Below are 72,089 nucleotides of genomic sequence, written 5' to 3' on the forward strand. Positions count from 1 at the left end.
GCTCGGTAGAGCTCAAACCAAAATCTTTTGCTAGTCTGTCTATAGCAGACGAAACCTTGCGGTTCTTGACCTTAGCAGGCATGGGAAAAGTTGAGGTTGCACAGGTAACGTCCGAGTTAACACTTTCAAGTTGAGGCACAGAGAAAACCACAGCCTGAGAAACTGAAGGAGCCACACTAGGAGTCACAGACACAAGAGCTGGTTTAAAGATTAAACTGTTCGTAGCAGAGGAATGGCTAATAGTCTCTGTGTCACCTGGCTCAGGGAGAATGCTAGGCGTAGACGTTAAGATGGCTGGCTCAGCAACACAGGTCTCAGTGTCTCTTTGAGGAGCCAAGAAGGCAATGGCTGGTTGAGGAGTTGGCTGGGAAACATCAGAAATGTCTAAAGACAAAATAGGCTGGAACATGAAACAGTCACTAGGAGGAGCATTAGCTATAGAACACACGGTTTCAGGGGGTATGTGTTTCTCAGCATGCACTGTTACATCTAGAGCTGATGATACTGACTGTGTGTGGCTGAGCTCAGACTGGGAAACCCTAGAGTCCAAGGGCGGAGTAACACAGTTCTGCGGGGCTACAATGCTAGTAGCAGTGTGTAGATGAGTCTGGTGAGAAATAACAGTCTTAGGTTCAGTTACCTCCACGGGTGACACCGTCATATCCGCTAAACCAAAGGAAACGCTGCGAGCGTTTCCTGAATCAGAGGGCTCAAAAACACAGGGGTTACCAGCGAGAGCACCCGGTGAATGATCGGGCACGGAGGTGCCTCGCTGTATAGTGTCCCTGGAGTCCAAAAAAAAGGGAACAGAATTATCCAAGTCCGGTGTCAAAAAAACAGCGCCACTCACGATTGTGCATGAGTTATGGAGTCCGGGATCCGAAGGCTCAGGCTGAGAGTGTGACACACGGTCACTCTCTCACAGGGGTGAAAACTGCTCCGCTGCTCGGGAACGGCGACGGCGGGGACGCCGTTTTCTCCGGGAAGGGGGAGGAGACGAGCCGGGCCGCGAATCCGTCAGCAGGCCGGGCTGAACATCCTCCGGCTCTTCGTACAGGAGCGACTGCTCCGGGAGGACGCCTACAGTGGAGACAAGGAAGTCCTGGATGTGGGGGCGGAGAGCGCCGAATAGCCACGGGAGTCCGGACACCATCCGCTGTAGACGGACAGCTACGGTCTCCCGGTACTCACCCTCGGGCAGCGCCACCCACTCCTGACAGTGATACTCCACTGTATAAATCAGATCCTCCCGGAGGTCAGCGGAGGGGTTGTGAATCGCTGGGTCCATGTCGTGGTCGCGTTCTTCTGTCATGATACGGCTGTGTGGCAGGCGGGAGGAGGACCCAATCGCAAGATTCACAAACACGGGGATGAACTCAAAAGCAGCTTTATTGCTGACAGGCAGAACATAGGAAATACAGAACTCAACTAAACTGGGAATAAATAAACTAACACTCGTAGGGAGACACAGGGAATCCACACAGCAATGAGGGAGAACGCGACGCCGAACAGAGGGAGACGCAGACAGAAATACACAGAGGGTTAACGAGGAAAGTGGGAACACACGGGGAACACAGCTGACACAGATAACCATAACGAGACAGGGCGGGGTGAACATAACACTGACGGGAGACGGGCAGAGTCAAACAGGAAGTACAGAGGTTCAGACAGGAGGAGAGAGAGCACAGGGAAAACACAGACATAACGGGCTGGGGAAACATGGAACAACCACAAAGGGAGACGAGGGCTCATAAATACACAGAGGGCACACAGGGGGGGGGAGAGAGCACGGGGAGAACTTAGACATAACGGGCAGGGGAAACATGGAATAAAACATAAGGAGAGACGAGGGCTCACAGATACACAGAGGGGCACACAGGGGGTAAAAGCCACGAAGGGAAAACACTTAGGGAACAACACAACAGGGCAACTCAGGAAACATGGCCTAAATAGGGAACAAAATACAAACATACAAGAAAACTAAGAATACTAGGCCAACATGGCCCAGGACCATGACACAGCCAGTAGCACAGGCCCTGTTGTGGTGAAGATGGCCTCACAGGAAGCACTGTCCCTGGTTTAATGTGTATTTCGTCAGCCAACACCACTGGCCCTGGTGCAATGTGGATGGCCTCAGCCAGTAGCACAGGCCCTGTTGTAATGTGGATGGCCTCATCTACCAACACTGGCCCAGGTGTAATGTGGATGGTAATGGCCAGTACCACAGACCTTGGTGTAATGTGGATGGCCTTAGCCAACACCACTGGCCCTGGTGAAATGTGGATGACATCGGCAAGGACCAATGGCCCTGATGTAATGTGGATGGTTTCAGCCAACAGCACAGTCCCGGGTGTGGTGAAGATGGCCTCACAGGAAGCACTGTCCCTTGGTGTAATGTGGATGGCCTCAGCAAACAACAATGGCCCTGGTGAAATGTTGTTGGTATTGGCCAGCACCACAGGACCTGGTGTAATGTAGATGGCATCAGCTAGTAGCACAGGCCCTTGAGTATTGTGAATGGCATCAGCCAGCAAAACCACTGGCCCTTGTGAAATGTGGATGGTTTCAGCCAGCAACACAGGCCGTTGGGTTATGTGGAAGGCTAGCAGCACTGGCCCTTGTGTAATGTGGATGGTATCGGCCAGCACCACAGGCCCTGGTGTGGTGATGATGGCCTCACAGGAAGCACTGTCCTTGGTGTAATTTCGATGGCCTCATCCAACAACACAGGCCCTGGTGTAATGTGAATGTCCTCAGCCAACACCACTGGCCTTGGTGTAATGTGGATGGCATCAGCCAGTAGCACAGGCCCTTGTGTATTGTGGATCGCATAAGCCAGCAACAAAAGCCCTGGTGAAATGTGGATGGCCTCAGCCAGCACCACAGGCCCTGGTTTGGTGTTGATGGCATCACAGGAAGCACTGGCAGTGGTGTAATGGGGATGGCCTCATCCAACAACACAGGCCCTGGTGAAATGTGGATGGTATTGACCAGCACCACAGGCCGTTGTGTAATTTGGATGGCCTCAGCCAACACCACTGGCCCTGGTGTAATGTGGATGGCATCAGCCAGTATCCCACGCCCTTCTGTGTTGTGGATGTAATCAAGCCAGCAACACAAGCCCTGGTGAAATGTGGATGGTATTGGCCAGCACCACAGGCCCTGGTGTAATGTGAATGTCCTCAGCCAACACCACTGGCCTTGGTGTAATGTGGATGGTATTGGCCAGCACCACAGGCCCTGGTGTAATGTGAATGGCCTCATGCAACAACACTGGCCTTGGTGAAATGCGGATGGTATTGGCCAGCTCCACAGGCCCTGGTGTAATGTGTTTGTCCTCAGCCAGAAGCACAGGCCCTTGTGTATTGTGGATCGCATCAGCCAGCAACACAATCCCTGGGGAAATGTGGTTGGTATCAAGGAGTAGCACAGGCCCTGGTGTAATGTGGATGGACTCAGCCATGACCACAGGCCCTGATGAAATGTAGTTGTCCTCAGCCATGACCACTGGCCCTGGTGAAATGTGCATGATATCGGTCAGCACCAGAGGCCCAGGTGTAATGTGGATGGCATCAACGAGCAGCAGAGGCCCTGGTGGGGTGAAGATGGCAACACAGCAATTACTGTCCCTGGTGTAATGTGGATCGTAAGAGCCGGCATCACAGGCCGTGATGTAATGTGGATCGCCTCAGCCAAAAGCACAGGCCCTGGTGTGGTGATGATGGCCTCACAGGAAGCACTGCCCCTGGTGTAATTTGGATGGCCTCATCCAACAACACAGGCCCTGGTGTATTGTGAATGTCCTCAGCCAACACCACTGGCCCTGGTGAAATGTGGATGGTATTGGCCAGCACCACAGGCTCTGGTGTAATGTGAATGGCCTCATCCAACAACACTGGCCCTGGTGAAATGTGGATGGTATTGGCCAGCACCACAGGCTCTGGTGTAATGTGAATGTCCTCAGCCAACACCACTGGCCTTGGTGTAATGTGGATGGTATTGGCCAGCACCACAGGCCCTTGTGTATTGTGGATCGCATCAGCCAGCAACACAAGCTCTGGTAAAATGTGGTTGGTATCAACGAGTAGCACAGGCCCTGGTGTAATGTGGATGGCCTCAGTCAGCACCACAGGCCCTGGTTTGGTGATGATGGCCTGACAGGAAGCACTGTCCCTGGTGTAATTTGGATGGCCTCATCCAACAACACTGGCCCTGGTGAAATGTGGATGGTTTTTGCCAGCACCAAAGGCCGTAGTGTAATGTGGATGGCCTCAGCCAACACCATTGGCCCTTCTGTGTTGTGGATGTAATCAAGCCAGCAACACAAGCCCTGGTGAAATGTGGATGGTATTGGCCAGCACCAAAGGCCCTGGTGTAATGTGGATGGCCTCAGCCAAAAGTACAGGCCCTGGTGTGGTGAAGATGGCCTCACAGGAAGCACTGTCCCTGATCTAAAGTGTATGGCCTCAGCCAACAACAGTGGCCCTGGTGAAATGTGGATGGTATTGGCCAGCACAACAGGCCATGTTGTAATGTGAATGTCCTCAGCCAGTAGCACAGGCCCTATTGTAATGTGGATTGCCTGATCTAACAACTCTGTCGCTGATGAAATATGGATGGTATTGGTCAGCACCACACACCCTGGTGAAATGTGTATGATATCGGTAAGCACCACAGGCCCAGGTGTAATGTGGATGGCATCAACGAGCAGCAGAGGCCCTGGTGGGGTAAAGATGGCCTCACAGGAAGCACAGGCCTTGGTGTAATGTGGATGGTAGAAGCCGGCAACGCAGTCTCTGGTGTAATTGGCATGGCACCAGCCAGTAGCACAGGTCCTTGGTTATTGTGGATCGCATCAGCCAGCAACACAAGCCCTGGTGAAATGTGGTTGGTATCAACGAGTAGCACAAGCCCTGGTGTAATGTGAATGGCCTCAGCCAGCACCACAGGCCCTGGTTTGGTGATGATGGCATCACAGGAAGCACTGGCAGTGGTGTAATGTGGATGGCCTGAGCACACAACACTGGCCCTGGTGTAATGTGGATGGTTTCAGGCAGCAGCACTGGCCCTTGTGTAATGTGGATGGTATTGGCCAGCACCACAGGCCCTGGTGTAATGTGAATGGCCTCAGCCAGTAGCACAGGCCCTGTTTTAATGTGGATGGCCTGATCTAACAACTCTGTCGCTGGTGAAATAATAATACTAATAATAATAATGGATACTTTATTGATCCCCATGGGGAAATTACTTGTTTTCTCTGCATTTGACCCATTCACTCAGTGAAGCAGTGGGCAGCCCACTAAGCAGGCACCCGGGGAGCAGTGTGTAGGGACGGTACCTTGCTCAGGGGTACCTCAGGGTAGCCGTTAGGTGGATTCGAACCACCGACCTTCCGATCATGGGGTGACCACTTTACCTACTGAGCTATCCCTGCCCTAAATATGGATGGTATTGGTCAGCACCACACACCCTGGTGAAATGTGTATGATATCGGTAAGCACCACAGGCCCAGGTGTAATGTGGATGGCATCAACGAGCAGCAGAGGCCCTGGTGTGGTGAAGATGGCCTCACAGGAAGCACTGTCCCTTGTGTAATGTGCATGGCCTAAGCCAACAACAGTGGTCCTGGTGAAATGTGGATTATATTGGCCAGCACCACAGGCCCTGGTGTAATGTGAATATCCTCAGCCAGTAGTAAAGGCCCATGTCTTTTGTGGAACGCATCAGCCAGCAACACAATCCCTGGTGAAATGTGGATGGCCTCATCCAGCACCACAAGCCCTGGTTTGGTGATGATTGCCACACAGGAAGAACTGTACCTGGTGTAATGTGGATGACCTCAGACAGCAGCCAGGCCCTGGTGAAATGTAGATGGCCTCAGCCGACAACATGCGCTCTGGTGAAATGTAGTCTGCCTCAGCCAGTAGCACAGGCCCTGTTGTGGTGAAGATGACCTCACAGGAAGCACTGTCCCTGGTGTAATGTGTATTTCCTCAGCCAAAAACACTGGCCCTCTTTAAATGGGGATGGTATTGGCCAACACCACAGGCCCTGGCGTAATGTGAATGTGCTCAGCCAACACCACTGGCCCTGGTGTAATGTGGATCGCATCAGCCAGCAACACAAGCCCTGGTGAAATGTGGTTGGTATCAACGAGTAGCACAAGCCCTGGTGTAATGTGAATGGCCTCAGCCAACAACACTGGCCCTCTTTAAATGTGGATGGTATTGGCCAACACCACTGGCCCTGGTGTAATGTGGATGGCATCAGCCAGTAGCACAGGCCCTTGTGTATTGTGGATCGCATCAGCCAGCAACACAAGCCCCGGTGACATGTGGACTGTTTCGGACTGCACCACAGGCCCTGGTTTAATGTGGATGGCATCAACGAGTAGCACAGGCCCTTGTGTAATGTGGATTACATCAGCAAGCAACACAGGCTCTGGTGAAATGTAGATGACCTCAGACAGCACCACAGGCCCTGTTGTGGTGAAGATGACCTCACAGGAAGCACTGTCCCTGGTGTAATGTGTATTTCCTCATCCAACAACACTGGCCCTGGTGAAATGTGGATTATATTGGCCAGCACCACAGGCCCTGGTGTAATGTGAATATCCTCAGCCAGTAGTAAAGGCCCTTGTGTTTTGTGGAACGCATCAGCCAGCAACACAATCCCTGGTGAAATGTGGATGGCCTCATCCAGCACCACAGGCCCTGGTTTGGTGATGATTGCCACACAGGAAGAACTGTACCTGGTGTAATGTGGATGGCCTCATCCAACAGTACAGGCCCTGGTGTGGTGAAGATGGCCTCACAGGAAGCACTGTCCCTGGTGTAATGTGTATTTCCTCAGCCAACAACACTGGCCCTCTTTAAATGTGGATGGTATTGGCCAACACCACTGGCCCTGGTGTAATGTGGATGGCATCAGCCAGTAGCACAGGCCCTTGTGTATTGTGGATCGCATCAGCCAGCAACACAAGCCCCGGTGACATGTGGACTGTTTCGGACTGCACCACAGGCCCTGGTTTAATGTGGATGGCATCAACGAGTAGCACAGGCCCTTGTGTAATGTGGATTACATCAGCAAGCAACACAGGCTCTGGTGAAATGTAGATGACCTCAGACAGCAGCACAGGCCCTGCTGTCGTGAAGTTGGCCTCAGCACTAGCCCTGGTGCAATGTGGATGGGCTCAGCCAGCAATACAGGCCCTGGTGTGGTGACGATAGCCTCACAGGGAGCACATGCCGTGGTATAATATGGATGGCCTCAGCAAGTAGCACAGGCCCTGTTGTATTGGGGATGGTATTGGCCAGCACCACAGGCCCTGGTGTGGTGTTGATGGCATCACAGGAAGCACTGGCAGTGGTGTAATGTGGATGGCCTGAGCCAACAACACTGGCCCTGGTGTAATGTGGTTGGTATTGGCCAGCACCACAGGACCTGGTGTGGTGATGATGGCCTCACAGGAAGCACTGTCCCTGGTGTAATGGGGATGGCCTCATCCAACAACACTGGCCCTGGTGAAATGTGGATGGTATTGGCTAGCACCACAGGCCGTTGTGTGAAATGTGGATGGCCTCAGGAAACACCACTGGCCCTGGTGTAATGTGGATGGCATCAGCCAGTATCACAGGCCCTTCTGTCTTGTGGATGTCATCAGCCAGCAACACAAGCCCTGGTGAAATGTGGATGGTATTGGCCAGCACAACAGTCCATGTTGTAATGTGAATGTCCTCAGCCAGTAGCACAGGCCCTGTTGTAATGTGGATGGCCTCATCTAACAACTCTGTCGCTGGTGAAATATGGATGCTATTTGTCAGCGCCACACACCCTGGTGTAATGTGGATGGCCTCAGCCAACACCACTGGCCCTGGTATAATCTGTATGGCATCAGCCAGTATCACAGGCCCTTCTGTGTTGTGGATGTCATCAGCCAGCAACACAAGCCCTGGTGAAATGTGGATGGTTTTGGACAGCACCAAAGGGCCTGGTGAAATGTGGATGGTATTGGCCAGCACCAAAGGCCCTGGTGTAATGTGGATGGCCTCAGCCAAAAGTACAGGCCCTGATGTCGTGAAAGTGGCCTCACAAGAAGCACTGTCCCTGGTGAAATGTGGATGGTATTGGCCAGCACCAAAGGACGTTGTGTAATGTGGATGGCCTCAGCCAACACCACTGGCCCTTCTGTGTTGTGGATGTCATCAGCCAGCAACACAAGCCCTGGTGAAATGTGGATGGCCTCAGCCAACAACAGTGGCCCTGGTGAAATGTGGATGGTACTGGCCAGCACAACAGGCCATGTTGTAATGTGAATGTCCTCAGCCAGTAGCACAGGCCCTTGTGTACTGTGGATCGCATCAGCCAGCAACACTGGCCCTGGTGAAATGTGGATGGTATTGGCTAGCACCACAGGCCGTTGTGTGAAATGTGGATGGCCTCAGGAAACACCACTGGCCCCGGTGTAATGTGGATGGCATCAGCCAGTATCACAGGCCCTTCTGTGTTGTGGATGTCATCAGCCAGCAACACAAGCCCTGGTGAAATGTGGATGGTATTGGCCAGCACAACAGTCCATGTTGTAATGTGAATGTCCTCAGCCAGTAGCACAGGCCCTGTTGTAATGTGGATGGCCTCATCTAACAACTCTGTCGCTGGTGAAATATGGATGCTATTTGTCAGCGCCACACACCCTGGTGTAATGTGGATGGCCTCAGCCAACACCACTGGCCCTGGTATAATCTGTATGGCATCAGCCAGTATCACAGGCCCTTCTGTGTTGTGGATGTCATCAGCCAGCAACACAAGCCCTGGTGAAATGTGGATGGTTTTGGACAGCACCAAAGGGCCTGGTGAAATGTGGATGGTATTGGCCAGCACCAAAGGCCCTGGTGTAATGTGGATGGCCTCAGCCAAAAGTACAGGCCCTGATGTCGTGAAAGTGGCCTCACAAGAAGCACTGTCCCTGGTGAAATGTGGATGGTATTGGCCAGCACCAAAGGACGTTGTGTAATGTGGATGGCCTCAGCCAACACCACTGGCCCTTCTGTGTTGTGGATGTCATCAGCCAGCAACACAAGCCCTGGTGAAATGTGGATGGCCTCAGCCAACAACAGTGGCCCTGGTGAAATGTGGATGGTACTGGCCAGCACAACAGGCCATGTTGTAATGTGAATGTCCTCAGCCAGTAGCACAGGCCCTTGTGTACTGTGGATCGCATCAGCCAGCAACACAAGCCCTGATGAAATGTGGATGGTATCAACGAGTAGCACAGGCCCTGGTGTAATGTGGATGGCCTCATCCAGCAACACCACAGGCCCTGGTGAAATGTCGTTGTTTTCGGCCAGCAACACAGGCCCTTGGGTAATTCGGATGGCTAGCAGCACAGGCCCTGGCCTGTTGAAGATGGCCTCAGAGAAATCACTGGCAGTGGTGTATTTCCAATGGCATCAGCAAGCAGCACAGACCCTGGTCTAGTGAATATGGCCTCAGAGAAATCACTGGCAGTGGTGTAATGTGGATGGCCTGAGCCAACAACACTGGCCCTGGTGTAATGTGGATGGTTTCAGCCAGCAGCACTGGCCCTTGTGTAATGTGGATGGTATTGGCCAGCACCACAGGCCCTGGTGTAATGTGAATGGCCTCAGCCAGTAGCACAGGCCCTGTTTTAATGTGGATGGCCTGATCTAACAACTCTGTCGCTGGTGAAATATGGATGGTATTGGTCAGCACCACACACCCTGGTGAAATGTGTATGATATCGGCAAGCACCACAGGCCCAGGTGTAATGTGGATGGCATCAACGAGCAGCAGAGGCCCTGGTGTGGTGAAGATGGCCTCACAGGAAGCACTGTCCCTTGTGTAATGTGCATGGCCTAAGCCAACAACATTGGCCCTGGTGAAATGTGGATTATATTGGGCAGCACCACAGGCCCTGGTGTAATGTGAATATCCTCAGCCAGTAGTAAAGGCCCTTGTGTTTTGTGGAACGCATCAGCCAGCAACACAATCCCTGGTGAAATGTGGATGGCCTCATCCAGCACCAGAGGCCCTGGTTTGGTGATGATTGCCACACAGGAAGAACTGTACCTGGTGTAATGTGGATGGCCTCATCCAACAGTACAGGCCCTGGTGTGGTGAAGATGACCTCACAGGAAGCACAGGCCATGGTGTAATGTTGATGGCCTCAGACAGCAGCCAGGCCCTGGTGAAATGTAGATGGCCTCAGCCGGCAACATGCGCTCTGGTGAAATGTAGTCTGCCTCAGCCAGTAGCACAGGCCCTGTTGTGGTGAAGATGACCTCAAAGGAAGCACTGTCCCTGTTGTAATGTGTATTTCCTCGGCCAACAACACTGGCCCTCTATAAATGTGGATGGTATTGGCCAACACCACAGGCCCTGGCGTAATGTGAATGTGCTCAGCCAACACCACTGGCTCTGGTGTAATGGGGATGGCATCAGCCAGTAGCACAGGCCCTTGTGTATTGTGGATCGCATCAGCCAGCAACACAAGCCCTGGTGAAATGTGGTTGGTATCAACGAGTAGCACAAGCCCTGGTGTAATGTGAATGGCCTCAGCCAGCACCACAGGCCCTGGTTTTGTGATGATGGCATCACAAGAAGCACTGGCAGTCGTGTAATGTGGATGGCCTGAGCCAACAACACTGGCCCTGGTGTAATGTGGATGGTATTAGCCAGCACCACAGGCCCTGGTGTAATGTGAATGTCCTCAGCCAGAAGCAGAGGCCCTTGTGTATTGTGGATCGCATCAGCCAGCAACACAAGCCCTGGTGAAATGTGGTTGGTATCAACGAGTAGCACAGGCCCTGGTGTAATGTGGATGGCCTGAGCCAACAACACTGGCCCTGGTGAAATGTGGATGGTATTGGCCAGCACCACTGGCCCTTGTATAATGTGGGTGGCATCAACGAGTAGCACAGGCCCTTGTGTAATGTTGATGGCATCATCCAGCACCACAGGCCCTGGTGTGGTGAAGATGGCCTGACAGGAAGCGCTGTCCCTGGTGTATTGCGGATGGCATCATCCAACAACACTGGCCCTGGTGAAAAGTGGATGGTATTGGACAGCACCACAGGCCGTTGTGTAATGTGGATGGCCTCAGCCAACACCACTGGCCCTGGTGTAATGTGAATGGCATCAGCCAGTATCACAGGCACTTCTGTGTTGTTTATGTCATCAGCCAGCAACACAAGCCCTGGTGAAATGTGGATGGTTTCGGACAGCACCAAAGGGCCTGGTGAAATGTGGATGGTATTGGCCAGCACCAAAGGCCCTGGTGTAATGTGGATGGCCTCAGCCAAAAGTGCACGCCATGGTGTGGTGAAGATGGCCTCACAGGAAGCACTGTCCCTGATGAAAAGTGTATGGCCTCAGCCAACAACAGTGGCCCTGGTGAAATGTGGATGGTATTGGCCAGCACAACAGGCCATGTTGTAATGTGAATGTCCTCAGCCAGTAGCACAGGACCTTGTGTACTGTGGATTGCATTAGCCAGCAACACAAGCCCTGGTCAAATGTGGATGGTATCAACGAGTAGCACAGGCCCTGGTGTAATGTGGATTGCCTCATCCAGCAACACCACAGGCCCTGGTGAAATGTGGTTGTTTTCGGCCAGCAACACTGGCCCCTGGGTAATTTGGATGGCTAGCAGCACAGGCCCTGGTCTGGTGAAGATGGCCTCACAGAAATCACTGGCCCTGGTGTATTGTGGATGGCATCAGCCATCAACACAGGCCCTCGTGAAATATAGGTGGCCTCAGCCAGCAGCACAGGCCCCACTGCAATGTGAATGCCCTCAGCCAGCAGCACAGGACCTGGTGTAATGAACCTATAACGATAATTGACATTTGACCTCACTGTATGATTATAGCAGCTGTGTGTTATGTCATGGCATGTTTTAAAAATGCCACCTGAAATTTAGGAGGTAGTGATGGGTCGTTCGCGAACGAAATGGCTCTTAGAGCCGGCTCTTTGACGTGAACGACGCCAGCCGGCTCCTTATCGCGAGCCCTCACGTGGGTTTTTGTTTTTTTCTTTCTCTCACCCTCTCTCTCGCACTTTTTTTCCGCTTCACTCTGCACTCTGCTTTACGCTGGGCAGAGGGGGGAGGGGCGGTAGTTACACTTAGTAGCACAGGAACAGAGCAGTGTTGCCAACTTGTGGCAGCTTTTACAAAACTTTGTAAAAGCGAGTTTTCAGACCCCTTAGCCACTTTTTTTCTAAAAAAAGTTGCTAAAAAAAGACGTGAAAGCGCTTATCGCTTTTACTCTCAAAAAGCAGCGGGTGCTGTAACGCAGTCAGTTCTTCTTTTACTCTTATGCTGTTTTGTGGATCACAAGGTTTAAAACTACTTATAAACACACACACAAAGTAACTCCACCAGAGTGCCTATTTCGGGTCACTTTTGCCGGTCCAAGCCCAGGTAAAGGAGCAGGGTTGGAATTGTGACATAAAAAAAACAATATTTGCTAAAATAAATTTCATTTGTAGTTTTAAATAAACTCTAAACGCATTTAGGACGTTTTTTTACTCACTTTATGTCTCTTTCACGATGTTATTTCTCTCTCCAACAACATAGGTTACAATTAGATTAGCATGACCAATTATGCAAATTAGGCGATGATGTCATTTAGCGACTTCTGGCGACTTTTGGGACAGCCAATAGCGATTTTCCTTACTGAGGAGTTGGCAACACTGGAACAGAGCCAGAGGGAGAGAGAGAGAGAAAGAGAGCCAGGGACAACAACGTCACATTAGAAAGGTATCCGGTTGTTCAGTGATGACCAGTGTTGGGTAATGTCAATGGAAAATTGTATTTAGTAGTCAGTATAATCTTTTAGTGATATAAGTTTGCATATGGTAGAATACTGCATGTAGTTATTTGTATTGGGAAATATTCAACCATGTATACTTAGAGGCATATAATCAATTGTGTGTGATCTCTAACAGGCTGCAGGTTTGGTGTGCACTCCAGGAATGCACCCCCACATCCTGGGAGCATGAGAGTTCGTACCTTGTTTTATTGTTTTACGGCAGGATTAACGTAGCTATGTCTGTTTTAGTTTAAGTGCTTCTTTACATATAGATGAACTGTTGGATTTTCCAGACCAGCAGGTTAAGGGAAGTTGTTTATGGGGTCACACTCTGAACACACACACACACACACACACACACACACACACACACACACACACACACACACACACACACACACACACACACACACACACACACACACACACACACACACACACACACACACACACATTTTCGTGATATATCAGTACGTATGACAAAAATGTGACAAATGGGAACGTGCCTTTCCGAAGGTCCTAGAGGCATGGGAATCTCAAAAAATTTGACCCATGCTTCCAGGAACACACCCATCTGTTGAGATTTTGGCTAGGGCTAAATTTTGGTCAAACCTGAATTTAATGCTACTTGTGAGGACACTGTCAGGTTTATGTGACTTATGAGTACCATAAGGTCACACACAGATATTTCATGTTTAGGTGAATTGTGAAGCCCATGGAAACACATAATTTTCAAGTATACATGACTTATAAGGACCAGGTAACGGTAGGTTCTGCATTTTTAGCTTGGCTCCTTTTGAGATTACAATATAATAGACATGGATGCACAATAGTAATGCTCATCAGTTGGGTAACTTCTGACAGAAATATCAGACATTTATGTGTTAATAAAACAGTAAATCTGAGCTGTGTAAAGACTTAAAAAAAAAAAAAAGACATGGGTCAAATGTGGTCAGTCTACTTTTTAAGTCTTGATATTGTAATGCATTAATTCATTTTGTAGTGAATGTTCATGTGAATAAAAACGTGGAACATTATCTGCCTTTTTTATCATTTAATTGCAAAAAGCACCCAGCATAAACCACAGATTTATGAGTAAGAACAATGCAATACAGAAAACTGCAATACTGACATAACTGTGGAAGTAACAAAGTATCTCTCTTGCTTGTTTCTTTTTTTCTTGCATCTTTCTTTTAATGCTATGATCCTGTTGTGGCTGTAGTACCTTATGACAACCCAGTCTCTGCCTTTCAGAGCTGCCGGCTCTGCTTGGAGGCAGCAGTCACATTCCTTTTTACCTGGTACTTTGCAGCTTTTTATGAAGTGAAACATGCCGCTCAGCAACCTTCACTTCATCATTTGTCCACTTGCTTCTCACCGTCCCAGCTGTCATAAATGGAAACAAAAGAAAATATCTTAATGTGAATGCAAGAAAAGATAGAAAATATTCTAGTTTATAATGTGAATACAAAATGTTCTTAAACCTTGCTTTCTACTGGAGCACTTTAAAGGAGCAATAAGCACAATTCATCATACTTAGGTTGAAGGAATTAAAAATGACTATGTGAAGAACTAGAGGTGTAATTACATCTGGAGTACAGCATGAAGTCACAATCCCTCTCTCTGTGTTGATCTCCAGCCATAGACTTTGGTTTGGTTCACAGGCAGTGCAAAACAGCACACCTAGCAGTGAAAAGATATTGCTTATTGCTCCTTTAAGGATGCTTGGAATGAACCATTTGAAGTGCTGTGTTCTGCTGGGAATCAAATAAGATGAAATGATTTATGATAAAAGCTCTGAATAGTGTCATGTCTGAAAACAAACTTGTTCTTTGATCACAAGTATATTAACCTAAAACATTTTGTATTTTGGTGCCTTTACCCCTTCTTGGTGAAGTGTTGCTAATGTTTTTGTTGTCCAGGGTGATTGAGGCAGAGGTGCCCTTCATGTTGTCCAGGGCAGCTGAGTAAAGCGTGTGGCTTGGAACCCCCGGAATACTTGGTCCTTGAGCCTTTGAAAAGTAACAGTGAAATATGAGAATCAATGCATGCAATAGGTCTGTTTGCTTTTTTCTCTGCATTGTAGGCAAAGTCAGCGTTGGGCAGTGTGTAATTCTACATTAAGGGGCTAAGGGGCGATCGTGGCTCAAGAGTTGTAATCAGAAGGTTGCCGGTTCGAGCCCCAGCTCCGACAGTCTCGGTCGTTGTGTCCTTGGGAAAGACACTTCACCTGTTGCCTACTGGTGGTGGTCAGAGGGCCCGGTGGCGCCAGTGTCCAGCAGCCTCGCCTCTGTCAGTGCGCCCCAGGGTGGCTGTGGCTACAATGTAGCTGCCATCACCAGTGTGTGAATGTCTGTGTGAATGGGTGGATGACTGGATGTGTAAAGCGCTTTGGGGTCCTTAGGGACTAGTAAAGCGCTATATAAATATAGGATATTTACCATTTGATATGAATATTTTACATGTGAACATAATCTACTAATAATACTCATCACAGTGTGATTGTTTGAAATCGGATAGAGTGTTATTATCTTCATGACAAACATCCCTGCTGTTCAGTTTCAATGTAACACAAACTAGAGTTGTTGGTTCTACCAATTGAGAAAGGCTAAAAAAAAACAAATTCATGTCCTTCACAGCTTAAAACAATCTGAGGACAATGTAACACAGAAATATCAAATTTAGTAGGAATAAAGATCAAGCTGATGCTTTAAAGGGAAAGTTAGGACTAACAAATGATATGCCAATTTCTTTCTCCTAAGATGTTCACAAACAAGTAATGCTAATGTTGAATATGGGAAACTTTCAATCAAACTGATTATTTTAATATAATCAAAGGGCACTTAATTTATGCACTAGGCCCAACTGACACATATACTTGATGCCAAATACAAAAAAATAATGTGTAACCTGTTGGAAGAATGAAGTGGGTGTGTCACTCACCAATTGGTCTGAAGGAGGTTGAGGCAGGACCTCGGCACCTGGTGTCTGCAACAAAAGACAACAATATAACGTCAGAAACATTCTCTAGTATAAATCCCGACTATTTAATTAACTACAGATCATATTTGTATCAGTGAATATTATTACAGAAGGATCTGACTTCCTTATACCAGATTCTATAGAAACTTAACACTGTACGGTTCTGCTACCCAACGATATGAGGACAGCGTAACACACACACTACAATCACTGGTCCTACCATATGAGGACTTCTACTTAAACACACTCCTGTCCTTCACAGCTTAAAACAATATGAGGACAGTGTAACACACACACAACAATCACTGGTCCTACCATATGAGGACTTCTACTTAAACACACTCCTGTCCTTCACAGCTTAAAACAATATGAGGACATGACGACTGAACACATGTAGAGTTCACATTCCTGACCTCTAACTTCTCCTGCTGTTGTCAATAAAAGCTCTAAACCCAACACTGATGTACAGCCATCTATTTCCCCAGAAATTAAATCATGTAAACTGATCAGCGGGAGCTTATTTTGACAAAAACATGTGTAAAACGACAAAAATATCAAATTTTGTCAGAATAAAGATCAAGCTGATGCTTTAAGGGAAAGTTTGGACTAACAAATGGTATAGACAATTACTTTATCCTAATGCTAATGTTGGTTTTGGTTAACTTCGACTAAAACTGATTGTTTTAGTACAATTAAAGTGCATTTCATTTATGCACTAGGCCCAACTGACACATATACTTGATGCCAAATACAAAAAAATAATGTGTAACCTGTTGGAAGAATGAAGTGGGTGTGTCACTCACCAATTGGTCTGAAGGAGGTTGAGGCAGGACCTCGGCACCTGGTGTCTGCAACAAAAGACAACAATATAACGTCAGAAACATTCTCTAGTATAAATCCCGACTATTTAATTAACTACAGATCATATTTGTATCAGTGAATATTATTACAGAAGGATCTGACTTCCTTATACCAGATTCTATAGAAACTTAACACTGTACGGTTCTGCTACCCAACGATATGAGGACAGTGTAACACACACTAGAGTTGTTGGTCCTACCACATGAGGAAGGCAACTGAAACACACTCCTGTCCTTCACAGCTTAAAACAATATGAGGACAGTGTAACACACACACTACAATCACTGGTCCTACCATATGAGGACTTCTACTTAAACACACTCCTGTCCTTCACAGCTTAAAACAATATGAGGACATGACGACTGAACACATGTAGAGTTCACATTCCTGACTTCTAACTTCTCCTGCTGTTGTCAATAAAAGCTCTAAACCCAACACTGATGTACAGCCATCTATTTCCCCAGAAATTAAATCATGTAAACTGATCAGCGGGAGCTTATTTTGACAAAAACATGTGTAAAACGACAAAAATATCAAATTTTGTCAGAATAAAGATCAAGCTGATGCTTTAAGGGAAAGTTTGGACTAACAAATGGTATAGACAATTACTTTATCCTAATGCTAGTGTTGGTTTTGGTTAACTTCGACTAAAACTGATTGTTTTAGTACAATTAAAGTGCATTTCATTTATGCACTTGGCCCAACTGACACATATACTTGATGCCAAATACAAAAAAATAATGTGTAACCTGTTGGAAGAATGAAGTGGGTGTGTCACTCACCAATTGGTCTGAAGGAGGTTGAGGCAGGACCTCGGCACTTGGTGTCTGCAACAAAAGACAACAATATAACGTCAGAAACATTCTCTAGTATAAATCCCGACTATTTAACCCTCGTTTTACCCTAGCGAAAAAAGGGACCCGCTTGGGTAACTTTGGATTTTTGATTCTCAATATATCAGTCATTTTAAAGACTAGTTGCATGAAACTTGGCCAGGATGTGTGTTTTAGGATTATTTTTGAAACTCAATGATCCCCTCTATGGTGTGGTGTATAGTAAAGAAGATTCACATATGTACTACCTCCTTTTACCCTTGTATCCGTTTGGGCCCCATTGACTCCCATTATAATCACATATTTTCGATATACTGTAATCCTGACATGCGATAATGCCTTTCTCGTGAAAACCTAATGGATCTAAGCCTCAGCCTTCAAAATAAAGGAAAAATAGGTTTTGGATCAAATGAGCACAATATTAGGTACAGCACCACCATAGACATTTTCAGTGCTTTTGAATGGAGGACATGGTTATCTTACTATGCAAAATACATGACAATAAAACAGCTGACCACCATAAAATAGTCTTGATGTAGTGGAACTGATATAAGAGAGTGGTGTGAATGTGATTGAGAATATATATATATACTGTGTGTGTCGGTCACAAACAAAACGGCCCGTAGAGCCGCCTCCTAGAAGTGAACAACGGGAGCCTGCTCCGTTTTTTTCTCCTTTCTCTGAACCTCTGTCAATGTTATTTTGCTTCACTTTGCACATGAGCCTTGTTTTTGCCCTTAGCAGAGAGGGGAGGGGTGCAAAAGCAGCCACGTGTTTGTTGAGCAGAGGGGGGAGGGGTGCAAAAGCAGCCACGTGTTTGCAGAGCAGAGGGGGAGGGGTGCAAAAACAGCCACCTGTTTGCTGAGCAGAGGGGGGGAGGGGCAGTCGTTACTCTCCCAGTGGCATCTCAACAGAGCCGGAGGGAGAGAGAGAGATCGTTTTGGATTCAAGTGCACACTTGAAGTCTGTGAGAATAGTTTGCAGCCTTGTCTTACTAGTCATTTCTGCACAGACGCCACTAAATGCACAGACTCGCGCACACACAACACGAAGCGCACGGTCAATTTAGGGGAGCTTGGAAGCTGTGCTCATCGTGCAAACAGCGCGTTATTATCGTAACGGCTGCAAAAGTTAGGATATGTCCTGTCTGCAACATCCATCTTCACCTGTTGGAAGAATGAAGTGGGTGTGTCACTCACCAATTGGTCTGAAGGAGGTTGAGGCAGGACCTCGGCACTTGGTGTCTGCAACAAAAGACAACAATATAACGTCAGAAACATTCTCTAGTATAAATCCCGACTATTTAATTAACTACAGATCATATTTGTATCAGGGAATATTATTACAGAAGGATCTGACTTCCTTATACCAGATTCTATAGAAACTTAACACTGTACGGTTCTGCTACCCAACGATATGAGGACAGTGTAACACACACTAGAGTTGTTGGTCCTACCACATGAGGAAGGCAACTGAAACACACTCCTGTCCTTCACAGCTTAAAACAATATGAGGACAGTGTAACACACACTACAATCACTGGTCCTACCATATGAGGACTTCTACTTTCCTGTTGGAGGTTGAGACACGACAGAGGGACAGCAGGGTAGTAGCTTGCACAAATGATTCTATTGACACAACAGGGAAGTGAGATTAATGAACTGAACGCAACAGACTCTTTCAAAATAAAACAGGAAACATGGCATGAAAATACAAACGTGGTAATATACAGCCCTAACATAAACTCCTTAAAACGATATTAATAACGTTAAGCCAAACTCAACTAACCCGCCATTAAACATAAGAAACTCAAAAACCTTAGAATAACATCAGAAACGCTGGGCCAGAGACCCAGACTGTGAGCAAATAACTATAATATTATTGATTTGTGCTGAATAAGAAAACATTAATATTTTCATTTAAATCCCCCCAAGCATATCTTGTGTTGAAAAAAAAAAAAGTGTGTTGCAGTTAGCTACACTGAGCTTAGACTGACTGTCTCTGCAGTTGAAGATGCAGAGCACATGCAAGGCCGCAGGTCCCTTTAACTCCGGTGGGAATTTAAAAACAGTTAAATTTAACTTCTAATATCTATTGTTAAAGATAAATCTTAAGTAATTTTTTAGCATTTATCATCATTCACCACTTTCAATTTGTTCAAATCGGTTGTGTATTGTTTTAATTCCGTTTAACTAACCTTAATTAGCTTGTTAAACATACAACTTTACCTCGCGGAGCTTGCGTCGACGCATGGATATCAAAGGTAAATACATACCTCAAGATAAATCTCTCTTGAGTGCTGAAGGTCCCGGATGTGCCGTTCACGCAGAGCTCCGGCGAGTTTGTATCTTGCCGTGACCAGCAGCTCTTTGGTTGACGCTTTCGAACAATCAGATGCATCTTTACTCACTTTTTGACCAATCAGAGACGTCGTTCTATGCTCCACTGACGAAATGCTGCATCCTCTCGTCCATTTAACAACAAAAACACAGCAACACGTGCTGGATTTGAGGTAGGAACACTTGAGAACTGTCACAATGTTTTGCAAACTGCTGTTACAGTTAATTTCGTTCCGTTAATTTGTTTGGTTCCTATTCTGAAGTAACACTTAATACACATGGGGTTAGCTTGCTGGTCTAGTTTAAGTTAGCATGGGCATGCTGTTCACTGATAGAGTAAGGCTAAAATTGTCCTGATATTGTCAGTGTGTTATCATAAACATGCAGCACCCCTAGACCCCCAAGTTAAAATACAGATAATAGATAAGCAATTTAATAAAATAAGTAATGTGTATAATAAATGATTTTACTGTCACTTTCCTGGGTCTGTTGACCCAGCGTTTTAAGTTTTAGTTTGTTTAGATGTCGATGTTTATTTATAAGTTCTTTAGGTTTGCTAAGTTCATTTGTTTATTAGATTACCCTTGTGATGTCTGTTTTATTGGGAAAGTCTTTGTCCTATATGCAGTGAGTCTAGTTTTGTTTCCCCTTGTCCCAGCTGTTCCTCATCCCCTCATTATCTCTCTGTGTACTTGCAGTGGCTTGCAAAAGTATTCGTCCCTCTTTTCCACATTTTGTCACATTACTGCCACAAACACAAATTGTCATGGTCCTGGGTCGGTGACCCAGCGCTTTTAGTTTATTATTATGATGATGATGATTATTATTGTTTGAGTTCTATGTGTTATATTTGGTCTGAGTCTGCGTCTGTGTCTCTGTCTATGCTGTCACCCCATCTGTTTGTGAATCTGTCTGTTTAGTTCTGTGTCTTGTTTGGTTCCCCGTGTCTGAGTTTCCTGTTTTATTGTGAAGGTCTCTGTCTGATGTGAGTGTGTTCAGTTTACGTTTCCCCTGTCCCGTCAGCTCTGATTCCTCCCAGCCGTGTTGCCCTCCTGTCTCTCATCCCCTGATTACTGGTGTGTGTATTTAAGCCCTGTGTGTTCTCCTGCCTGTTACTCGGTGTCCTGCTCGGCGGCTGCCGCGCATCCCTTTGTCGTATGCACCCAGGTCTGTTATTTTAGTTCTTCCCAGTTTAGGTGTCTTCAGTTATTTGTCATGCCCCACTGCTTGTTTGCCACTACACCTTGTAAATAAACTTCACTAGCATTTTCATCCACTGCTTGCATCTTGGGTCCTCCTTCCTCCACACCACACGGCTCGCCTTCCCAGCCGTGACACAAATCAATTTTAATGGAATCCAATTGCAGCAAAAGGTGGTTCTACAAAGTATTGACTCAGGGGGCTGAATAATTGCGCACACCCCACTTTTCAGTTATTTATTTGTAAAAAATGTTTGGAATCATGTATGATTTTTGTTCCACTTCTCACGTGTACACCACTTTGTATTGGTCTTTCACGTGGAATTCCAATAAAATTGATTCATGTTTGTGGCTGTAATGTGCCAAAATGTGGGAAAGTTAAAGGGGGCCGAATACTTTTGCAAGCCACTGTAAGTCCTGTCCTCATTTGTTCAGTGTCAGGTCATCTGTTGTCTTTGGTGCCACGTTTCCATGTTCCAGGTATCTTTGTATCCATGTCAGGTTTCATGGTTTGTTTGTTTTTTTTAATAAAAAATATTTTCCCCAGGTTAGGTTATTGTTTAGCTTCACCTCTGCCTTTTGTTTTGTAATCTTTTAATTTAATTAAATTTTATTTATATAGCGCCAAATCACAACAACAATCGCCTGAAGGCGCTTTATATTGTACAGTAGATCGCACAATAATAGATACAGAGAAAAACCCAACAATCATAGGACCACCTATGAGCAAGCGCTTTGGCGACAGTGGGAAGGAAAAACTCCCTTTTAACAGGAAGAAACCTCCAGCAGAACCAGGCTCAGGGAGCGGCGGGCATCTGCTGTGACCAGTTGGGGTGAGAAAAGGAAGACAGGACAAAGACATGCTGTGGATTAATAACAAGTATGATTCAGTGCAGAGAGGTCTATTAACACACAGTGAGTGAGAAAGGTGACTGGAAAGGAAAAAACTCAGTGCTTCATGGGAATCCCCCGGCTGCCTACGTCTATTGCAGCACAACTAAGGGAGGATCCAGGGTCACCTGATCCAGCCCTAACTATATGCTTTAGCAAAAAGGAAAGTTTGAAGCCTAATCTTAAAAGTAGAGATTAATAAACGGCTTGCTTTCTGTTAATATTCAAATTTTCTTTCACGTTCCTTTGTGTCAGCATTTTGGGTCCACTCCTCAAATTCATACATATGTCTAACCGTTTTTCCCCACTCGGCGACACACCCGTCGGGGGTCAAACTCTGGTAATTGGCAATTCTGTTCTCAGACATGTGAAGCTAGAGACACCGGAAACCATAGTCAATTGTCTTCCAGGGGCCAGAGCAGGCGACATTGAAGGAAATTTAAAACTGCTGGCTAAGGGTAAACGTAAATTCAGTAAAATCATAATTCACGTCGGCAGTAATGACACCCGGTTACGCCAATCGGAGGTCACTAAAATCAATATTGAATCGGTGTGTAACTTTGCCAAAACAATGTGGGACTCTGTAGTTTTCTCTGGTCCCCTCCCCAATCAGACCAGGAGTGACATGTTTAGCCGCATGTTCTCCTTAAATTGCTGGCTGTCTGAGTGGTGTCCCAGAAACGATGTGGGCTTCATAGATAATTGGCAAACCTTCTGGAGGAAACCTGGTCTTATAAGGAGAGACGGCAGCTCTCATTTCTAGAAATATGGACAAATTAATTAAACCCCCCATAATATGACTATCCAGAGTTGGGACCAGGAAGCAGAGTTGCAGTCTTACACGCCTCTCTGCAGCTTCTCTCCTCCTGCTACCCCCCCAAAAACCCATCTCCATAGAGACTGTGTCAGCTTCCAAAAAGACAAAAAACAAACTAAAAACCAGCAACAAACAACTTAAACATAAACAATTACAAAGAAAGAACAATACAGTATCCACATCCTAACTAAAGAGTAAAACAGTGAAATGTGGATTATTAAATATTAGGTCTCTCTCCTCCAAGTCTCTGTTAGTACATGACTTAATAATTGATCAACAAATCGATTTACTCTGCCTTACAGAAACCTGGTTTTAGCAGGATGATTATGTTAGTTTAAATGAATCAACACCCCCGAGTCATTCTAACTACCAGAAACCTCGAAGCACAGGCCGAGGGGGCGGTGTGGCAGCAATTTTTCACACCAGCCTATTAATTAATGAAAGACCAAGACAGACTTTTAATTCATTTGAAAGCCTGATGCTTAGCATTGTCCACCCCAGCTGAAAAATTTTAGAAACCAGTCTTATTTGTTATCATCTAATTGTCCACCTGGGCCTTACACAGAGTTTCTCTCTGATTTCTCAGACTTTTTATCTGATTTAGTGCTCAGCTCAGATAAAATAATTATTGTGGGTGATTTTAACATCCATGTAGATGCTAAGAATGACAGCCTCAACATGGCATTTAATCTGTTATTAGACTCAATTGGCTTCTCTCAACATGTAAAAGAACCCACCCACCACTTTAATCACACTCTAGATCTTGTTTTTAACATATGGCATAGAAACTGAACATTTAACAGTGTTTCCTGAAAACCCTCTCCTGTCTGATCATTTCCTGATAATATTTACATTTACAATAATTGATTACACAGCAGTGGAGAGTAGACTTTATCACAGATGTCTTTCTGAAAGCGCTGTAACTATGTTTAAAAATGTAATCCACCCACTGTTATCATCTTCAATGACCTGTACCAACACAGAGCAGAGCAGCTATCTGAACGCTACCCCAACAGAGGTCAATTATCTTGTTAATAATAATTTTACCTCCTCACTACATATGACTCTGGATACTGTAGCTCCTGTGAAAACTAAGGTCTCAGATCAGAAGTACCTGACTCTGTGGTATAATTCTCAAACACGTAGCCTAAAGCAGATGACTCGTAAGCTGGAGAGGAAATGGCGTGTCACAAATTTAGAGGATCATCATAATTGGAGAAATATTTTGCTGATTTATAAGAAAGCCCCCCGCAAAGCCAGAACATCTTACTATTTGTCACTGATTGAAGACAATAAGAACAACCCCAGGTTTCTCTTCAGCACTGTAGCCAGGCTGACAAACAGTCAGAGCTCTTTTGAGCCAACCATCGTTAACTAGTAATGACTTCATGAACTTCTTCACAAATAAAATTCTTATCATTAGAGAAAAAAATTACCAATAATCATCCCACAGATGTAACATTATCTACAGCTACTTTTAGTACCGTTGATGTTAAGTTAGACTCTTTTTCTCCAATTGATCTTTCTGAGTTAACTTCTATAATTACTTCCTCCAATCCTCCGTGTCTTTTAGACCCCATTCCTACAAAACTGCTCAAAGAAGTCCTGCCATTAATTAATGCTTCAATCTTAAATATGATCAACCTATCTCTAATAATCGGCTATGTACCACAGGCCTTCAAGCTGGCTGTAGTTAAACCTTTACTCAAAAAGCCATCTCTAGACCCAGCAGTCTTAGCTAATTATAGGCCAATCTCCAACCTTCCTTTCATATCAAAAATCCTTGAAAGAGTAGTTGTCAAACAGCTAACAGATCATCTGCAGAGGAATGGCTTATTTGAAGAGTTTCAGTCAGGTTTCAGAGTTCATCACAGCACAGAAACCGCTTTAGTGAAGGTTACAAATGATCTTCTTATGGCCTCTGACAGTGGACTCATCTCTGAGCTTGTCCTGCTAGGCCTTAGTGCAGCGTTCGATACTGTTGACCATAATATCCTATTAGAGCGATTAGAGCATGCTGTAGGTATTACAGGTACTGCACTCCAGTGGTTTGTATCATATCTATCTAATAGACTACAATTTGTTCATGTAAATGGAGAGTCCTCTTCACCCACTAAGGTCAATTATGGAGTTCCACAGGGTTCAGTGCTAGGACCAATTCTGTTTACATTATACATGCTTCCCCTAGGCAGTATCATTAGAAGACATAGCATACATTTTCACTGCTATGCAGATGACACCCAGCTCTATCTGTCCATGAAGCCAGATAACACACACCAATTAGTTAAAGTGCAGGAATGTCTTAAAGACATAAAGACCTGGATGGCCGCTAACTTTCTGCTTCTTAATTCAGATCAAACTGAGGTTATTGTACTCGGCCCTGAAAATCTTAGAAATATGGTATCTAACCAGATTCTTACTCTGGATGGCATTACCTTGGCCTCCAGTTATACTGTGAGGAACCTTGGAGTCATTTTTGACCAAGACATGTCCTTCAATGCACATATTAAACAAATATGTAAGACTGCTTTCTTTCATTTGTGCAACATCTCTAAAGTTAGAAATATCCTGTCTCTTAGTGACGCTGAAAAACTAGTTCATGCATTTGTTACTTCCAGGCTGGACTACTGTAATTCATTATTATCAGAATGTCCTAAAAACTCCCTGAAAAGCCTTCAGCTAATCCAAAATGCTGCAGCAAGAGTACTGACAGGGACTAGAAAGAGAGCAGATTTCTCCTGTTTTGGCTTCCCTTCATTGGCTTCCTGTTAAATCCAGAATTAAATTCAAAATTCTACTCCTCACATACAAGGTCTTAAATAATCAGGCCCCATCTTATCTTAATGACCTTGTAGTACCATATCACCCTATTAGAGCACTTCGCTCTCACACTGCAGGCTTACTTGTTGTTCCTAGAGTATTTAAAAGTAGAATGGGAGGCAGAGCCTTCAGTTTTCAGGCCCCTTTTCTGTGGAACCAGCTTCCAGTTTGGATTCGGGAGACAGACACTATCTCTACTTTCAAGATTAGGCTTAAAACGTTCCTTTTAGCTGAAGCATATAGTTAGGGCTGGACCAGGTGACCCTGAATCCTCCCTTAGTTATGCTGCAATAGACGTAGGCAGCCGGGGATTCCCATGATGCACTGAGTTTTTCCTTTCCAGTCACCTTTCTCACTCAGTATGTGTTAATCGACCTCTCTGCATTGAATCATATCTGTTATTAACCTCTGTCTCTCTTCCACAGCATGTCTTTCATCCTGTTTTCCTTCTCTCACCCCAACCAGTCGCAACAGATGGCCGCCCCTCCCTGAGCCTGGTTCTGCCAGAGGTTTCTTCCTGTTAAAAGGGAGTTTTTCCTTCCCACTGTCGCCAAAGCGCTTGCTCATAGGTGGTCATATGATTGTTGGGTTTTTCTCTGTATCTATGAAGCGCCTTGAGGCGACTTTTTTTGTGATTTGGTGCTATATAAATAAAATTGAATTGAAATTGAATTGTACTTCTGTGACATTTACAGTTGCTTAGTTAATTAAGTGACTTAATTACTCACTTTTATTTACTAATTGAATTACTAAATGAAGCTGGAATTGTGCATTCTGCAGTTTTTAATAGTGTGTTATTAGTTTTTAAAGAAACAATATGCATTTTATACTATATTGTAAAAAGTATAAGGTAAGTTGAATTTAAAATATAATTAATAAAGTGTTGACTTTTTTCATCAATTCTTGTAGATACACAGAGTCGAGACTGAGCCTGATGATCATACTGAATCAGATGACAGCGGCAGGAATCTCCAAGTTCAACTGCAGATTGCAGATGCAATTATATTAATGTAGATTAATATAAACTCTTCAAGGGTCAAAATCTGCACACACATCATTCTGCATAGTGAAGGTCAGACAATTTGTGCATTGATCTTGAGAAGTAAGACTCATTAATTAATAGTAATATAATTAGACAAATGTTGAAACTTTATATTTCGATACATTTTGTCAACAACAAAAGAAACCAAGCTGTGCAGGTACTGATAACTGAATCTAAAGACCTTCATTTTTGTCAAGATTTGCCTGATTTAACTGTTGTTACCCTTGCTTATAGCTCACCTTAATATGTATAAAAATGTGAAAAGTTTTTGATGTCTGTTAGAATGATTGTTTAATTGGCAAGGTTTGAACGAACAATTTTCAGAAGCCTCAAAATTCATCTGTTACTATTCCACGAATGATTGAAATAAAGTTCACCTCCATTTCAACATTGAATACGACTTTGGACATAAGAACTAAAAGGTGCTGTCCACGCATGTGTCCGCTAAGCCCCAGAAGGGTATAACCTGGGTCAAATGTGTTATTGTGTCTGACACACCTACAATATGAGGACTCGCAGAGTGACGTCACTGAAAGTGTGTTTAAAGTGTGTTAAGTTCCAAAACTGGCCAGTAGGCGGCGAAACTGAAAGTGAGCAAAAACGCTAAACACACTTAAACACACTTTTTCATAAAATTGTGATGTTTCAGGACTTTCGAGATTTTTGGTTTGGGAGCATGTTGGGAGCCTCTAGAACACTTTAGAAGGCTCAGAAAAATGAGGACCTCAAAAATGTCCTCATTTTGTGAGTGTGTTATCATAAAATTGTCCTAAGATGTCACGAAAACAAGTACACACACACACACACACACACACACACACACACAGAAGTATAAAATAAAGACAGGGGCAAAGCTCAGCGCGAGTCTCTGAGACTGCCCTTGCTAGCAAGAACTTCTGTGTGTTTCTTTTCTCTGAGTCTTTACTGAAGAAGTGTTTTAGAATATTTTCCCTAACATTTACTTGGTCCTTCGTAGCCGGAGCAGAATATATCAGAACTGTTATCTGTGACTCTGTTCCAGGATCCAGCACTGATTCCTGACGCCGTGGGGGGCCGGCACCGAAGTCTGTGCACAGCCCTCTTAGACGAGGAGAGAGTCCCAGAGCGTGAATTCAAGTCTGGGCCGGTGACCAGGTCCACGGCGCTGGGATTTAGTCTGGTGATCCGAACCGTCAGTGGGACATCGGGGGTAAGAAACACTATTTGGTATATAAGACGGCCGCAAAGGTTTAAAGTAACGTGATAAATTAGGTTGGGTTCGCCGAAAGGAGCTGAATTAGACTTAGGTTTTAGAGGTAGCCGAAATTACTTCGTGACAAATTCAAATGAAAACACGTTGAGACAAAGAAATTAAAATAGGTTGGGTTCGCCGGAAAGAGTTGAATTAGACTTGAGTTTTAGAGGTAGCTGAAATTATCTCGTGACAAATTAAAAAAGGTTGGGTTCGCCAAAAAGAGCTGAATTAGACTTGAGTTTTAGAGGTAGCTGAAATTATCTCGTGACAAATTAGCGCGCAAATGTCTATGTGTGTGTGTATGTGTCTGGAAGTAAGTTGATTTTACAGCACAATACGCTGCTGAACTACTTCCATTTTTGTTTTCTTTGCTGAGGCTCACGTGCTGGTGACAAAGGAGAACGGTTGAGTTTCATCTCATAAAACTGATACCGCTTCACCGTTAGGGTGAAGTCGAAGGCCGTATCAGTAAACCACTCTGAAGTCAAGCGTGCCAGCGACGGCCCAGCAAAAATTTTTGAAAATGGGTGTGTGTCCCGAGCGTCCCTTCATTGGGTTTTGAAATCGCCCTGGGTGTGTGTCCCGAGCATCCCGCATCCCTTCATTGGGTTTTGTCGCGCGACTGGGTTAGCGTCCCACAACTGGGTTAGTGTCCCGAGCGGTCCGGTGCGAGTCCGGATTAGGCCTATTTTGTGTCATTGTTGTCGTCGTTGTTGTTGTTGTGTGAGTGTGTGCGGAGCAGAACACGTGGTCTGTGACACCGACTGTTGTTGTTATCATGGGTTTCTAAGCAACCAAGAGTGAGTCGGAGGGAGACAGACGTATGCTGGACTTTGCTCCTGGCAGCACAAAGTATTTAAATGAAAAAAAAAAAAAAAGAGCGACGGCTCCTTAGCTGCGCGCGTTCACGCGAGCACGGTCGCGTGGCTTTCACGTGGACCTGAGCCGTGCGGTTAATCGCAGGCTTATAAATGGAAGAGATTCAAATGTCAGAAGTTTTCAGAAAATACACCAGCTTTGAAGAGCGTGTGGAGAAGGCCAGTCCACATCACTTAAGATATGCTCTGGTGAATGGCTTTCCCCCACCCCTTGCTGACACAAAATATTTATTCTTTAGCTTGCCCTGATCGACAACAGCCTGTGTGCCAGACCATAGATTTAATTGAGGTGGATAGTTGTTAAAAGTAATCTACATTAAGCTTAGGGTTGCTCAAATTTAGTACAATGGCATATGAGGTGAAGTGATATAGATAAATGTTTAAACTAATGAAGTGCATAGAGGCACTTGACCTGTGTGAAAGACTGTCGTCTTATTATGAGCCATTGTTGAGATATAGAGCACACCTGTGAAAACAACTAATATGCTGAACCCTGTATGAAACATCTAAAAGTACATGATGGAGAAGCTGAATTGAATATGAAAGTGCAAGACTTTGCCACTGTGGGCAAAGCATGCAACCACTTTTCTGAGCTGATGAGCAAGCTACACATCATCAGATCGAGAGCTGTCTGAGAACTCCTCGAAGAGAGGGAAACAGAACTATGATAACTATGATAACTGTGATAACTGGAGTGTGCAGCGTTTCCGTGAGAAGTTTTTCTGCATCTTGACTCATGTGTGTGGAGTGTTCATAGCATCAGCATTATGTTTTTGTTTATTTGTTTTGTTGGGTTGAAAATAATTAAATAAACTTGTGATCATATGTATGGATCACCATGGCACATATCATCAGCCATATGATTTATTTACGCAGATGAAAAAGTGAGTGTGAATGTGTCTGACGTCACAGTGTTTTTGTGCGCTGTGTAAAAGTAATTGCCTTTGATTGTGAGAGCGGTGATTCTGCAGGTCACCAGCTATTTAAAAAAAAAAAAGAGTGAAAAAGAGACAAAATTTACATTGTAGATTGTCATGATTCGGCCGTGTGGCAGGCAGGATGAGGACCCAAATTGCAAAACTCACACACACGGGGATGAACTCAAAAAACACAGCTTTATTGCTGGCCACGAGAAACAATACAAAACTAAACTGGGAAAAACTAACATAAAGCTCACCAAGGAACACAGGGGAATCACACACAGCATGAGGGAGAACGCGACGCCGAACAGAGGGAGACTCAGACAGAAATACACAGAGGGTAAACGAGGAAAGTGGGCACACACGGGGAACACAGGTGATACTGATAATCATAACGAGACAGGGCGGGGTGAACTGAACATGACATGTACAGGCACAGAGGTTCAGACAGGAGGAGAGAGAGCACGGGGAAAACACAGACATAACGGGCTGGGGAAACATGAAACAACCACAAAGGGAGACGAGGGCTCATAAATACATAGAGGGCACACAGGGGGGAGAGAGAGCACGGGGAGAACTTAGACATAAAGGGCAGGGGAAACATGGAATAAAACATAAGGAGAGACAAGGGCTCACAGATACACAGAGGGGCACACAGGGGGTAAAAGCCATGAAGGGAAAACACTTAGGGAACAACACAACAGGGCAACTCAGAAAACATGGTCTAAATAAGGAACGAAATACAAAAATACAAGGAACTAAGAATACTGGGCCCACATGGCCCAGGACCATGACATCACCCCCCCCTAAAGGGCTGGCTCCCGACAGCCCAAACCCGAAAAACAAAACAAAAACAGAAAACAACCCACCCAGGGCGGGAGGCGGGGGACCAGGACGGAGGGACCAGAACGGGAAACAAAACAAACAACAGAAAACACAGGAGCACATGACCATAGTCCAAATAAAGTTCAGGGGGCTGACCCAGAGCCCACAGGCACAAGAGTTCACGGGTCACACGGTCGGGGGGCCGACCAGGCGGGTGGCACAGGTGACAGAGCTGGTCCGTAGGCCGGCCGTGCGGAAGGCAATGGCGGCGGCGACGAAGGAGACGACGGAGCAGTTCAGGAGGCCGGCCGCGCGGAAGGCAGCGGCGGCGGCGAAGGAGACGACGGAGCAGTTCAGGAGGCCGGCCGCGCGGAAGGCAGCGGCGGCGGCGGCGGCGAGGGAGATGACGGAGCAGTTCAGGAGGCCGGCCGCGCGGAAGGCAGCGGCGGCGGCGAGGGAGACGACGGAGCAGTTCAGGAGGCCGGCCACGCGGAAGGCAGCGGCGGCTCTCCAGTGTCAGGCGTGCTGGCCATGGCCCGGTGGGCACAGGACCAGACGAAGCACAGGCTGAGGCTGGACCAGACGAAGCACAGGCTGAAGACTCAGAGGCTGGACCAGACGAAGCACAGGCTGAAGACTCTGAGGCTGGGCCAGACGAAGCACAGGCTGAAGACTCTGAGGCTGGGCCAGACGAGGACGAAGACTCTGAGGCTGGGCCAGACGAGGACGAAGACTCTGAGGCTGAAGCCGGAGCCGGACCAGGCGGAGCAGGAGCAGCTGATGCAGAGGCCGGACCGGGCGAGGATGAAGGCTCTGAGGCTGCAGAGGATGAAGGCTCTGAGGCTGGAGCTGCAGCTGACGAAGCACAGGCTGGAGCTGCAGCTGACGAAGCACAGGCCGGAGCTGCAGCTGACGAAGCACAGGCCGGAGCTGCAGCTGACGAAGCACAGGCCGGAGCTGCAGCTGACGAAGCACAGGCCGGAGCTGCAGCTGACGAAGCACAGGCCGGAGCTGCAGCTGACGAAGCACAGGCCGGAGCTGCAGCTGACGAAGCACAGGCCGGAGCTGGACCGGGAGGAGCAGAAGCCAAAGCTGGACCAGGCGTAGCAGAAGCAGAGGCTGGACCAGGCGTAGCAGAAGGTGGCCGGACGGGCTCCTCGGGCCCTCCAGCTGAGACAGGAGGCTGAACGGGCCCCTCGGACCCTCCAGCTGAGACAGGAGGCTGAACGGGCCCCTCGGACCCTCCAGCTGACGTGGCATGAGGCTGGTGCGGTTCTCCTGAACCCCCAGCTGACGAGGAAGGTTGCTGAACGGGCCCCTCGGACCCTCCAGCGGAGACAGGAGGCTGAACGGGCCCCTCGGACCCTCCAGCGGAGACAGGAGGCTGAACGGGCCCCTCGGACCCTCCAGCTGACGAGGTAGATGGCGGCGTAGGAGCCGCGGAGTCCTGGATGAGCTCATCCGAGCTCCCAGCAGGAGCTGATGCAGAGCCAGAGAGATTTGAGACCCCTGGCTGAATGTTAAGCTGACCAGCGGACCGTACTGCTATCGGGGACTGGGCTACAGGAGCTACTGGGGCCTGCGCTACAGGCGGCACTGGAGCTACTGGGGCCTGCGCTACAGGCGGCACTGGAGCTACTGGAGACTGAACTGAGGGTGGCTGCGAGGGAGCTAACTGAACTGAGGGTGGCTGCGAGGGAGCTAACTGAACTGAGGGTGGCTGCGAGGGAGCTAACTGAACTGAGGGTGGCTGCGAGGGAGCTAACTGAACTGACCTGGGAGGAGAAACACGAGCAGGAAAAGGAGCAGGCTCAGAAAAAACTGTCCGAGAAATGGCAGGCTCAGGGTCGACAAAAATGGCTCTATCAAAAATGAACCCGCCGTCCACTTCATGTTTTGTAGTTTTAGCATTGTCCGGTTTATGGCGGCGGGCGCGCCGCCTCCTTCGAGCAGAGGAAGCTGGCGCGATGGGCGCTGATGGCGCCAACACAGAGGGTGACGTAGTGGTGAGTTCCCCGTCGTCCGCCCCCATCCTTGCCAGAAATGAGACAGGCGAAAAATAGCCTAAGCGGATCGGAGACGGCGAGCGGCTGGTAGGCTGTGCAGCAGGTGAGAGGTCCTCCTCCGGGATGAGCCAGGGTTTCCGCCGGAGCTCGTCCTCCCGATAAGCCCGTAACACCTGCTGCCGCTCTTCCTCGCCAAAGTCTATGGCTTCCGTTGTCTCCGTGCGCCACGCCATGCGGCCAGACCGCGGTGAAGACGCGGAAGCCGGCGGGGTGCGGGCAGAAGGTGTGTCTGTGGCGAGCCTCACCGTTCCAACTCTGACCGCTACTGGCTCATGAGACAGCGGCGATGACACCCGTTCACGGGACGGAGGTGTGGGTGCTGAGGCGGCATTCAGGACCCTCTGGGCCAGCGCACGGGCACGAAGCTCCTCCTTAAGGGGGCCCAGGGAGTCAAACGCCTCGACGAGGTGGGGGAGCTGTCGCAACCGTGGCTCCCGCAACAAAACGGCGTCCACGGCCGCCAATCCTGTGGAAACCACACTTGGATCCGCGCATCCGATGATGCGATCCATAATGCGGCAGAGCCGGTTCAGCTCCTCCCCTACCTCCTCTGAAATGTCCGCTGAGTCCGACATGGTCGCGTCGTCCTGGAGGTCCGCGGAGGGGTTGTGAACTGCTGGGTCCATATCGTGGTTGCGTTCTTCTGTCATGATTCGGCCGTGTGGCAGGCAGGATGAGGACCCAAATTGCAAAACTCACACACACGGGGATGAACTCAAAAAACACAGCTTTATTGCTGGCCACGAGAAACAATACAAAACTAAACTGGGAAAAACTAACATAAAGCTCACCAAGGAACACAGGGGAATCACACACAGCATGAGGGAGAACGCGACGCCGAACAGAGGGAGACTCAGACAGAAATACACAGAGGGTAAACGAGGAAAGTGGGCACACACGGGGAACACAGGTGATACTGATAATCATAACGAGACAGGGCGGGGTGAACTGAACATGACATGTACAGGCACAGAGGTTCAGACAGGAGGAGAGAGAGCACGGGGAAAACACAGACATAACGGGCTGGGGAAACATGAAACAACCACAAAGGGAGACGAGGGCTCATAAATACATAGAGGGCACACAGGGGGGAGAGAGAGCACGGGGAGAACTTAGACATAAAGGGCAGGGGAAACATGGAATAAAACATAAGGAGAGACAAGGGCTCACAGATACACAGAGGGGCACACAGGGGGTAAAAGCCATGAAGGGAAAACACTTAGGGAACAACACAACAGGGCAACTCAGAAAACATGGTCTAAATAAGGAACGAAATACAAAAATACAAGGAACTAAGAATACTGGGCCCACATGGCCCAGGACCATGACAGTAGATGAAAAATAATCATAGGAAAAAGGTTTTGTGTTGATCAGCCAAGAACAACTACAATCTCATTTTCTGCTTTTAAGAAAGGACTGTTCACAAAAACACAGAAAGAGAGAGAGAGAGAGAGAGAGAGAGAGAGAGAGAGAGATGTGTATTGATTAAGCAGTGATGATAATAATGAACATGTCTTAGTTTGTCACTTTCAGGTGCAAAGCAGACCTGAATCAATTTTCCACATGCAGCGGTCGGAAGAAAGTTATAGTTTAACATCATTGGAAACATGCAGGCCAAGTTTCTGGCTGACTTATTTACAGCACCATGTGTCTCTCAACCTCACAAGCAGCTCTCACTCCTCCCTGAAGACAAGGAATGCAGCTCCAAAGACCAATAACATGGCAGATAAAGAGACAGCAGCAAGTCCTGAACAAAGAGACCCAGCAGGCAGCAGCAATGTGGACAAACAGCATCAGAGAAGAAGAGCAAACCCATCATCCTGCCTGATCGGATGAATGGCACTGTGAAGCTGCAACTTCACTATGCATGTGAAGAAAACTTTTGAGGAGAACTGAGGAGACTGTTGGAGTTTGACATTTGCCACCTTTGGAGAAGATGGCAAGAAGAGACAGTGACAGGACAAAGCTAAGGAGAACTGCCGGCTATTGGACTGTTGAAGTGGGAGAGGACAACAGAGTGAGAGGACACAGAGTGAGTAAGTAGAACACAGAGGAGTGCTGGTGTTAAATGTGGGAAATCAAAATTTGGGTTAGTAAACCTGGGAAAAACAAAACTGACTGCTTAAGTTTGAAAATTGAGAAGGAGTCTGAAACACTGCAAAAAAGAAACATATACAAAATCACACACACAAGCAGAACGTGCCTTAACCCTACTAACACTTCCAAACACAAGAGAGCTTATGAAGATTAGACAACATTTTAAGCATGTGAGTCTGTTTATCATCTTGTCCAAATCACTTAGTGTGATGCAAAGACCAGTGGACTCATAGCACATTAGTTAAGAAATGATCAAATAATAGCAGAGAAGTGTGTAGGAAAGGCAGCTTTAAGAACATGCCCTGCTGGAGATGCAGCTCCACAGACATGCATTAAACCTGCCTAATAACACAAACACACATGCAATGAAAATTTATCTCTCATCAGTGTTAAAATAGTGTCAATTTAGCAGACACTTGTTATCAAATACTGAATTTATCCAATGCAACAAATTGACTCTCTAGGTTGCAGGACAACAGTTTTAACTTTTGTGGGAAAAAAGATTCTGGTTTGACCAACCAGTGATCAGACAATAAATTTAGTTGTTAATATAGTAAATTGGGAGATGCTTTCTGCTTGATTGATGCAGCACAAGTAATTTACTGTATGAGGGAAATTCTATTTTTGTGATAACATTTTGAACATGCATTTCTGTTGTCCTGTCAACTTAGTGGGTTAATAGCTGATATGCAAATTAGTTGATCGTTCTTAGATTAATGAAAGGTGATTGAATTCTCTCCGGGTACTCCGGCTTCCTCCCACCGTCCAAAGACATGCAGCTTGTGGGGATAGGTTAATTGGATAATCCAAATTGTCACTAGGTATGAATGTGAGCGCGAATGGTTGTCTGTCCCTGTGTGTTGGCCCTGCGACAGACTGGCGACCTGTCCAGGGTGTACCCTGCCTCTCGCCCTATGACAGCTGGGATGGGCTCCAGCACCCCCCGCGACCCTGAAAAGGATAAGCGGAAGCGAATGGATGGATGGATGGATGGATGGATGGATGGATTGAATTCTAGCACGAGTGAATGAGATGTGTTGGAGTTTGTTAGAGTGGAGACTCTAAAACACTGAGTTTCCTGTTTTGATGTGCGAGTGAATCCTGTACTTAGATACACAACTCTGAATACATAAGAACAAACTTCTTTTGTGAAGTGCATGACAACATGTCACATGTTTTATGATGACGGGAAAAAAGAAAAATTGAATAAAATAGATCTGTGGCCTAAATGAGTGAAAAGCACAGACCTGGGGATTAAACTCATAGCTAATAGGACATTAGGATTGTATTGTGCAGCTGATGGTTGGTTTGGAGTGAATCTAGCTGATTTCTTTTGTTGTGAAGTTGAGCCTGCCAATTAGTATGATGGTATGATAAACCATGCTAATGGTATGATTTACCCTCCTGAGATGAGGAGCTTGTGTCATGACTTAACAAGGCCTTTTTATTTTGATACTTTCACAGTGCACTGAAAGTTTTGTTTGATAATTTCTGTTATTTTTCATTTTTCATTTTTTTTCAACAGGCACTGATTTCTGTTTGTCAATTTCTTTTCTTTAAGCAGATCCACACGTCAGGAATTAAAAGTGCTATACGACATTTTGAGAAAACCGTTACAAGTGAGTTTCTCCACATTAAAATGGGCTCTGGAGAACGCCACTTATTTGGGACAAAAAGGATTCAGCGAGGAAATCCGATCTAAAAGTTCTTCTTTTTCTTTTGAAATGACGTCATTTTGCTGAAAGTGGAAACTAAATGTGATGATGGTTTCCACTATCAGCAAAGAAAGAATGAATGAATGAATGAATGAATGAATGAAAAAAAAAACAAAACTGACTGACTGGTAAAAGCTGACAAGACTTGACCACGACTCAAGGTTAACCTCCACCTAGACAGGACAAAGGGTGGATGAATTTATGTGTTTCCTGTTACAGGAGCAGAAAGATGATAGCAACATTCGAGGTTGCATGATGGTTTAACCTTTGAAATGCCATTTTCTGTGTCTGTGCATCTACCAGGGGTGTTATTCACTACCTAGTGTTGCTTACAGAGGTAACGGTGACAAAGTATGCATACGCCTGCGCAGCGCTAACATTTGCATTTTCTTCTCTACAGCATTGCAGTTTTTCATGTGTTTGATCATGTGATTTATAAGAGGATTAGTTAATGTTTTTCTACTACAGGATTTCTGGGTTTATGTGTGACGGAAACTGTGTTTACAGGTTATGAGTTGGTGATGCTTTTACACTGTGTTTTTGGGAAAATGTGAAGGTTACTTTGATGATGTGAATGACATTCTTTCCACAGCTATGGATGGCTAACTTTATGGTCTTTTTATGGCACCTCTGGAACCTGTCGACCTGCGTTTGACCTGTGTCTGACCACCGTCTGACCACAGTCAATGTGTATTGCTAATGTTTGTTTTTCTAAGAATGCTTATTATTCTTATGATATAATTGTTTATAAGTGTGAAGTTTGATTTCACTTCCAGATCTTGTTTTCCAGGCCATGATGGTGTGTATGCAGGCTCCTGGGGGAGCCAGTCTTTAAGCAAATTTAATATGCAAAACACACTAACATTTTTATTGCAGGATTATAGGTCCAGGGTGGTGCTGCTCCAGAGGAGGAGATGCCCTGATGTTACCTGGGATATGATCTAGCTAATCTTTTTCTTTAAGACAGGAATCTGATTTTGATGAGTTGACTCATGGGAGCTTCCATGTGTCAAGATGAGGAATCCAGGATTAATATGAAACAATGAATTAACATTAAATTTTGGAATTAACATTAAATTTTGTTTTATATGATTTTTGCAGCGATTTGTGTGATTAACAGCTCATTCAATGGGTATTAAACCTATGCAAGTGGTGCATCCATGTTCAGATGAGGCTTTGATGGCCTATAAGTGAAGTTCACTGAACTAAAGAATGTGGTTTGATGATTGTTGACATGCTCTCCAAATAGAAGTTTTTCCTCCTAGCAAGGAAATACAGGTGCAGCAGTAATCTCCTGAAAAATCTTCAGAGGCCCAGTGAGAAGCGAGAACCATTCCAGGCATAACTGACAGCCCAGGCAGTGGTTGAGGTCAAAGGTCGAGCTGGTTGGGGCCCATCATGAGATCAGACTTTGGAGCCACAGCAAGGACCATGAAACTGCGTTGGAATGAGAGCTGTGCCACGGGGGTTTCCAGAGGCCAACAGAGGAGATTGTGGACAACAGATAGGCACCTGAAGGATGAGGGGAGCGTGCCAGCTCCATCGACAGCGCAGAGGGAGTCTAAGGATGGCATCATGATTCTGGGAAAGCACAGGAACCAGAAGCTATGGTGGTGATGACAGCAGTTTCCTATGAACATCACCTAATGCTGTGCCACTATACTGTGCATACGATGGCACACTGAAGACTGCTGGGATCATAACAGCAGTAAGATAACTGGACCCAGCACCCTTTCCACAAAGGGGTTTTTCTGCAGAGGATGGACAGTAGAAGAGTCATAAGTATTCCTACCGCAGGATGAAGGCCTGAAGTGAGGTGATGGGGGTTGATGGAGGCCAATTCAAGTGCTTCTGACCATTTCAACTGCCTGCAAAATAGCGGAGAGACCCTCCTGGATACATCAGAGCCACTGCAAAAAGGTTGAGGTCCCAGGAAACCACGACACCCCCAAGACAGCACAGTAGAGAAATCTCACGCTTGGTTGTTTCAGTGGTGAGGGGGGAGTGCTGATTGATCCCCCGTAGGGTAAGCTCGCACTTCAACCTCCAGCCTCTGATCAACTCTAGGGCAACCAAGTGCGAGGCGTGACGGACCTGTGTGCAACCATGGGAAGGTGGACCCTCTTGGTTACCTTGACTACAACGCTCACTTTTACAGGACCCCAGCTGACGCAAACAACAGCTGAACCAGGAGAAAGGCAGAAAAGACTGACACACGACAACTCTCACCTAAGAGACATGACACAAGATCACATTCATCCGTGGATGAATAATGCCTGGTACCGTTATATCCACGACAGAACAAAGGCAGAATCAGCAAATACAGACTGTTATGTCTGTTCTCATATGCCCAGCACGTCGACACACCCCACATTATATGGCGAATATATGAACAACACTCAAGCAAAGTGTGCAGCTAGCTTTGCTGGCATTGGATTCCAACACAGCCGAATCACCATCGACGATAAAATCTCACACCCCTCACTTAATAATTGGAACATGTGATCAACTTTTTTGGATCGACCTCAATGTGACAAATCGGAACATCTCTATCCATTTCCCAGTGTTCCTGGACAAAGTGCCCGGAAAAAACCACTCCATGTGTTACCAGCAAGAGAAAGGTAACAGACCCCTTGGAGACACCACAAATTGTGTCCAAACTGCAAGCCACGGAGAGGGCGCACCTGTGAATATGAGTGGGCCCTCTAACGGCACGTACTGGGTGCAAGGAATGGCCTGGTTATGTGGACAACGGGCATATTTCATACTGCCCCCAGACTGGACAGGAACATGTGCTCCTATATTCCTGTCAGACCACACTTTCAGGATGTCTGCGGTGAACACCAGTGCTGAAGTGCAGTGTAGTGCTGAAGAGAAACCTAGGGTTGTTCTCATTTTCGCTTTCTAAATCTGTGATCCTCAATTTCCTCTCCAGCTTACGAGTTATCTGCTTTAAGCTACATGTTTGAGAGTTATACCAGGGAGTTAAGTACTTCTGTTTTGAAGCTCTTTTTTTCACAGGAGCTACAGTATCCAGTGTCATATGTAGTAAGGAGGTAAAATTATAAACAAGTTAATCGACCTCTGGTGGAGTAGTGTTCAGGTAGCTGCTCTGCTCTTTGTTGGTACAAAGCATTGAAGATGATAACAGTGGGTGAATTATATTCTTAAACTCAGTTACAGCACTTTCAGAAAGACATATGAAGACATTCACTGTGATGAAATCTCCCCACTGCTGTGTAATCATTTATTGTATATTAAACTGTTATTAGAAAATGATCAGATAAGAGAGGGTTTTCAGGAAAGACTGTTAAATGTTCAGTTTGCATTAAGACTTATGGCACAAAGTGAAAAGATTTCCTCTTAGAGGTTAGCTTCGAATGTCTATTCAGTTTAAATTGATGGTGAACTGTGGCTGGGCCGTTGCATAATGGCATAATGCATAATGCATAACTGTTCTCCAGTGGTGTTAATGTCTGTCATTATTGAAATGTACTCTTGTATAAGTTTGATTAAACCTGCAGTCAGCTGAGGTTGAAGATGTCACTCGGATGAGCGATAAAACGTTTCTCCCACTGAAAACCCTACATCCAGATGCACAGAGTCAACTTTTTGGGATTCCTTTGGTTTAGTGTAGCAGGCCATGTATGTCAGTTTAGGATACATAATATAGAAGATGTTCACACACAGTCTCATTAACTGTTTTCAGTAATACAGATGGAGGTTTATCAGAGGAGGAGACTTAATTATTCTACACTCACACTGGCCAGGGCTCCTAAGCTTGTTAAATAAAAAAGTGTAAAATTAAATTTCAATAAACTAACCATAATGCCAGCTCATATGCTCTTAACACTGCATCTTTTAACTCTTTTATAGGATTTGCAGTCTTCTGATTCCTGATGAGTTCCGTAAGTGACAAGCTTACTGACTGTGTTTACTCTTCTGTGTATTAGGTATTAGGAGTAGGTACGGGTGCAGAGGAAGGTTGTGTCCTGGCTGACTCTATTCATGAAAAATATAATCTGTGTTACAACAAGATTGAAATTGAGACTCAGCATTGTTTCCCAATCTTCCAAGCCCATATGAACTGTAGCCTCAGCTTTCTGTTCTTAGCTGACAGGAGTGATAGCAGAACAGATGTGTTATAAAATTTTGAGCAATGTCCTTGTACGATATTTAAGCTGCTTGTAAAGTGAAGAAAGTAGACACTTTAATCAGCCCACTCCTACAACCTGAAATGTGTGAAAGTCTAAATATTTATCAGAGGGGTTCACTAAATATCAGCTGATTTCAACAGGACAAAACTGCTTAAACTACTTCAATCTCCCACTGTGACCAATGGTGCAGAGCAGGATGAGGGTTTGAAGGTCAGTTCCTGCTATTGCAGCATCACTGAGTGTCTAGCTTAAGATAAACATCATTTATTTTTGAGGTCAGTTTTGATCAAGAACATAAGTATAGCCTGCATGAAACAACCAGACCAGGAGGTTCAATCAAGAACACATATGACATATGACACATATCTACAGTGGGGCAAAAAAGTATTTAGTCAGCCACCGATTGTGCAAGTTCCCCCACTTAAAATGATGACAGAGGTCAGTAATTTACACCAGAGGTACACTTCAACTGTGAGAGACAGAATGTGAAAAAAAATCCATGAATCCACATGGTAGGATTTGTAAAGAATTTATTCGTAAATTAGGGTGGAAAATAAGTATTTGGTCACCTCAAACAAGGAAAATCTCTGGCTCTCACAGACCTGTAACGTCTTCTGTAAGAAGCTTTTCCGTCCCCCACTCGTTACCTGTATGAATGGCACCTGTTTGAACCCATCATCTGTATAAAAGACACCTGTCCACAGCCTCAAACAGTCAGACTCCAAACTCCGCCATGGCCAAGACCAAAGAGCTTTTGAAGGACACCAGGAAAAGTATTGTAGACCTGCACCAGACTGGGAAGAGTGAATCTACAATAGGCAAGCAGCTTGGTGTGAAAAAATCAACTGTGGGAGCAATCATCAGAAAATGGAAGACATACAAGACCACTGATAATCTCCCTCAATCTGGGGCTCCACGCAAGATCTCATCCCGTGGGGTCAAAATGATCATGAGAACGGTGAGCAAAGATCCCAGAACCACACGGGGGGACCTGGTGAATGACCTGCAGAGAGCTGGGACCAAAGTAACAAAGGTCACCATCAGTAACACAATACAACGGCAGGGAATCAAATCCCGCAGTGCCAGACGTGTTCCGCTGCTGAAGCCAGTGCATGTCCAGGCCCGTCTGAAGTTTGCCAGAGAGCACATGGATGATACAGCAGAGGATTGGGAGAATGTCATGTGGTCAGATGAAACCAAAGTAGAACTTTTTGGTATAAACTCAACTCGTCGTGTTTGGAGGAAGAAGAATACTGAGTTGCATCCCAAGAACACCATACCTACTGTGAAGCATGGGGGTGGAAACATCATGCTATGGGGCTGTTTTTCTGCCAAGGGGACAGGACGACTGATCCGTGTTAAGGACAGAATGAATGGGGCCATGTATCGTGAGATTTTGAGCCAACACCTCCTTCCATCAGTGAGAACTTTGAAGATGAAACGAGGCTGGGTCTTCCAACATGACAATGATCCAAAACACACCGCCCGGGCAACAAAGGAGTAAGAAGTGTCCTGACGTCAAACATCTGCACCTGGTTTGGGAACAGCACCAAGCAGGACAGACGAGATCTGCAAAGGGTGGTGCGCTCGGCAGAACGCATCATTCAATCAGAGCTCCCTGACCTGCTGTCCATCTACACCAAGCGGTGCAAGTCCAAAGCTAGGAAGATTATGATGGACCTCTCCCATCCCAACAATGGACTCTTCTCACTGTTGAGGTCTGGGAAGCGCTTCCGCTCCCTTAAGGCCAAAACAGAGAGAATGAAGAGGAGCTTCTTCCCCCAGGCTATTCGGGGCCTGAACCAGGTGTAGACTGGACTCTCCCAAACACGTCACTATAAGACTGGACTCTCACACACGTCACCACACGCACCACCACACATTTCCTATAATCCTATAATTCCTATAATTTATAATCCTTATCTTTAGAATCTCTTCTGCTATTTGCACATTCTTTACTGTAAATTCCTAAGTTAATTTGTAAATTTTTGTAGTAAATTGTAAATATTGTAGAACTTTTCTTCTGTCATTTAATGGTCGGGCATTGTACAGCTACAAGCATTTCACCCCCATGTCATACTGTGTATGGTTGTGTGTGTGTGACAAATAAAATTTGAATTTGAATTTGAATTTGAAAAGAAGCATTTGAAAGTCCTGGAGTGGCCTAGCCAGTCTCCAGACCTCAACCCCATAGAAAATCTGTGGCGGGAGTTGAAAGTCCGTGTTGCTCGGCGACAGCCCCAAAACATCACTGCTCTCGAGAAGATCTGCATGGAGGAATGGGCCAAAATACCAGCTACTGTGTGTGCAAACCTGGTAAAGACCTATAGTAAACGTTTGACCTCTGTTATTGCCAACAAAGGTTATGTTACAAAGTATTGAGTTGTATTTTTGTTATTGACCAAATACTTATTTTCCACCCTGATTTACGAATAAATTCTTTACAAATCCTACCGTGTGGATTCATGGATTTTTTTTTCCACATTCTGTCTCTCACAGTTGAAGTGTACCTCTGGTGCAAATTACTGACCTCTGTCATCATTTTAGGTGGGGGAACTTGCACAATCGGTGGCTGACTAAATACTTTTTTGCCCCACTGTACTTGACACGAAAGCAGTACACACTGAACTCAGGTAACATTTGTTATTAGAGGAGGTCAAAAAGTGTGTCAGTGAGAAATATCCATCAAAAGCATGATTTACACTAGCTGCAGCTCACAGTCAGCAACTCATCAGTTTTGTTGTTCAAACCAAACAAGAATTTTTCACATCATGTTGTCCTGCAGGAACTCACCAGATCACCTCTCCAGCACTTTGATCCCAAGACAGGAATACAATATGCAGAGTTAGTTTAATTGATTGGAATGCAGCTGTCATCTTCAGAGTGTTTCATTTGATAAAGTTAATAACGAGAAATCAAGTGGTCAGAGCTATCATGGTGATATTCAGGGTCAGATTCTGTGCTAGTGCAAAACCTTCTTTTGGCCTGAAAAAGCTGCTGTGGGGTTTACAACAGAGGAGCAATTGAAAGCCTGCAGGTCAAATTAACGTCCGGATGCATTTGCAAAAATGTTTCATGTGAGTGGAAAGTTCTCTGGGTGATCCAACAGTGCGTTAGTTGATATACAAACATTTCAGTAATTGGCTTTCAAGTGTCACCCAAACATGAGGAGGCCAGTGATGGAGCCAGTGACGGTTTAACAAAAATAATACAGTGTGAGTGCAGGTTTACATGTTTCTCTCTGAGAAAAAGAGAAGTCGATGTGTTTCTATTAGTGTGAAATCCTTTTTAGAAATTAGGCACTGTGTGAGGTCATTTAGTAAGAGTCAGTGAATCTTTCACAGTTGTAAAAAACATAAAAAGAAACAACATAAGTAACGTATGTTTTTCTCCGAGGGTGGTGGGGTAGAGGACTTCATGTGTGGGTGACTGAGAATGTCCATTTTATTAGATATGTTGTTGTAACTGTTTCAAAGTCAGTAATGCATGAATCTTCAATGATTTTTATTCCTTAAAAGAGGACTGTGTACAGTGTCCATTTGTGTCTGTCTCCACGTTGGGTGATTGTGGAGTATTTGAATATGTGTGCATGAGGGTGGGAATGCCCGTTGGTGGCTGCGTGCGCCTGTTCGACTGTGTCTGTATGTCAGGTCGGGTCTTACACTCCACCTCTCTGGGAACATCTCAGGCCCTTCAAGGTATGGAGGCATATCTCGATTTACCACACTCCTTGCCGTTGCCTGATGCCCTCAGGCGTCGGTATGTTCAACACGTTCTAACTCCCAACTCGTCAAACGTGTGACGCATGGTCAGGCCCCCTCTGCTGCACATATGGACGCGCAGGGTACCCCCCTCGCGTCGGGAATTGACGTGAAAGGTCCTCCGATTGAAGAGATTGCCGCGGAAGTGGCTTTTGTCGGTATATTTAGACATTTTCCAAATCACATTGTAATGACCTATACTGAACACAATAAATTATATAATGCAGGCAACTATCTGAGAGAAAATTACTGCAGATAAAACTAATTACAGGCTGTTATTTGTGTATCGGTTCTTGCATTGACGGAGTGAGCGATGTATGCTGGGTAATGGCACAGCTAGCGATTGGGTGAATTTATTGCACCGGTTTTATAAACTGTTCTACAATCCTTTTGATATTTGGAAATCTGTCGATCATTCGGCTACAGCTGTAAGATATCTTCTCCAACTCCTCTGAATACATGCAGTCATTTTACCGTCTGCTTTGGCTAATCACGCTCTTACGTATTAAATTAAATTAAATGCCTAATAAAAAAGCTGTTCTTTTTTTATTAGGCAAAAACATTTTCGGCAAAAAAACATTATGCAAAAACATTTTCGGTGCTGTTAAGGAATTCACAGCGACTCACTTGTTTATTTTTGAGAAAGTTTATTTTTTTATCATATTAGATGACCGGCAGTGACGTCAACATACTCGATCGTACCACAGGTAAGTGCGAATCTGAATCTGTAGATTTTTTTAAATTATTTTTCTTATTTAAAACCAAAAAGAAAAACCCGAAACAGTGAGCTCACAAAGCTGCTTTTTGCAGTTCCATGGGTTAAGATTAGCAATTTCGTGGAACAGCGAATGACTTAACATTTAATAGCATATATGTTACCACACCACATGTGCTGTAAGTTAGCTAAATTCATTTCTGTTAGCCAATCAAGTTAAGCTTATCATATATCATCATCCAGGGTACAGTGATAGAGAAGTGTGTGCTGACGTTTGCTGTTGTTGCCACTTTGTAAAGTTTGAGGGTTCTAATAAGGGTCAGTGTTGCCAGATTGGGTTGATGCTCAAATTGAAGATAGACGTTATCTATCAATCTAGCTCTCTAGCTCTCTCTTTATAGCTCTCTCTCTCATTCTGGCTCTCTCTCTCTCTCTCTCTCTCTCTCTCTCGATTTTAAACTTAATAGCAGCATTACATAATCATTAAATAGCAGACCGATCATCTATGCTGCAAATGAAATACAAATGGACACTAAACAGGGTTTATCTAAATCGTTACAATAGGGTTTAATGTATATATTTATTTATAAGGTGCTTCTGAATTCTGAATACTTTTTTTTTTCTAAACAGGTTCTTCATCAATCAGCCTATTATTGATTGATTCCTTCCTACATCTGCTTTTTGAGGAACTCCTAAAGGCACTTTTAAGAGCCACGTCAGTCTGTTTGTATCTGTTCTTACTGCTGTCCTTATTGGTCTGTCTCTCTGTTTCTGCCTCGCTCTGTTGGTCTCTGTCTTGTTTGATTATTCTGTTTGTGTGTGTGTGCGTGCGTGCATGCGTGTTTGTTTGTTTGTGTGTTTGTGTGTGTGTTTGTTTGTTTGTTTGTTCTTCTTTCTGCCATGAGTGACTCCGAAATTCAAGATCCTTTAAGGATCCTAGATAATCTGACTGATCAGCAGGAACAAATTGATGAGCTCCAACACCTCGATGACATGCTTGGTGAGCTGAAGCAAGAGGTAGCTCCTGTACCTGTGAAGCCACCTGACCTAACAGTAAAATGGAAAAAAAGAGACAAAGATGGAAACCAACTCTATGCGAGGCCAAGATCAATCCGGAGTCAATTACATAAGGGTCAGTACTCTTTCATACAAGATAATTTGTATCACGGGGCGATCGTGGCTCTGTCACTACCCGATCCGTACCGGAAACCCGATCGGTACCCCGCATGCGCAAATCTTACGTCACTTCCTCTCTTTGCCAACATTGCGACATTCAATATATTTGAATGATACGGTTAGCCCCCAGTTAGCTCCTAGCATTTCTCAACAGCTCTGCCTCCTTTTCGACTGCCCGGGACATTTAAACAATGGATAATTCATGCTTTTCTCCTCAACAGAGAGCGTCCCCCGATTGAGCAACAGCGCCGTAAAATAAGAAGAATGGCGCCTAATTACAGAGTTAATAATGCAGACTTTGTAATATCTCACGTGTAGATTCATCAGCCAGATGAAGTGTTTACTGACAATTGACAGTGATAGCGCACATCATCATCACTATTCCAACAATCCTTTCCTCACAGACAAGCATAAACACTCTCGACTATTGCTAAATCAAATTTAACACACGTTTGTAATGACGCTAATTCAGTTTATAATAGGGTTCATTCGCTCGGTCAGCAGGTGGCGGTATCCTCGTACACTGGGGAGTACACTGCCATTAAATGAACAGAAGAAGAAGAAAACATCTGCACATGCGCGGTACGGATCGGGTAGACCCGATTTGTACGGTCAGACTTTACACATGCGCAGTAAGGATGGGAGAGTCCTGATCCGTAACTTTCTTTTTATTTTTCGTTTTTGTCTACATTGTACTGAAATGCTTCATTATTGCAAACATTTTAAGATATACATGTTATTCTTAACATCTTAACAGATACTCTGACCCATAACTATCGTAAAACGCTACGACCGGAAGTAGAAACCTTTCGCGCATGCGGGGTACCGATCGGGTTTCCGGTACGGATCGGGTAATGACTTTTTTTTTTTTTTTTTTAATTGACAAAGCACAAAATACAGATATACAAATACAAAATAGCAAACACAATGTCAGCGGGTTCGTATAAAAAAGCAAAATAGACACAGTCTATTATAGAATCACATGATATTGAACAGGGAACATAGGTTTACGGTTTTGACAGCTTTTTGATTTTGAGAATGTTGTATGGTTTTAACATATTGTTTGGTTTCGTTTAAAAAGCACCGAAAGGATGGTTATGCGTTAGAAAATTTCGACTTATGTATATGAAATTTGGCCAATAATATCAATAAGTTAATCAAATAAAATTCGTTTGCCCTGTGCATGGGGTACTTAAAGAAACCAAACAATATTTTCTTGTAACAAAGAGAGAACTCAGAAAGGATAAAGGAAACAACAAAAACACAAAATTCTTGCCAGAAAAGATTCGTGTATAAGCATGACCAAAATAAATGAGAAATATCTTCCTTCACACAATTACAAAATGTACAGTTAACATCAATGTCCTTTTTATAACGTACAAGAAAAGACCTAGTTGGGTAAAAACGATGAATAACTTTAAAAGATATTTCCTTTACTTTGTTATTTAATAGAAATTTCGACGGTAAGGTCCAAATCTTCTCCCATTCCTGGTCCTGGTATAAGTTATTCCAGTAGGCGACAGCCGTTGGGTCACAAGTTCTGTCTGTCTGAAACAGAGTTCGTATTTCACGGTTGTTTTTCCTCCTTACAGAAGGGAAACACACCTGACCGACATAAGTAACAGCAGGATCCAGTGGTAAAGGGGTCAAATCACTAACAACAAGATTTCTAAACAACATTAAGACCCCAGCAGGGATAGCATCAAACACTATGGCATATTCCTTTGGTGGAACAGGAAGACCATATGTATTCAAAAATTCTGAGTAAGAGAGTAAACCTCCAGCTGGATTTATAAGTTGTGCAACACGATGAATCCCATTATCAAACCAATTACTTAAAAACACAGATTTATGTTTGTATAAAATGTCTCTATTGTTCCAAATATAGTATCTATGTGGAGAAAAATTGTGTTTATAAATCAATGACCAGGAAAGAAGCATTTGTTTATGAAAGTTGGATAGTTTTAAAGGAATTTTATCAATATTGTAATTACAAAGCAAAAGAAAGTTAAGACCACCAATTTTTGAGAAAATATAATTGGGAATAAAGTTCCAAATTGAGGTTGGGTTCCTGAAAAATTGTTTAATCCAGTTTATTTTAAACACATTGTTTAATGAGGAGAAGTCAAGAAAGTTTACTCCACCATGTTGGTATGAGTTGGATAAAACTGATCTTTTAATATAATGAATTCTATTCTTCCATATGAAATTATAAATAAGTCTGTCAATATCTGCCAGGGTCTCTTTATTTACATCAAGAGACAAAGCAGCATAAGTTAGACGAGATAAACCCTCTGCTTTCGTGAGTAAAACTCTCCCTTTAATGGATAAATCCCGCTGCAGCCAAGCATTTAGCTTTTTTTTGTGTTTTGTCCAAAATTGGAGTGAAATTAAGGGAGCACCTGGTGGATTGATTTTTATTAATGACTATTGTAGAAAACCCCTATGATTTGTGTATATAGACTGTTCCACGGACCCCCTCTAACCACTGCTAAGATGGTACATTCCTCCCATCCCTTGTTTGTGTTTGCGCTGGTCCACCTTGATAGCGCTGGTGGAGCTGGGCTGTTGTACTGAACATGTGTAGTGCGTGTGCGTGAATGATAAGTAAGTGCCTTGTATTTGTTTGTTCTATGGTTGTAACTTATCATATACTTACATTGGGTGATGCTTAGTAGAGTTTTCCAGCTGTTCGTGTAGCCACGAGACACTGTATATTCACGCTGATTTGACCAAAATGGCGCTACCCTTGTGAACTGAGCTGCCCAAAGTAAAGATGGAGTCTATCCCTGTGCAGCAGCCCATTTGTGTCCACCAGGGGGTGGTGTTTAGTCATTTCTGTTCAACCCTTTCTGTATTATTTAGACCAGTTTGGTTGACTTTAATTGTTTGCTAATTGTAATTTCTGTTATTTTACAGAACCACACACACATATACATATACTCACACGAATTCACTTCTGGAGATGTTTGGATTAAAAGAACCCTAATTATCATTGCTGTGGACCCTCTCTTTCATCATATAAGTCACCTGTGCCTTCTGACCGAGGATAGGAAAATCCTGCTGTAATTTGCCAGTCTATTAAGCACACACATGTCCAGTTCAAGTGGTCCTTCGAGCCGGATTAATTACAGCATTTCCTAACATGGCGGCATGCCAATATGATGAAGAACAACAAGGTGCCCGGCAAAGGAGACCACATAGGGCTCCAAGATATCTGGATGACTTCATCTGGACCTATCCCCCACAGCCGACTAACCCAGTTCCACCGAACACTAACGCAGCTACTCCAATACACCAAATCGCTGGCATCGATGGCTCACCAGAGATGGAGAGAATAAGGAGGATGGAGCAGTGTGTTACCCAGGTACAGGAGCAGATGAGGGAGATACAGAGCGCTATACAAGTGTCTTTGAACTTTGGCCAAAGAACCCCCCAAGTACAGTTACAAACCCAGGTCCGGAGCCATAGTATGCCTTTACTAACTGTGGATAATAATCCTACACAAGCTCCTCCTATGGGCGGACTAGAAAACATCCCTCCCATATCTCCAGTAATACCTAGCCCTCAGTTTCATACTGTACAGCAGACCTCCCCTTCCACAGCTCATCATGTTGATAACCCTCAAATATTACAGTCAACAGCTCCTACTCTCCCTGTTAACCGACCTATTCCTCAGCCCCCTCTATACGTCCACTCTTCCATGCCATCAGCTGCTCAGCCAACACCAGTGGTACCCCGGTCTGCATCTACAGCAACAGAACAGCCACATCCTCCCTGGTATCAGCAAAGAGACCTGAATTGGCAGTCATCAACCCCACAGTGGTCTGTGCCACACAGTGCTGCTCAGTTTAGTATTCCTGGCACTATGCAGTACCCTGTCACGCTGCCGCCTGGCATGCCCTCTCCAGGTTATCCGCCTTGGACTTCAGGCCCACCTCTCAGTCAGCCATACGTTACACCAGTGCTGCCACCTGCTGTTAGCTCACAGTATACCTATCAGCATCATGCTCCAGCTGCACCGCCACCTGTCAGTTCACAGCATGATGTAATTCAGAGCATCCCACAACACTCCTCATCTCTGCTTTCCTCTCAGAGACCGAACTTGATGGAGATGGCTATTTCCTCTTCTTATGGCATCCCAAAACCCAACCTGATCCGCTTCACCACAGGAAAAGAGAGTGATTTCCTGCTACTGAAGAAAGGTCTGGATGGAGTTTTGGGACCACACCCACATCTGTCTGAGGATTACAAATTCCAAGTACTTCTGGATCATCTAAAGTTTCCTTCCGCGTTTCAGCTTGCAAAGAGGTATGTGCATGACACTATGCCCTTCACTAAAGCAATGCAGGCTCTACAGCAGCGCTATGGACAACCACGCCAATTAGTCCAAGGTGAAATTAACAACATTTTGAGAGCTCTTACAGTGAAAGCTGGAGATACACAAGGGTTTGAAGACTTTGCTCTATCAGTTAGTAGTTTGGTGGGACTACTAAACTCCATGGAAGGAGCTGCTAAGAGCGAACTAGAGTGTGGCTCCCATGTGGACAGGCTTTTGAGTAAACTCCCCTTCTCCTATCAAGACAGTTTTGCTGAATATTGTCTTGCAAAGGGCATCTTGCGGAGTGACTCAGCTAACACCTATACTCTCCCTGACTTTGCACAGTGGTTGGAGAGGAAGTCACAGGCCATACAGATATCACGAAGGGCTACAGAAAGCTACATATCTGATAAACCCCGCTCAGATCGTAGAGACAAGTCATCACGACCATTAAAGACATCCTCATCAGTCTACTATGGCACTGACAAGCCTACAACACCGACGGCTAATACCACTTCAGCCCCTACTGACAGTAAAGAACCTATGAAAGGGAAGAAAAGAGAGAAATTTAAGCCCTACTGCCCCTTCTGTAGCAGTACAGAACATTACTTGAGTTCCTGTTCTGACTTCAGTAAGCTGAGTACTACACAGATTATTACATGGATTAATGACAATAAGAGATGCTGGAGATGTGGTCGGAGTCACCAGCCTGACAGTTGCAATCTGAAGAAACCTTGTGCCACCTGTGGAGAACAACACCTGCAGATCCTTCATGAAGCTGCCTCTCGCTCAAACAAGAGTATCCTGACATTGAGTACAGCCTCCAGCATGGTGTATTTGGACCAAGTCACTCATTCAGGCAGAGTCATGCTTAAAGTGGTCCCAGTTACCCTCCACAACAATGGGCGATCTCTGTCCACCTATGCCATTCTTGACGATGGATCAGAGCGGACTATTGTTTTATCTGCAGCGGTTCATTACCTGCAATTAAATATCACAGAGGAGTCCCTCAAACTACGAACCATCAGGCAGGAGGTGTCACAGTTACAAGGCGCATCGGTTTCTTTTGAACTGAGTGCACCCAGCTCTCCCCAAATCAAACATCACATCAGACGTGTCTTCACTGCTAAAGAACTTAATCTGGCAAAACAATCCTGTCCAGTGGACATACTCCGTCAGAGATATCCACATCTGGCCGACGTTCCCATCAAAGCATTTAAGGATGTGCAGCCTATGCTTCTTATAGGCTCAGATAATGTCCAGCTCATCACCCCTCTGTCACCTGTCAAAGTCGGTCCACTAGGCAGCCCTGTTGCTGTCAACACTAACCTCGGTTGGGCCATCCAGGGACCAGCTACCTTTCTACATCTACCTACTGAAGCTTCATGTCTGCACACATCCCTGTTACCATCTCCCTCTCAAGCGCTAAGACAGAACGTTGAGAAGCTGTGGCAGTTAGATGTGCTCCCCTTTCGATCAGAGAAAGAGGTAACTCGCTCTAAACAAGACAAAGAGGCACTGGAGTTACTGCAGAAAACCACAGAACGTGTACAGGTGGATGGAATAGCTCGCTATGCTACTCCTCTGCTCCGCCGCAGAGACTCCACTAAACTACGAACTGACCATGACGCAGTGATGGCTCTCCTTCGGTCCACCGAGAAGCGCCTGATTAAAGATCCTGATCTAGCGGCTGTGTACAATGCAGAAATACACAAACTGGAACAAGCAGGTTATGTAAGGAAACTCACTCCTGAAGAGGCAAACCGCACAGATGAATCCTGGTTCATTCCCCATCATATTGTGCATCATAACAATAAGCCTAGGATAGTTTTCAACTGTTCCTTCCAATACAGGCAAGACTGCCTTAACGATCAGCTGCTACCAGGTCCAACTCTCGGTCCATCCTTAATAGGTGTCCTGTTGAGATTTAGGGAGCACCCTGTTGCTGTGAGTGGGGACATACGAGGTATGTTCCATCAGGTGCGGCTTCTTCCGCATGACCGGCCCCTGCTGAGATTCGTGTGGAGAGATATGGAAAGAGATCGGAGCCCGGACATTTATGAGTGGTGTGTCCTGCCCTTTGGAACCACATGCAGCCCCTGTTGTGCCACGTATGCCCTTCAGCGCCATGTGCAGGATCATAAAGATGGCAATGAACAAGTACTAGACTCAGTGCTGCGCTCATTTTATGTCGATAACTGTTTGCAATCTCTGCCCTTTGCTTTGCAGGCACGACCACTTGTCGATAACATCAGAGAGTTGCTATCTACTGGTGGTTTCGAAATCCGACAGTGGGCAAGTAACTACCCAGAGGCCATTGCTCATCTCCCCTCTGAAGCAAAGTCCCCTACCTGCGAGCTGTGGTTGACTGAACACCAACCAGATCCCCAAGAACCAACCTTAGGCTTGGCATGGCACTGCTCCACAGACCAGATTGCCTACAGATGTCGGCCAGTGGTTCCTCAGGAGTCAACCATGAGAAATATCTACAGCATCCTCGCCTCTCAATACGACCCACTGGGCTTCATCATCCCCTTCACGACCCGGGCAAAGGTTATTGTTCAACGTCTGTGGCAGAATGACAGGAACTGGGATGATCCCATCGAGGGCGAGTTACTCCAGCGGTGGCAAGAGTGGGTGAGTGAGTTACAGTATCTACAAGAAATCTGTCTGCCTAGATGCTACATAGCCCCAGCAACCCAAGAGGGAACTTTCCAGCTGCATGTATTCTGTGATGCGTCAGAGAGTGCTTACGGAGCAGTGGCATATTTGAGATTTAAAGCGGCAGAACATGAGGTCCACACTGCCTTTATCATGGCCAGATCACGTGTAGCTCCCCGCAAGAAACTGTCAATTCCCCGTCTAGAGCTGTGTGCTGTACTGGCTGGGGCACAACTGTCTAGACTCCTCCTCAGTGAGCTTACTCTGCCCATTAGTGAGACTACTTTATGGACCGATTCTACCACTGTGTTGAACTGGATCCAGTCCGAGTCCTGTCACTATAAAGTGTTTGTAGGTACTCGTATTGCCGAAATACAGGAACTGACTGAGGCCGCCAGCTGGAGGTATGTCCCCTCGGCTTTGAACCCAGCAGATGACATCACCCGGGGAAAACCATTACATGAGCTGTCAAAACCTAGCCAGTAGATGGATGGGCCCCCCTTCCTGAGACAAGCATCTGAGCAGTGGCCAGCACGACCTACTGTGAGTACAGACACTGAAGATAATACTGAGTTAAAGAAATCAGCTTTCTGTGCCTATGTCACTACAGATTTGGCACAGTCTGATCCTGCATACAACACCTGGGCTGATTTGGTGCAGGCCACCCACCTGTCTTCTCACGGGGCGGCTGGCCTCCCTATGTCAGCAGCACAACGACTAGAGACAGAAGTTCAAATTCTCAAACAGGCGTAACAAGAAAGCTTCCCTGTTGAAGTACACACCCTTAAATCTGGGAAAGAGGTGTACAAAGACAGCAGACTGAGCAACCTTTCTCCCGAATATGACAGTCAGCTTGGCCTCATACGAGTAGGTGGACGCCTCCGGCGAGCAGAGCAGATGGATGTTGACACTCTGCATCCTATCGTGTTGTCACCAGACCATCCTACTACTCAGCTCATCATCAAAGACTATGATACACGTCTCCTGCATCCTGGCCCAGAACGTGTCTTTGCCGAATTGAGACGCAGGTATTGGATTTTAAGAGGCAGACAGGCCATAAGGAAGCATCAGTATCGCTGTTTGGAGTGTAAGAAGTGGAGATTCAAGCCTGTTTCACCGAAGATGTCTGATCTCCCTGCTACCCGCTTGCGATTAAATCAGCCGCCATTCTGGTCCACAGGAATTGACTGTTTTGGCCCTTTCACTATAAAGATAGGCAGGAGACAAGAAAAACGGTGGGGCATTATATTTAAATGCCTTACGACCCGCTGCATTCACCTCGACCTTCTCACTGGTATGGACACTGACTCCTTTCTCATGGCTCTGCGCAGATTTATTGCTCGAAGAGGAAAACCCTTTGAAATACTGAGTGATCAGGGCACCAATTTCAGAGGAGGAGACAGAGAGCTGCAGGAGGCATTCAAAGTGATGGAGCCACGACTGCAGGAGAAGCTCAGTGAACAGAGCATCACTTTCCACTTCAACCCTCCGCATGCTCCACATTTTGGGGGAGCCTGGGAACGGGAGATCCGTTCAGTCAAATCTGCACTTCAAGTTGCCCTCAAAGGTCAAGCGGTGCCAGAGGATTTGTTGCTTACTGTTCTTATTGAAGTAGAGGGCATACTTAATTCCAAGCCACTGGGATACGTTTCCTCGGATATTGCAGATGTTGACCCGATCACGCCAAATATGTTGCTCATGGGGCGGCGCGATGCTTCCCTCCCCCAGGCAGTATATGGCACCAGAGAAGAACTTGGAAGGCGAAAATGGCGTCACAGCCAAGTCATAGCGGACCGGTTCTGGACTCAGTTCATTCAGCGCTACCTGCCTGGACTGCAGCCTCGCCAGAAGTGGAACCAGACTACTCCACCTTTGAAAGTGGGACAGACTGTCATGGTGGTGGACTATCAGCTCCCACGGGCTTCCTGGCCCGTAGGACAGGTAACACAGGTGTTTCCCAGCCCGGATGGACAGGTGCGAGTAGCTGAAGTCGCTATTGGGGAACATAAATACCAACGGCCTGTGTCAAAACGTATCACGTTACCTGAACTGTCAGCTGAACGTCCTTAGTTATATTCACATGGGTTTTTGATGTTTACTAATGTGCTATACAGGGGGGCGGCTGTAGAAAACCCCTGTGATTTGTGTATATAGACTGTTCCACGGACCCCCTCTAACCACTGCTAAGATGGTACATTCCTCCCATCCCTTGTTTGTGTTTGCGCTGGTCCACCTTGATAGCGCTGGTGGAGCTGGGCTGTTGTACTGAACATGTGTAGTGCGTGTGCGTGAATGATAAGTAAGTGCCTTGTATTTGTTTGTTCTATGGTTGTAACTTATCATATACTTAGCTATGTACATTGGGTGATGCTTAGTAGAGTTTTCCAGCTGTTCGTGTAGCCACGAGACACTGTATATTCACGCTGATTTGACCAAAATGGCGCTACCCTTGTGAACTGAGCTGCCCAAAGTAAAGATGGAGTCTATCCCTGTGCAGCAGCCCATTTGTGTCCACCAGGGGGTGGTGTTTAGTCATTTCTGTTCAACCCTTTCTGTATTATTTAGACCAGTTTGGTTGACTTTAATTGTTTGCTAATTGTAATTTCTGTTATTTTACAGAACCACACACACATATACATATACTCACACGAATTCACTTCTGGAGATGTTTGGATTAAAAGAACCCTAATTATCATTGCTGTGGACCCTCTCTTTCATCATATAAGTCACCTGTGCCTTCTGACCGAGGATAGGAAAATCCTGCTGTAATTTGCCAGTCTATTAAGCACACACATGTCCAGTTCAACTATACCAAGGTAAGTGACAGACTCTTTCACTGGGATGCCAGCAATAGATAGACTGGTACAATTTCTAAGGGCAAGCAGTTCACATTTGCCAATGTTTAGGTGGAGTCCTGAAGCTAAAGAAAAGGCATTAATTGTGTTAATAGCCATCTGCACCTGTGAAGCATTTTTTAAAAAGAGAGTGGTATCATCAGCAAGTTGACTAATGAATATTTCTTCATCCGCAATTGTTATACCTTTCAGAGGACTGCGTTTAATATAATCAGAGAGGAGTTGAGCACAGATGAGAAATAAGTATGGGGAGATGGGGCAGCCTTGCCTGATACCGCGGTTCAAGTTAAACCTAGGTGATGTACCTGCTTGTAGTTTGATGGAGCAATTCACATTTTTGTACATTGTTTTAATTGCATTCTGAAAATAAGGGCCAAAGCCAAATTTGTCCAAAGCCTGAAAAATAAAACCATGTTCAATCGTGTCAAACGCTTTGCAGAAATCTACAAATAAGATAAAGCTATCATCCCTACACAAATCTGCATAATCAATTAGGTCAAAAACAAGTCTGATGTTGTTGGATATGTGTCTGTTAGCCATAAAGCCAGACTGAGTTTCATCAATAATATCATTCAAAACAGCTTTCAGTCTTTTGGCAAAGATCTGAGCTAGGATCTTATAATCATTATTAAGGAGGCAAATTGGCCTCCAATTGTCAATATAAGTGGGATCTTTCTTTGGCTTTGGGATTAGGGTTAACAGACCTTGTGATAAAGTGGGGGGAAGAGACTGATTTGTAAGACTTTCAATGTATACATTAAGAAGAAATGGAGCCAGTTGATCTGCAAAAGTAATGTAAAATTCAGAGGTTAAGCCATCGGTTCCTGGGGATTTATTAGTTTAAGACGTCGAATAGCAGGTAGCACTTCACTAATAGATATCAGCCTATCACAGAAACTCATCTGATCTTCTTTAACTGTTCGCACATCAGGGATTTGTTCCATAAAGTTCAGAGCAGCACTCTCATCAAACTCTGACTTGTATAAATTTCTATGAAAATTGGAGCAATAGGTGGAGACTTTTCGGGGATCATCAGTTATAATACCGTCAATATTAAGTCTCCGAACAGAACTAAGTTTAGAATGAGATTTCTCTAATTTAAAAAAATAGGATGAGTGTTGTTCACCTTCTTCTAACCATCTTCTCCTTGATCTCACAAAGGCTCCCTCTGCTTTCAGTTTATAGATATCATTTAACTTACTCTGTTGCAAAGCTAAGTCAGTTTTATCTTCTTCAGATAGGTTCTCTGGTGGGATCTGAGTGAGAGCAGATATCCTAGTAATTACATTAATTTCTTCATTTTTCCTCTGTTTTGCTGCAGATGAGCCATACTCTCTTAAATATTTAGCGGCTTCAAATTTAAAGAGTTCCCAGTTTTGACAGTAGAGATGACTGGTTAGGGCTTTATCCCAGAAACGTTTGAATAATGACAAAATATCTTCAAGCACTTTTTCATGTTTTAGAAGAGAGTTATTAAGTTTCCAGTAGCAGCTCCTAAAAGTTTGGGCAGCATTAGTATTGAAAAAGACCTGAAGTGATACCGCTTTGTGATCCGTGAGTGGAGTTGGCATTATATTGGCTATAACATTATCCCTATTTAAGCAATCAGAAATTAACCAGAAGTCAATACGGGATTTAGAAGAGTTGGATTTGTTACTCCATGTAAATAGTCTGGCTTTAGGGTTTTTAAATCTCCAAATGTCAATTAAATGAAACTTTTGCATGAATGTATTTAAACAACAGGACAGAGAGTTATTTGAGCTAGGTGGCCATCTGTCTAGTGAAGGATCTGGAGCAATGTTAAAATCACCTCCAACTAATAACAGGAGATTCGGGTATTTGGATAACCAGAACAAAAAGCGTGTTTCAAGGGCATCCAGTAAGAAGTCATTATCAGACTTAGAATTAAAACCATACACGTTGGCAAGAAGAAGAAGTGTACCATCAATGTTGACAATCATTAACACATAGTGTCCTTCTGAGTCCATTTCAGAGTGCATAACATTCCCATTAAATTTATTCTTCAGAGTAGTAACTCCTGCCGATCTTTCTGATCCATGTGAGAACCATAGGTCCTTGCCCCACTGTGTTTTCCAAAAAGCAGTATCCTTAATAACAGAATGTGATTCTTGAAAAAAAAACAAAGTCAGTATTCTGTTGATTTGCAAACAAAAACAAAGCTTTTTGCTTAACAGTGTCTCTTAAACCCCTGACATTGAGAGAACAAAGTGATATAGACAGTGCGGCTTTAACACAAAATAATGAACAGTTTACTTCCCATAGTTAACATGGAACTGGTATTAACTTTTATCCTGAACCTCAAAATTGTAAACAACCCCTTTGACATCTGTAACTTTATACCTCAAGGAGGGCATGAAACCTCCATCAACGCAGGTGGAGCTTGATCCTCAGGCGAAGTGAGCGTTGGGTGCACCTCTTTCCCCTCAATGATCACACGGACCCCGGCAAAGTGAGCTCTTTTTCCTTCTTTCCTTGCAGCATCAATAAGAGGCCAAAGCTTCTCTCGAATTGCCCTGTCGGCAGAGGACAGATCTTCAGTGAACCTCATGTAGTTTTCTTTCAGAAAGGAGCAGTTTTTAGCTTTTCTCCAGATCAAGTCACGAGCTGATCTTGTCACAAATCGAATGATAACCAGCCTTGGTTTCTTCTGAGTTTCGCTGTAGCGGCCCAGGCGATGAACTACATCAATGCTGTTTTTGAATCCTGCACTTGTTTCCCCGGCAACAGTGCAGCAGATGTCAAGTACTTTTCTGGTGATGTCTTCTTGCTTTTGCTCAGGGACACCTGAGAGCCTGAGATTCCATCTCCAATGGTATCTTTCAACTTCGTTGACCTTCAGTTCTACTTGAGACATTCTGCTGCTGTTTTTTTCACAAGTAGCTTTAACAAAACCGTTAAAGCTACTTGTGAAAAAAACATTCTTCAAAGATTCTACTTCCAAGAACATGAAGTCAATAGACTTCTTCATGGCCTTGATGTTAACAGTATTCTTGCTGATCATAGCCTCCAGATTATCTGAGCGCTCATTAATTAAAGTAGCAATGTTGTTTTGCACATCAGCAAGAGTTATATCCCCTTTGTGTTTTTTACCATCTGGTCTGGCTGGAGTATCGGGATCTGAGTCCGGCAGTGGCATCAGTTCAGGACTTTTGCTGCGGTTGTAGTCATGTTCGGCAGTCACGGCATTCTTGGGGCTGGTTTTTGAGCCAGCAACACCTGTGTTTCTCTCCATTTCCTTGGTTGCTCCTTTGGTTAGACTTTTAAACTTCATGGGTGTTTCTTTTTCCTTCCTTTTGCTTCCCTGAGTTGCTGAAAACATCGCTGAGGTAACAGAGCTTTCCTGCTGTTAGCTGAGCTATCACTTTGCAAAGAGGCTATGGTCGCGAAAAAGTCCTTTGAAGTATGGTTCAGGAAGCCGTTACTTAGAAATGTCGCATACGTGTACTGAATAAACAGTCAGTAGAATAACTCATTTGTGATTCAGAGAAAAAACGACGGCTGAAAGGGAAGTAAAACTGCAAAATCCTGCTTAGCCGCGGAGAAGAGCGTCTACCTCGGTCGCCATCTTGGCTGCTCCCTCCGGATTGGGTAGTGACAGTCTCGGTCGTTGTGTCCTTGGGCAAGACACTTCACCTGTTGCCTACTGGTGGTGGTCAGAGGGCCCGGTGGCGCCAGTGTCCAGCAGCCTCGCCTCTGTCAGTGCGCCCCAGGGTGGCTGTGGCTACAACGTAGCTTGCCATTACCAGTGTGTGAATGTGTGTGTGAATGGGTGGATGACTGGATATGTAAAGCGCTTTGGGGTCTGTGATATTATTCTGTTATTATATGTTACCTTATATATGTAATCAAAGTAGTTGAAGTATGATACTGCTATAGATCATATGATACCCTTTAACATAGAGTGTGTGATCAGTATGTAGTCTTAGTTTGCATTATACTTCTGACTTAAAAGAGTGTGAAAATCATTAGATCTATTGGATTGACCTGTATTACTCGACACTGTTGAATGTGTTACACTGTTTCTTGACATTTCATACTGCTGAATCATGAAGAGAATGTTGTGTGCAGAGGACCTTGTGCCGATAATAGAAGAGACAGACCACATTCCACACCCCCACCTTACAGAAAGCAGAGAAAGACAGGGAGCCGAGGTCATAACTTAGGCGCTGTAACAGAGAAAGAATGTGATGTTTTGGCTTTTACGACTAGATGGGGGCCACTAGAGACTATAAAAAGCTGAGCAACCCGTCACCATTTTGAGATTTGCTGTGACCCTCTTCAGGCATGTCTCCCCATCATGATGGTCCTTATGCTCTTAAGTGTTGAATTGTATGGAAATAAATGATTGTTGATTGAGCATAAATACACCGAGTATTGTCCTTCCTTCAGCCCAAAGATTCAAAGAATTGGGAGATTTCAACAGGTCCTTAGGGACTAGTAAAGCTACCATCAAACGATCACTATGGCATTACTGAGAGTTGAAAAACTGTCTAAAGTCTTTCATCTTTAATAAAATGATCAGCGTTCTGCTCTACCAGGTGTAACAATTGAGTTTAACATCCAGGCATCCATGAAAACGGAATTTTTGACATTTAACGGAGTTAGAAGTTAGCAGGAAGTTAGCTCGCTAGCTTCTATCTAAATACAATATAGCATGTCCTGACTGCGGGGTTTTGGAAACAAATTAAAACGTACAGCTCTGCTATCACTTCCAACATAAATGAAGACAGAAAACGAAACAGCAGTGACGTTTGTAGGGTTACTGAAGTTTGGCTAGCTGGTATATAATGATGTGCTACGTGACCGCTAGCGACACAGCTATGTTAGCATAATATGAACAAGCTAACTTTTTTTCCACTCGATAAAAGTTAACATGAGTGTTCTCGGTGGTCAGGAACAAATGTAATCGCGTGGCAGGGTGCTGTAAAAGGACAAAACTTCAGCCAGGAGAACAACTGAGATAATCCATCCACAATACGAGGTTAGTCATTCATATACTGCTGCATGGGCTGGGCTGTAGTTACATCCTAAGGTTTTAAAAACTGAGCTTAAATAAATGATTAGCGGTAATAAAAGCTGAGGGAGGTCAGCAGTGATCACTGACTGTTTTAGGAGCTTTTTGATATCAAATATAAGAAAATACATAACATTAAACATGTTAACAACACAAAAGCCATATTAAACGCAGACTACTTTAGACCCGGAAGTAGGATTCGTCCCGTCATCACCAGTGTTGGGACTAACGCGTTATTAAGTTACGCGTTATAGTAACTACGTTATTATTGTGGTAACGAGCACGGTAACTAGTTATTATGCCAAAATCAGGAATGCGTTAGTCGTTACTGGGATTTAGATAGGGTCGTTACTCATTACTTCGTGTGGTGGCTATCGCGGAGCTTCCACAGATTCAGTAACATTAGCAAGTGGTGGAGGCCAGCAGGTGGATGAAGGAAAGGGGAGGCTGAAGGAATTGGCCGCCGGTCCAAGTGTGAACTGAACTTCAGGTAAGAAGTTATGACCTGCACTCTCTCTGGGTCAGATATAAACCAAGTTTAGGTGGAGTTTATTTTCGTTATTCTGACTTTTTCCGTACTAGCTAGCATGACGGGGTTTCTATACAGCTGGGTGGGTGCTATGATACTGATGTTGAACTTTATTTTGTTCATAAGTTATTAGAGTTGCCAACCATCCCGTCTGGTATTCAGAGAAAATATTACGCGTTTCTTATTGAGGTGAAAAGGAACAGTTTGTCCCGTAATTCAGCTACAATGAAAAAGGCACAAAGCTGGAGTTATTCTGTGTCTTTGCTGCACAGCTGCCTCTTCTTCTTTCATTCTCCCCCCTCCCTCTCCCGTTTCTACTTCAGTCATGAAAACTGATCAATGATCAGCTGATCGGCTCTCTTGTTTGTTTATCGCTCACTTTGCGCCGAAAGAGGAAACCAGCGGATGTCGCACTAAACAACAGCAGCACGTTTAAGCTTGATCAGCTATTGTTAGAATTTATTTAATATTAATTTCTAGTATCAGCTGATGTTTGCTGGAGCCACAGCTGCAAAAAAGCTGCTGGTCATTAGGGCTGAACGATTATGGAAAATAATCTAATTGCGATTTTTTGCCCCAATATTGCGATTGCAATGCGATTATTTTTTAAGCTCTTTGTCTTTTGTATTATTAAACAAAGACAAGCAATACATCATATAGTATGGCCAATACTATATTACATTAATTTTAAACTGTTCTTTCCTGGAAGACAGACCTCTGTTATGATGACATGAGGTGATGCATGAATTGATGACTGACATTTTTATTTAACTTCTTCAATCACAACAGTATATTTAAACATACACAATAGTTTATTTTTAGCTTACAAACATCTGAGCATAAAGTGCTGACAAGGAACCCTGGTGTAAACATTAAAATGAAAGTCAGTACAATGTGCAGATTGCAGAAATATACATAAAAAAATCAGTGGCTTTACCACACTCAGTTTTTCTGTGAACTACTAGACAGTCATTAAATTAAAAAATAATATTAAATAAATAAAACTAATAAATAAAAAATACACACATCTTACTGATCTCTGCAGTCAGTAACATTACACATAAAGTGCAAACATAATAGCAATTGTATAAACACACACACAAACACGCCTTTAAATTAAAACTGGCTGAACATCTTGATTATCTGCAGTAAGTAACAGCAACACAGCACAAACTAAAGTGCACAATGAGTATGGCTCAGCCTACCTACCTAGCTCACAGGTTTTTTGCTAGGAAGACCAGCATATCTACTTTTGCTGGCTTTAAGGATGAGCGAGTGCAGGTCACTATATTCCCTCCAGTGCTGAACAGACGCTCTGAGGGGGCACTTGTGGCTGGCACACAGATATTTGCGGGCCATCTTGCACAGTCGTGGAAAGTGAATGTTGTGCACCTTCCACCAGGCTAAGGGATCATCCTCTCTGTCAATGACAGGGGTCAACAGGTAACTATTCAACTCTGCCTCCACGACATCTTCAAGTGGCAGAGGCAAAGCTGAAGAGGCCGCACTGGTTTTAAAAAGACTACCAAGAGTCTTCTTTGCCTTTCCCCCAGAGGCCTGTGCACTTGGAGAATTTTGAGCAGTTTCAGTGCGAGACCTCTTCTCCTGCCAGATGCGAAGAGAGACATTAGTTTTGCAGTTAGCTTATATATAAATATTATGTGTTTTTGGAAATATAATTTTCAAGGTGTTAGGGAGTTTTTATTGTTTTATTTGCTTATGCTTCAAAAGTTATGTTATACATATTTCACCAGACACAGTTTTCTGTAGAAACAGGAAGCTGACCCTGTGACACTGACAAGAGACCAGTACAGAAATACATATCCGCAGAAGCTGACTTGCATTATATTATTCTTAGAAATTGACTTGCAACACACATACTTTGTGACACACACACATACAGCTTGCACACACACAGCTTACACACAGACAGCATCAGGACCTGCGTAACAGGAAATGTGATTATATTTGCATATTGACGATGTAACCTATAAAAATAAACGAATACTGCAGTTCGGTGTGATTTGCTCTGAGCTTTTCACCCGTGCAGCACGTTAACCTTGTCTGTGAAGGTTCTCAGTCATCCAGGTCATCGTAGTCAAAGGAGCTTGCAAAGAAAAGCGTCTGGACTTCTATAAGTTGCTTGAAGACGTTTCACCTCTCTACCATTTGACCTTAGAACTGAAGAAGCTTCTCGGATGAGAGGTGAAATGTCTTCAAGCAAATTATAGAAGTCCAGACACTTTTCTTTGCAAGCTCCTTTGGTCACTATACTTGTCGTTGAGGTATGCCGGGACCTTGGTTTTAATTGATCTAGTCAGATCAGTGTCCTCAGCATCTTCAGCCAAGACTGATGTTGCCAGAAGATGGAGAAAATACAAAAATACAAAAAAGAAAATACATAAGAAGAGGTGGGTACATCAGTGTGGGGTTGACATAACATATCTAGAATTAACAGCAGTAAAGAACAAGATAAATAATATTGTTGTGTGTTTGTGGGAGAGAGTGATACACAGGCTCGCGCATACACACGCACACACACTCACACACACTCTCTCTCTCTCTCTCCCTCTCCCTCTCACGGCAGTAACTTACCAATAGCAAGATGTAATCTGTGTCCGAAACACTGGAGCCTGGTCCATTCGTTCAGCTGTGCTGCTTTCACCATATTTGACGCGTTGTCCGTCGTTATGCAGACAAGGTTGTCTTCCCAACACGCAAGCCCCTCTCTCAGGCCAGCAGCAATGTTTTCCCCTGTGTGGTCTTCGGGGAAGTAGGCCGTTTGTAGGCTGCGAGCTTCGAGGTGGAGGTCTTCGGTAATGTAATGCACCGTCAGACTTTGATAGGGCTCTGCTGTATGGCTTGACCACATGTCTGTTGTCGCCGCAAAAAACTCAACAGCCTTTAACTCCGCTGCAACCCTCCGCCTACATTGCATATGTAGCTCGGGTATTGGAGTCTGACTGAAATACGTGCGGGAGGGCATTCTGTACCTCTTATCCAGTGTAGTTACCAAATTATTGAACCCAGGCTTGGTCACCGTATTGACGGGCATCATGTCTTTCGCGATGCAGTGGGTTACTGCTTTGGTGATTTCCACGTGCCGTTTTGAAGTGCGTTCATATGGCGTAACACCTTCAAACAGTTCGGTCAGTGATCCTTGCCGAGTAACGTTACTAGGTTTATTCTGCACACTACTAGATTTTTTATCCATACATCTATCATACTCTGTTTTGTGCTGAGTCTTAAGGTGCTGGTACAAATTCGTAGTGTTTCCCCGAGATGTAGAAACTCTACCAAGACAGGTTTTACACAGTACCTGACTCTGTGCGACATCATCTCTTTTAAACCAAAATATTCCCACACGGCTGATGTGCAGTTCCTCTTTGGTACTAGCATCCCCGCAGGCTCTGGTTCTGTTGAACCTGAGGCCATTGTGTAGGCTACAGCTTTGCTTGCTAGTTCACTCTCGGTAGACTGTTTCAAAACTTTGCTCCCCGTGTCACGTGACCAGAGTGCAGCCTCTGTGGTTAGACAATCTCGTTTGATCATATCACATGTTTTACTCGCGCATGTCACGTAAACAGAGTATAATCGCAGCCTTTGCGGTTAGAAAATTGCACTTGATCATGTCGCGATATTATCGCAAATGCGATATATCGTTCAGCCCTACTGGTCATGATATGGTTTGGTTATCTGGTGAGAGGGAAACATGAAGATGAAACCAGGAGATGTCCTTACTGGATCATCAGAGCTGAACAGGTGATGGAGAAACAGGTTTACCTTTTAGGTGACATGAATGAGTTGAAGGGAAGTTATGAAACTGTTTCTGAGAGACAAATAACCCCAGGATCCTTTTCTAGGTAGCTGACAGCTGGTAACTGTGCAGGTGCGGATCTAGCAAGTGTTGCCAGGGGGGCATGTAGGGCATTAACGGGGAAAGGGGGGCACAAAGAAATACTTTTCTTTCTTATTCTCATTTAAAATGTCTAGCTTTTAAAAAATAATTATCTGAATCTTACAAAAAACAATTGATAGATTGGTGCATATATACCATCAAAACAGTGTACATCACTGTCACAACAGTGTTTATTTTCATTCAAAGGCTTTATGATTTTTCCTATAATGGTGGGCCAGTCTCTAGTCAAAATGCCCGGGCCAATTTTCTGTCCCAGTCCACCCCTGTATGCAGCTCATCTGCAGTCTGGTGTTGCCTACATCTTCCTATTCAGAAGGCAGAATTTCCGAGTTCTGAGTACAATCGAAAGCACCACGACTGCAGTTTTTGTGTTGGATGTAAAAGGCGCACATGACGCTGTGACGTAGGCTAGAATCATGGCAGCAGTCAATGACGGTCCAGGCGTGGGATTTCTCTCATGGAAATATGCACATTATCTTTTCCTTTCTATTGGTAGGTGGCACAGTGCACTTGTGGCAAGTAAGCAAGCTAGAAGACTGGCAAAGTTATGGAAGAAACACATTAACAAGAGAATTCTGAGTAAAACCAAAGTTACTTTCCCTAGTAACTAGTTACTTTGAAAGTAACGAGTAACTTGAAGTAACTGAGTTACTTTTGAGAGAAGTAACTAGTAATGTAACTAAGTTACTATTTTAGAGTAACTTACCCAACACTGGTCATCACTGAACAACCGGATACCTTTCTAATGTGACGTTGTTGTCCCTGGCTCTCTTTCTCTCTCTGGCTCTGTTCCAGTGTTGCCAACTCCTCAGTAAGGAAAATCGCTATTGGCTGTCCCAAAAGTCGCTAGAAGTCGCTAAATGACATCATCGCCTAATTTGCATAATTGGTCATGCTAATCTAATTGTAACCTATGTTGTTGGAGAGAGAAATAACATCGTGGAAGAGACATAAAGTGAGTAAAAAACGTCCTAAATGCATTTAGAGTTTATTTAAAACTACAAATGAAATTTATTTTAGCAATTATTGTTTTTTTAATGTCACAATTCCAACCCTGCTCCTTTACCCGGGCTTGGACCGGCAAAAGTGACCCGAAATAGGCACTCTGGTGGAGTTACTTTGTGTGTGTGTTTATAAGTAGTTTTAAACCTTGTGATCCACAAAAACAGCATAAGAGTAAAAGAGTAAAAGAAGAACTGACTGCGTTACAGCACCCGCTGCTTTTTGAGAGTAAAAGCGATAAGCGCTTTCACGTCTTTTTTTTAGCAACTTTTTTTAGAAAAAAAGTGGCTAAGGGGTCTGAAAACTCGCTTTCACAAAGTTTTGTAAAAGCTGCCACAAGTTGGCAACACTGCTCTGTCCCTGTGCTACTAAGTGTAACTACCGCCCCTCCCCCCTCTGCCCAGCGTAAAGCAGAGTGCAGAGTGAAGCGGAAAAAAAGTGCGAGAGAGAGGGTGAGAGAAAGAAAAAAACAAAAACCCACGTGAGGGCTCGCGATAAGGAGCCGGCTGGCGTCGTTCACGTCAAAGAGCCGGCTCTAAGAGCCATTTCGTTCGCGAACGACCCATCACTACCTCCTAAATTTCAGGTGGCATTTTTAAAACATGCCATGACATAACACACAGCTGCTATAATCATACAGTGAGGTCAAATGTCAATTATCGTTATAGGTTCTTGCTATATGTTATAACATAAACACAGCACAGTTGTAAAAATAATAGTTTCTAGGTTCTAAGGCTTTTTGTCAGTTTAATAGTGAGCTTTACGAGACTCATTTTCGTGCCAAAGGCTCGCACAGGTCTAAGTTCCCTTATGACAACTAGAGCTGGAAACAAGACCTCAAGCAATCCTAAGGCTAATTAGCACGGCTAGCATTTTACAAAACATTTGTTAAATGTTGTCATTGCTAGCACATACCTGTATTACAGCATGGTAAGTAGCGAGAGCGCTAAGTTTTTGTTACCTTTGAAAAGAAAAATGTGAAGCTGTACTATTAGCATGAGCTATGCTAATGTCATTCACTCAAACAAACATCTCAGGTACTGACTTACTGCTTTCTAATATCTGTGTTTATTTCTGGATATACCTACATGGTTATTAGACATCCCACATAAAGGGTGACAAAGGCAGTAACTATAAATGACCATAACTTTACTGTAAATTACACTGATGGGCTCAGTTCATATAGTTCTATCATGTGTACATGCATGTTAGCAACCGTAACCATGGCCAGCTGTAGGTATATGAATGCTGCACAAGGTTCCAGCTGTTCCTTTACACTTGCTCTTGGACTTGTCTTGACCTGCTCCAAGCTCAGCTTGTGGAAAGATAACGTTTGGAGAATATTTCTACAGAAAGCGGATTTTACTACAAAGCGACAACAACTACTGCATCTTTGGATCTTTTGTACTTGTGTTTCATCATAACAGCAAAGCTTGAAGATCGTGGACCCCGACTCGTAGACAGACACCTGGTACATTTCAAAATTTCTTCAATTATTTCAAGAGTCACTAGATGACTATAATAATTTTACAGGTTCCAGTGTGAATATCACGTTTTAATGTGATCAAAATAACTGTGTTCCAAGATTTTTCCTGGTAAATTGCTTTTATGCTTTAAATTTTCCAGGAGAGGTGTAGAATTTATTACCGACTGGTGTATGAATGTGAAAAAAGGTTTTACTTTGATTTGAAGCCTTCAAATTTGAAACTTTTTTTTCCAATGAAATGGTTAAAATTAGCTTGAAATTCGTAAAATGCCCCCCTCCCCCAAATATACATATGTATATGTGTATATCGGTTTCTATGGTAGCAGCATCTCCTCACAATGGTAGAACATATAGGAGTAAACACACCAGATCCCTTGTAGGTCCTGACATCATTTTCTTCTCTGGATCAAAGGCTTCATTTAAATAAACTATAACTTTTTCCCAGCTACATATGCGATGATAAAATAAATAAATAAATAAAATGAAATAATATAAAAAAGAATATTGAAAACATCAATCATAGTCAAAAATAATCATGAAGTCAAACTGTTACAAAAATGTGTTTTATTTTTTAAAATTGTGCATGGAGTTCTACTGCCTTTTTTGTATTAGCAATATTTAGGACATGGAATTGGTACATGGGGAGATTAATGTTGCGTTATATTTTGCATCGTTAATGAAAGAATTAAAAAAAGTACGGGAATGAGCTGCAAAGTTATTTATGAATTTACTGTAGTATGCTATTCATGTCCAGTTCTTTACACATCAGTACCTATTATCCATTACCTACTCCAACTTAGTGTTTGCATAAAGGTTTAAAAAGAACAAATAAACAAAATGAATGTATAAAAAATACAATACTGTTACCTTAAAAGTGTAGTGTGCACAGAGTGAGCTGCCTTGGCAGAGACTTGGATGCTTCACTTAATGATTGTGGACATAGTTGAAATCTTGTTTTCTTCTCACATGAACAAGTAAAGTGTCATTCAGTCTGATATGAATGTAGCCTGTAGCTTTAGCACTTGTTTGAACACCTTTTAATGTCAAAGTTGGCCTCTGTGCTTTTTCAGTGGTGGAAAGACTCTTTCTTGCACTGAGGTCTGCTTATTGTAAATATCTTGTACTTGTTTTTACACCTTTTAATGTCAAAGTTGGCCTCTGTGCTTTTTCAGTGGTGGAAAGACTCTTGCACTGAGGTCTGCTTATTGTAAATATCTTGTACTTGTTTGAACACCTTTTAATGTCAAAGTTGGCATCTGTGCTTTTTCAGTGGTGGAAAGACTCTTTCTTGCACTGAGGTCTGCTTATTGTAAATATCTTGTACTTGTTTTTACAGCTTTTAATGTCAAAGTTGGCCTCTGTGCTTTTTCAGTGGTGGAAAGACTCTTGCACTGAGGTCTGCTTATTGTAAATATCTTGTACTTGTTTTTACACCTTTTAATGTCAAAGTTGGCCTCTGTGCTTTTTCAGTGATGGAAAGACTCTTTCTTGCACTGAGGTCTGCTTATTGTAAATATCTTGTACTTGTTTGAACACCTTTTAATGTCAAAGTTGGCCTCTGTGCTTTTTCAGTGGTGGAAAGACTCTTTCTTGCACTGAGGTCTGCTTATTGTAAATATCTTGTACTTGTTTTTACACCTTTTAATGTCAAAGTTGGCCTCTGTGCTTTTTCAGTGGTGGAAAGACTCTTGCACTGAGGTCTGCTTATTGTAAATATCTTGTACTTGTTTGAACACCTTTTAATGTCAAAGTTGGCATCTGTGCTTTTTCAGTGGTGGAAAGACTCTTTCTTGCACTGAGGTCTGCTTATTGTAAATATCTTGTACTTGTTTTTACAGCTTTTAATGTCAAAGTTGGCCTCTGTGCTTTTTCAGTGGTGGAAAGACTCTTGCACTGAGGTCTGCTTATTGTAAATATCTTGTACTTGTTTTTACACCTTTTAATGTCAAAGTTGGCATCTGTGCTTTTTCAGTGGTGGAAAGACTCTTTCTTGCACTGAGGTCTGCTTATTGTAAATATCTTGTACTTGTTTTTACACCTTTTAATGTCAAAGTTGGCCTCTGTGCTTTTTCAGTGATGGAAAGACTCTTTCTTGCACTGAGGTCTGCTTATTGTAAATATCTTGTACTTGTTTGAACACCTTTTAATGTCAAAGTTGGCCTCTGTGCTTTTTCAGTGGTGGAAAGACTCTTTCTTGCACTGAGGTCTGCTTATTGTAAATATCTTGTACTTGTTTTTACACCTTTTAATGTCAAAGTTGGCCTCTGTGCTTTTTCAGTGGTGGAAAGACTCTTGCACTGAGGTCTGCTTATTGTAAATATCTTGTACTTGTTTTTACACCTTTTAATGTCAAAGTTGGCATCTGTGCTTTTTCAGTGGTGGAAAGACTCTTTCTTGCACTGAGGTCTGCTTATTGTAAATATCTTGTACTTGTTTGAACACCTTTTAATGTCAAAGTTGGCCTCTGTGCTTCTTCAGTGATGGAAAGACTCTTTCTTGCACTGAGGTCTGCTTATTGTAAATATCTTGTACTTGTTTTTACACCTTTTAATGTCAAAGTTGGCCTCTGTGCTTCTTCAGTGGTGGAATGACTCTTGCACTGAGGTCTGCTTATTGTAAATATCTTGTACTTGTTTTTACACCTTTTAATGTCAAAGTTGGCCTCTGTGCTTTTCCAGTGATGGAAAGACTCTTTCTTGCACTGAGGTCTGCTTATTGTAAATATCTTGTACTTGTTTGAACACCTTTTAATGTCAAAGTTGGCCTCTGTGCTTTTTCAGTGGTGGAAAGACTCTTTCTTGCACTGAGGTCTGCTTATTGTAAATATCTTGTACTTGTTTTTACACCTTTAAATGTCAAAGTTGGCCTCTGTGCTTTTTCAGTGGTGGAAAGACTCTTGCACTGAGGTCTGCTTATTGTAAATATCTTGTACTTGTTTTTACACCTTTTAATGTCAAAGTTGGCATCTGTGCTTTTTCAGTGGTGGAAAGACTCTTTCTTGCACTGAGGTCTGCTTATTGTAAATATCTTGTACTTGTTTTTACACCTTTTAATGTCAAAGTTGGCCTCTGTGCTTCTTCAGTGATGGAAAGACTCTTTCTTGCACTGAGGTCTGCTTATTGTAAATATCTTGTACTTGTTTTTACACCTTTTAATGTCAAAGTTGGCCTCTGTGCTTCTTCAGTGGTGGAATGACTCTTGCACTGAGGTCTGCTTATTGTAAATATCTTGTACTTGTTTTTACACCTTTTAATGTCAAAGTTGGCCTCTGTGCTTTTTCAGTGATGGAAAGACTCTTTCTTGCACTGAGGTCTGCTTATTGTAAATATCTTGTACTTGTTTGAACACCTTTTAATGTCAAAGTTGGCCTCTGTGCTTTTTCAGTGGTGGAAAGACTCTTTCTTGCACTGAGGTCTGCTTATTGTAAATATCTTGTACTTGTTTTTACACCTTTTAATGTCAAAGTTGGCCTCTGTGCTTTTTCAGTGGTGGAAAGACTCTTGCACTGAGGTCTGCTTATTGTAAATATCTTGTACTTGTTTTTACACCTTTTAATGTCAAAGTTGGCATCTGTGCTTTTTCAGTGGTGGAAAGACTCTTTCTTGCACTGAGGTCTGCTTATTGTAAATATCTTGTACTTGTTTTTACACCTTTTAATGTCAAAGTTGGCCTCTGTGCTTTTTCAGTGGTGGAAAGACTCTTGCACTGAGGTCTGCTTATTGTAAATATTTTGTACTTGTTTGAACACCTTTTAATGTCAAAGTTGGCCTCTGTGCTTTTTCAGTGGTGGAAAGACTCTTTCTTGCACTGAGGTCTGCTTATTGTAAATATCTTGTACTTGTTTTTACACCTTTTAATGTCAAAGTTTGCCTTTGTGCTTTTTCAGTGGTGGAAAGACTCTTTCTTGCACTGAGGTCTGCTTATTGTAAATATCTTGTACTTGTTTTTACACCTTTTAATGTCAAAGTTGGCCTCTGTGCTTCTTCAGTGATGGAAAGACACTTTCTTGCACTGAGGTCTGCTTATTGTAAATATCTTGTACTTGTTTTTACACCTTTTAATGTCAAAGTTGGCCTCTGTGCTTTTTCAGTGGTGGAATGACTCTTGCACTGAGGTCTGC

At 44.2% G+C, this 72,089-nt stretch overlaps 2 protein-coding genes across 5 annotated transcripts; both read right to left on the reverse strand.

The window, feature by feature from the left end:
- Positions 1 to 13,448: 13,448 nt before the first annotated feature.
- Positions 13,449 to 19,909, reverse strand: LOC146710765 (uncharacterized). Of its 4 annotated transcripts, XM_085453367.1 has the most exons (6): positions 19,785 to 19,909; positions 19,059 to 19,137; positions 16,619 to 16,663; positions 14,716 to 14,845; positions 14,422 to 14,516; positions 13,449 to 14,219 (listed from the first exon to the last, which is right to left on the reverse strand). In XM_085453367.1, exons 1-6 carry the CDS (start codon positions 19,907 to 19,909, stop codon positions 14,208 to 14,210), a joined length of 486 nt encoding a protein of 161 aa, XP_085309493.1. In that variant the 3' UTR covers positions 13,449 to 14,207. The 4 variants fall into 4 exon arrangements, 1 of the variants encoding a protein (XP_085309493.1); XR_014920027.1 differs by lacking the exons at positions 14,422 to 14,516; positions 16,619 to 16,663; positions 19,059 to 19,137; positions 19,785 to 19,909 and having other exon boundaries at positions 14,716 to 14,781; XR_014920028.1 differs by lacking the exons at positions 13,449 to 14,219; positions 14,422 to 14,516; positions 14,716 to 14,845; positions 16,619 to 16,663; positions 19,785 to 19,909 and adding an exon at positions 19,707 to 19,779 and having other exon boundaries at positions 19,054 to 19,137.
- A 7,659-nt stretch (positions 19,910 to 27,568) lies between these two features.
- LOC146710766 (uncharacterized) lies at positions 27,569 to 33,115 on the reverse strand. Its single transcript, XM_085455340.1, has 2 exons — positions 32,250 to 33,115; positions 27,569 to 27,773 (listed from the first exon to the last, which is right to left on the reverse strand). The coding sequence occupies exons 1-2, from the start codon at positions 33,113 to 33,115 to the stop codon at positions 27,569 to 27,571; spliced, it is 1,071 nt and encodes a 356-aa protein (XP_085311466.1).
- Positions 33,116 to 72,089: the final 38,974 nt, after the last annotated feature.

This window comes from Copadichromis virginalis, linkage group LG4 (genome assembly GCF_057382275.1).
Source record: "Copadichromis virginalis isolate Kocher_CV1m ecotype Utaka linkage group LG4, C_Virginalis_male_GT1.1, whole genome shotgun sequence".
Lineage (NCBI taxonomy): Eukaryota > Metazoa > Chordata > Actinopteri > Cichliformes > Cichlidae > Copadichromis > Copadichromis virginalis.

Excerpts from the sequence above, each read along its gene's own strand:
- LOC146710766 (XM_085455340.1), bottom strand. The coding sequence starts at position 33,115 with ATGTCGGACTCAGCGGACATTTCAGAGGAGGTAGGGGAGGAGCTGAAC. Across the intron at positions 27,774-32,249 it reads GCTCGTGTTTCTCCTCCCAG|ACTAAATCCCAGCGCCGTGG; the intron begins GTCAGTTCAGTT and ends TCGGATCACCAG.
- LOC146710765 (XM_085453367.1), bottom strand. The coding sequence starts at position 19,909 with ATGCATCTGATTGTTCGAAAGCGTCAACCAAAGAGCTGCTGGTCACGG. Across the intron at positions 19,138-19,784 it reads CAAGAGAGATTTATCTTGAG|AATCATTTGTGCAAGCTACT; the intron begins GTATGTATTTAC and ends TTGTGTCAATAG. Across the intron at positions 14,846-16,618 it reads AACCTCCTTCAGACCAATTG|GCTCAAGGACCAAGTATTCC; the intron begins GTGAGTGACACA and ends TACTTTTCAAAG.